Below are 72,089 nucleotides of genomic sequence, written 5' to 3'. Positions count from 1 at the left end.
TCCCTGCTGAGCAGAGAGTCCGATGCAGGCCTCGATCCCAGGACCCTGAGATCATGACCCAAGCTGAAGACAGAGGCTTAACCCACTGAGTCACCCAGGCGTCCTATTTTCAACTCTTTGAGGAACCTCCATGCTGTTTTCCAGAGTGGCTGTACCAGCTTGCATTCCCACCAACAGTGTAGGAGGGTTCCCCTTTCGCTGCATCCTCGCCAACATCTGTCATTTCCTGACTTGTTAATTTTAGCCCTTCTGACTGGTGTGAGGTGATATCTCCTTGTGGTTTTGATTTGTGAAATACTCTTGGTTTTTTTATTTTTGTTTTCGTTTTTTTCTTTTAGGCTTGTGAGTTTATCAGGTCACTCCCTTCTGGCCTGCAGTGTTTTTGCAAAAAAAATCTCCTGATCATCTTACGGTAATTCCCTTATATGTAATTGGTTTTCTTTTGCTGCATTTCTTTTTTTTTTTAAGTTTTTAAAGATTTTATTCATTTATTTAACAGAGAGGGAGAGAGAGCACAAGCAAGGGGAGCAGCAGATAGAGAGAAAGGTAGAAGCAGCCTCCCTACTCAGCAGGGAGCCCAATATGGGGCTCAGTCTCAGGACCCTGGGATCATGACCTGAGGCAGACACTTAGCCAACTGAGCCACCCAGGTGCCCCTCTCTTGCTGCTCTTTACTTCTCTGTTTCTTTTTATTTTCTGACACTATAATTAAAATGTGTCTTGGTGGAGAACTATTAGTGTTTATCTTCTTTGGAATTTTCTGGGATTCCTGCATCTGGATGTCTGTTTCCTTCCCCATGGTAGGAAGGGCTTCTGCCATAAATTTGGGAGTTCTTACTATTTTCTCTTTCTCAGACACTCAGTCACTTACAATGCAAATTTTGGCCAGCTTAATATTGCCATATAAGTCCCTTTAGATATCTTTGCTTTTTTTCACAAAGTAGGGAGATATTCAGCCATTGTCTCCTCAAATAAATTTTCTGCCCCTTTCTCTCTTTTCTTTCTGGGACCACTATAATGCTAATGTTGGTCCACCTCAAGTTGTCACATAAGCCCCTTGAGGTATCTTCACTCTTTTGCATTCTTTTTTTCTTTTTGCTACTCCTATTAGATGTGTTCTAATGCTCTGTCTTCAAATTTGCTGATCCTTTGTGGTTCAACAAAACTCAACTGCATTTTTTTTTCAGTTCAGTTTTTTATTTTTTAGTTTTATGACTTCTATTTAGTACTTCCTTTTACTTTCTATTTCTGTTGAAATTTTTGCTCTTTTTCATTCTTTCTTCTCCTGACCTTGGTGAGCATCTTTATAAATTTTATTTGAACTCTCTATCGGGTAAATCATCTATCTCTCTATTTCATTAAGATCTGTTTCTGGTTTTATCTTATTTTGTTTGAAACACATTTCTCTGTTTCTTTACTTTCTTCGACCCTCTGTGTTAGTTTCTTTTCATTAGATAAAACAGCTCCTCTCCAGTATTGAAAGAGTACTCTCTTGTAGGAGACAAACTTGGGCATTCAACCCTGCCCTAGCTCTAGGTTATCTCTCAAATTTGTCATTGTCCAGGCTGACTACTTTATTTTTAGTGGCTCCCAGTAATTAGTGAATGTGTGTCAACATCTGTCAGTGTCCCAAATGGGACCTGGATGCAGGTTGACTGGGAGTCAGACAGTCAGGGATCAGGTTTTATTTTTTAATTTTTAAAGAATATTTATTCATCTATCATTTGAGAGAGAGACCAAGAGAGTGGGGGGTGGGGGGAGAGGAAGAGGGAGAGGGAGAAGAGAATCTCAAGCAGACTCCTCGTTGAGCATGGAGCCTGATATGGAACTCAAACTGATGACTCTGAGATCACAACCTGAACCAAAATCAAGGTTTGAACACTCAAATGACTGAGCCACCCAGGTGTCTGGGCATCAGCTTTTAAAGTACACAAATATACCTCTTTCAGGGGAAGAATAGCGAGTGGAGTTTCTGTTTGCTCACACTGTACTGAGCCCTAGGGTGATACCCAGTTAGAAACCATTTCTCTCTTTGTTACCGTCCCACTGAACCTGTGAACACAAGCCTTGGTGGGCACCAGAGCTGGGCTATCAAGGGATGTATCCTTTGGGTAGCCACCACAAAAACCAGGGTGACAGATGTGTACATAAACTGGTTATTTTTGGAGATGTTAATAATCTCACATGAGACCGATTGAGAGTGTGAAGATGGCACCTCCAGCCTCCCTAGTTTCTGGACAGGATTGTAGTTAGCCCCTAGATGTTAATTAATTCGAAACTTACCCCTCAGACCACAGCTATGAAAACAAGATAATAGCTGTCTTTCACAGATTCTAGAGACCTGGAGAAAGCAGAGGGAGAACCCAAAGATAGCACCCACCAGCCTTTGTCTCCAGAGAACACCTTAGTAGGCTCCTTGTTGTATACCAAACCAGAAGCCTGCCCCTTAGGCTGCGTTCCAAGGCAAGCAAATAGACCACTTTCACAGAAATAATGGGCATATGTTTCAGTCTGCTGAACTGTGCCCTGGGAGTGGTCACATACCCAGAACTGTCTCTCCATTTGTTAGAGTCTTAGGTGTCCTACAAACGCAAATCCTGCTGGCCACCAGAGGTAGGTGATCAAGGGGCTTTCTCTGGGCAGCAGCCATGAAAGCTGGAGTAGGAGATGTAAAAACTTGGGCACCAAGTCCTTGAATAACTCCCTCTTGGGAGATACCAGATCTCTGGAGCATGACAGAAAGAGGGTAAAAATAGAAACCACCCTCTGAGATCTCTGAAAAAGATTAAAATCAGCCCTTAGATGTGTGTTTAATTAAAGGTCTACCCCTCAGGCCACATCTATGAAGTTTAGCTAATAACTCTTTCAAAGAATGGCTGAGTGTCTTAGTCTGTTGCCCCTCTGCTCTGTCCTGGGGGAGATTGGTTAAAACCCTTTCTCCATTTATTATAGTCCTGTTGGACCCATAGCAGAGCTCAGTTAGTCATTAGAGCCAGATAATCTAGAGATGTCACCTGGCTAGCAGCCACAAAAATTGTGGTGTCAGGCAAGGGTATAGCCGCTTCCCAGGAGCTACCGGTGAGCTGGAATGAGGCAGAGAGAGAAAACTAAGATGGCACTTTCCAGCCTCCATCTTTGGAGAATATTTCCATAGGCCCCTAGTTATGTGTTAAATTAGATGCCTCTGCCCTTCAGGCCAATGCTTTTTTATTCTTTCTTTCTTTCTTTTTTTTTTTTTGTGAAAGAGGAGGAGGGGAGGTACAGAGGGAGAGGAAGAGAGGGAGAATCTTAAGCATGAAATGGGGCTTACCTCAAAATATTGAGATCATGACCTGATCCAAAATCAAGAGTTGATTGCTTAACTGACTGAGCCAACCAGGTGCCCCAGGCCAATGCTTTAAGATAAGCAAATAAGCCTTTTCCACAGAAAGTCTGGGAGATTTTCAGTCATCTTGCTGTCTCTGTGCTGACCCCTGGGGTGAATGAGTTCATACATGCAAGCCCTTTAAGAATTGTTCTACAGTTTTCTATAGACTTGTGGGTCTCACTGGCTTTCAAAGCTAGGTGTTTTGGGTACTCATCTCTCCAGCACGGGTTTTAAAGTTGAAGTGCCAATGCAAAAGAATAAAAATGGACCATTTTCTTATACCATTTACAGAAATAATTTAAAAATGGCTTAAAAATCTAAATGCGAGACACGAAACCACTAAAAATCCTAGAGGAAAACACAGGCAGTAACTTCTTTGATATTGGCCATAGCAACATTTTACTAGGTATGTTGCCTGAGGTAAAGGAAACAAAAACAAACACAAACTATTGGGATGACATCCAAATAAAAATCAAGCAAAGGAAATAATCGACAAAACTAAAAAGCAACCTACCGAATGGGAGAAGATAAATGCAAATGACAAATTCAATAAAGAGTTAGTATCCCAAATATATAAAGAACTTGCCAAACAGCCCAAAAAACAAATAATCCAATTAAAAATGGTTAGAAGACATGAATAGACGTTTTTTCAAAGAAGACCTACAGATGGCCAACAAACAAATGAAAAGATGTTCAACATCACTCATCAGCAGGGAAATGCAAATCAAAACTGTAGTGAGATATCACTTCACACCTTCCAAATGGCTAAAATCAACAACACAAGAAACAATAGGAGTTGGAGAAGATGCAGAGAAAGGGAAACACTTTTGCACTGTGGTGGGAGTGAAAACTGGCGGAGGCACTATGGAAATCAGTATGGAGATCTCTCAAAAAGTTAAAAATAGTACTACCCTATGGTCCAGCAATACTACTAGGTATTTACCGAAAGAATACAAATATACTGATTCAAAAGGATACATGCACCTCAATGTTTATAGCAGCATTTTCTACAATAGCCAAGTTACGGAAAGAGCCCAAATATCCAGTGACTGATGAATGGATAAAGAAGTGGTATGATATATAAAATGGACTATGACTCAACCATAGAAAAGAATGAAATCTTGCTGTTTGCAATGATGTGGATGGAGCTTGAGAGTATTATGCGAAGTGAAATAAACCAGTCAGAGAAAGACATACCATATGATTTTGCTTATGTGTGCAATTTAAAAAACAAAACAAATGATCATAGGGGAAAAAAGAGAGAGAGAGGCAAGCCAAGAAATGCATTCTTAACCATAGAGAACAAACTGAACAAACATTTGCTCAATGTGTAGGAGTTGCTCAACTACTTTTGGGGTTTCTTTTCAGAGGAGATTGTTCCAGATGTACCTGTAGCTTTTGCATGTCCACAGGGGAAGTGAGTTTGAGGTCTTTCTGTGTTGTCATCTTGAGCTCAAACCTCCATTCTTCATTCTGTAAAGGCATTCACTTACATGTCACCTTCTTATTCGGCTTTCTTCAGCTACCTTATCTGAGATAGTGTCTTCCATATACAAACTCCTTATCTTTCCTTTATCTTTCCCTGTAGCACCCACCATCTAACATAGTATAAGTTTTACATATTTATCTTTTCTGTTATTTATCTACCATGTCGAAATATAAACTCTATGAGGGCAAGTTTTTATTGGTTTGTTTTTTTCCTTTGGTTTGTTACTGGTACCCTGAATAGTGCTTGGAATAATATTGGTTCTCTATAAGTATTCATTATTCAATGAATAAATAAAAATTAAAGCATGGTGTTATGCAGAGAGAAAAATTCTGTATTTTTTTTAGGCCCAAGAAAGAGATCTCAAACATTTAAATACCATGTGCTTAACTGGGATGATCTAATTACCACTTGATGAACTTAGTAAAATGGATTCTAAAATTCATCTGGGATAATAAATGAATAATCAGGAAGACTCATTAAATAGAATAACAAAGACATGGACTTGAGCTGTATAATATGTGTTTAATGAATTAAAAATGTTCTGATCTACTATAGAAAACAAACAGAAAGGATAAAACTCAAAGTTTTGTGAGGCATAGATAAATTAGTCAGCTGTGAAACTTGTTAGTTGAAGTAGATAGATCATAGGGTTAGAAGGACCAAACAGAAAATTAAATACTTATGACATTCTGAGAATGCCGTCTTAAAATTTTGCACCCTATATAGTCCACTCTAACGAAACCTTGTACATAAGCCTCAACGTTCAAAAGTTAAATGTATATGAAGCAAATGAAGCCCTCAAAATTCATGAGGTACTAATTCCCTCGTCCATTAGTGATACTTAATCTGGTTTTAAGGATCTTCTACTCAAGAAACATTGATAAGGGGAGGAGTTAAGATGGCGGAGTAGTAAGGGGACCCTAAGTTTGCTTCATCCGTTGAATGCACCTAGATAGTTATCAAATCATTCTGAACACCCAAGAAATCAATTGGAGGTCTGACAAAAGAGACTTACATGCTGTAAGTCTACAAACAGAAAAGACACTGTATTTGGAAGGTAGGAGTTGCAGAGACTTGAATCCAGTGTGATACAGCTGAGGGTATGGCAGCAGGAAGGAAGCCTGCTTAAGGAGGCTATTGCAAAACATTTTAAGCAGCGTAGTGCAAAATTGGAAATTTTAGAAGTCTGCTATAGTGGGGTGATATGCCTGGCTTAAAGATGCTCAGGTGGTGGGGCACCTGGGTGGCTCAGTGAGTTAAAGCCTCTGCCTTCGGCTCAGGTCATCATCTCAGGGTCCTGAGATCGAGCCCCGCATTGGGCTCTCTGCTTGGCAGGGAGCCTGCTTCCTCCTCTCTCTCTGCCTGCCTCTCTGCCTACTTGTGATCTCTGTCAAATAAATAAATAAAATCTTAAAAAAAAAAAAGATGCTCGGGTGGTGAAGCAGGGGAGAATCCAGGTGTAACAAGGTAGTCTGCCGATCCCCAGGATTGCAAGAAAAAAGGCTGGGGCATAAGTGGGGCACTCTTCCCAGGTAAAGGAGCATGAAAGCTGGCTGAGAACAGTGAGTATGTTAAGTGCCAGCTTTCTGCTCTGTGTCGCCATAAACTAGGAACCACTGCATGGTCATGTGACCCTGTTCCTGGGATAGGTTCAGCAAAAAAGCAGAAGCATAGGGAGACCTCCCTCTCCCAGGGGAAAAGCTCAAGTCTGCTCCATGGGAGTCTCTAAAATTTGGAGTTTTGAAACTGAAATTGGGTGTCTGAGATAAAGACAGCGGGACACAGGCCAAGTGAACACAAGAGTTCTGAGAGAAACTGGGGAGACAAGAGAGATTGATTGCTCTTCTGCAAGGGCTCACTCAAGAGTGGGGGGCACGAACTTTCAGCTTCTGTGCTAGAGAGTGGGGCACTGCCATATTCATTGTGCCCATCAGTGCTAAAAGCCTTCAGGGAGCAAAACAGTGCTACCTGAGTCCAGAGCTATTACCCCAAGCTGGGCCTCCCTGCACACTGGAGGTGCGTTTCAACTTTGGTAAGTCTACCTGAGAATCAACACAACAATCCCCTCCCCCAGAAGACCAGCACAAACTGCTGGATGTCACCAAGTTTACTGATCATAGACGGCTGCAAAGCTTCAGCTCTTGGGGAAAACAGTAGATAGCATTTTTGTATTTTTACTCTTTAGTCTTTTAGTATTATTTTTTCAATTATGTTCTTATTTTTTCAATTTTAAATTCTTTTTAAATTTTAATTTATATATGTACTTTATTTTTGTTTCCTTTCATTGTATTTTCTTATATATATTTTCTTTCTTATTTTAGGATCTAGTTTTTTTGTTTGTTTTTGTTTTTAACAAACAGAGCAAAACACACAAAGGATCTAGGTTTGTTTTTTTTTTAATTTCTTCTTTTCTTTTCTGGACAAAATGATGAGATGAAGAAATTCGGCCCAAAAGAAAGAACAGGAGGTAGTACTTACAGCCAGGGATTTAATCAATATGGATATGAGTAAGATGTCTAAACTAGAATTTTAAAAAAAATCATAAAGATACTAGCTGGGTTTGTAAAAAACATAGAAGACACTAGAGAATCTCTTACTGTATAGATAAAAGAAAAGAATTAAAATCTAGTCAGGCCAAAATTAAAAATGCTATAACTGAGGCAGTCCCAAGTAGAAGTCATATAAATGAAGATGAATGAATCAGAAGAGTGAATCAGTGATACAGAAGATAAAATGATGGGAAATAATGAAGCTGAAAAGAAGAGGGAAAGAAAACTATTAGATCATGAAGTTAGACTTAGGGAAATAGTTGATTGCATAAAGCAAAATAATATCCATATTATAGGACTCCCAGAAGAGGAGGAGTGGGAAAAACGGACAGAAGGTTTATTTGAACAAATTAAAGCTGAGAACTTCCCTAATCTGGGGAAGGAAACAGGCATTCAAGTCCAAGAGGTACAATCAAAATCAACAAAAATAAGTCCACACTTGACATATTATAGTGAAACTTGGAAATTACAAGAGAAAGAAAAAAATCCTAAAAGCAGCTGTAGACAAGAGGTCATTAAACTACAAGGGTAGACATATAGGGTTAACAGCAGACCTGTCCACAGAGACCAGGCAGGTAAGAAAGGAATGGCATGATATATTCAATGTGCTAAATGGGAAAAATATGCAGCCAAGAGTATTTTTTTCAACAAGGCCGTCATTCAGAATAGAAGGAGAGATAGAGAGTTTCCAAAACAAACAAAAACAAAAGGAATTCATGACCACTAAACTATCCCTGCGAGAAATATTAAAGGGGAAGCTTTGAGTGGAAAGAGAGCCCAAAAGTAACAAAGACCAGAAAGGAACAGAGATGATCTACAAGAACAGTGACTTTACATGTAATACAATGGCACTAAATTCATATCTTTCAATAATTACTGTGAATGTAAATGGAGTAAATGCTCTGATCAGCAGACATAAGGTATCAGAATGGATAAAAAAAACAAGACCCATTGCTATGTTGCTTTAAGGAGACTCATTTTAGACGCAAAGAAACCTCCAGATTAGTAGTGGGAGATGGAGGAACATTTATCATGCAAATGGATATCGAAAGAAAGCTGGAGTAGCAATCCTTATCAGACAAACTAGATTTTGTTTCATTTTTTAAAGAATTATTTATTTATTTGAGAGAGAGTGTGTGTGCACACATGAAGAGAGAGAATCAGACTCCCCATTGAGCAGAGAGCCCAATGTGGGGTTTGATCCCAGGATTTTGAGATTCTGACCTGAGCTGAAGGCAGATGTTTAACTGACTGAGCCACCCAGGTGCCGCCCGAGAAACTAGATTTTAAGCCAAAAAGACTGTACTAGGAGATGAAGAAGGACACTATATCATAATAAAGGGGTCTATCCAAAAGAAGATCTAGCAATTATAAATATTTATGCCACCAAATTGGGAGCACCCAAATTTATAAATCAATAATAAAAACAAGAAATGCATTGATAATAATACAATAATACTAGGAAACTTTAACACCCCACTCACAGCAACAGACAGGTCATCTAAGTCGAAGATCGACAGGGAAACAAATGCTTTGAATGGCACACTGGACCAGATGAACTTCACAGATATACTCAGAACATTTCACCCTAAAAATAACAGAATACACATTCTTCCTTGAGCACAGATGGAACATTCTCCAGCATACATCACATACCAGGTCACCAGTTAAGCCTCAATAAGTACAAAAAGAGTGAGATCATACCCTGCATATTTTCAGACCACAATTCTATGAAACTTGAAATTAAGCACAAGAAAAAATTGGGGATGACCACAAATACATGGAAGTTAAAGAACAGGCTACCAGAGAATGAATGAGCCAACCAGGAAATTAAGGAATTAAAAAATTACATGGAAACAAATGAAAATGAAAACAAGACGGTTCAGAACTTTTAGGATGTAGCAAAGGCAGACCTAACAGGAAAGTATATAGTAATACAGGTCTTCCCCAAGAAGCAAGAAAAGTCTCAAATACACAACCTAACCTTACACCTAAAGGAGCTGGGGAAATAAATAAATAAAGCCTAAATCCAACAGGAGAGGAGAAATAAAGATTAGAGCAGAAATCATTGAACTAGAAATTAAACAAACAAACAAACAGAACAGATAAAAACAAAACAAAACAACTCAGAGCTGGTTTTCTGATAAACTGCAGAAAAAGAGAGACTCGAATGTCAGCAGGGAACCCCACTTCCCTGTCCTTGTTTCTTGAATTTAGCCCAGAAAGAATTCAGAGTCAAACTCTCAGTAAGCAAGCATTTATTAGCAGCCAAAACAAAAGGACACTCAAAAAGGAAAGGAAGGTAGAGCGGACTATGAGACAGAGAGACACAGAGACAAAGAGAAAGAGAGAGAGAGTGCAGGAGCCCTAAAATGTAAAGTGTCAGCACTTCCATCTTTTTAGTTACAGTTTCTTTCTTGTTCCTTTGGTCCCACCCTTCCCTTTACCAACCCCCTCCCCCCCTTTCTGTATTTAGTCTCCTCAGGGTGAGCCATTTTGGATATTTCCCATCACACCTTGTGAAAATGGGGGTGGGGAGGTGAAGAGTATGGGGTGTGTGTGTGTGTGTGTGTGTGTGTGTGAAACTGCAATGTAAACATATTATAATGAAGCTGTGGGTCCTTTAAGGACAATGAGTACAGGGAGTTGCATCTGCATTTCTCTCAGGGATTTCTCCAGCTATTTATGCTTTGGAGGTTGGTGGGTTCTGGCTTTTTCAATATTTGGAAAAACCCCTTCCCTGCTCATGTCTGGCTAACTGCCTACTCTTTCAAGAAGACTGGAAATTCAAAGATTGATGAAGAACAAGTTTGGAAGATACATTGAAAAAATGACTGTAGCCAGAAAGCAGAATTTTAGAATCTTACTTCTTGGTGATGAAATAAATTTTATTGCAAGTGAAGTTATATAATTTGGTAGGTGAAACAGTGTGGGGAATGATATGAAAATGTTGGGGTTCAGGAGCAAATGGTCCAGAAAGAATTCTTGAGTTGACTTTGGTGCAAAAAAGGTGATTTTATTAAAGCACGGGGACAGATCCTTGGGCAGAAAGAGCTGCACTGGGGTTATGAGGAGTTGGTTATATACTTTCAAGTTGGGAGAGGATTAGGAATAGCGTAAGTCTCTAAGGAATTTGGAAGCAAGCTTCCAGGACCTTGAGGGGCTAGCTATTGTTAGGAAAGGTCATTTACTACTGTCTAATAAAATCTTAGTCATGAGACCCTTCAGGTGTATATTTGCAGGCCCTATGCTTAGGGATGATTACCAATATATATCTTGGGGGACAGGGATAAACCAAGTTTCCAAAGGAATTTTTATATGTTAAAGTAGACTTACACAGGATCCTGTGGGGGGTGGGGGGAGAGGGGGAAATGTGTGGAGGTAGGACTAAGATTGCCTTTTGCCTTTAGCAAAGTACTAACATCCAGGGGCACCCGGGTGGCTCAGTCCTCTCAGTCCATTAAGCATCTGCCTTTGGCTCAGTCCTGGCATCCCCCCTCCCCATTGGGCTCCTTGCTCAGTGGCGAGCCTGCTTCTCCTTCTCCCTCTGCTGCTCTATCTGCTTATGCTCTCTCTGTCAAATAAATAAATAAAAGTTACAAATGTTGTGATCAGAAGGGGGCACCTGCACCCCCAAAATTTAGAGTAGCAATATCCACAAGAGCTGAGACTTATAAATGGAGCTTGATATCCCATCCAGAGGGAGCCAAAAGCTGAAAGAAGGAGCAGCACAACGACACAGGTGCAGTTGCACCAGTGAAATTATTTTAGATGCCTCTCCACCTCTACTTCGGACCACCCACTTTGCCTCAGAAGTCCTTTTACCTGCCGAGACAAGGGTGAGGGGTGGAGAGGGAAGCTCTAGACCTGTAGTCCCCAACTTTAGCGTATATTAGTATTGCCCAGTTTCAGATTCTGTAGGTCCAAAATGGGACAGGGCGTCTGCGTGTTGATAAGGCTCACCCGCACCACACTTTGTGGGCCGCTACTCCCAGCTGAGTTATTAGCAGCAGGGTAGGCAGGGTAAAGGACAATGGTCCTCCTCCTCCAGGAAGTAGATTGGCCTTGTTAGGCATTCCCTACAGGGGGAAAGGGATATTCCTTATCTGTGTCCTCAGCACCTAGACTGTGGTTAGTGAACGCGTGCTGAAGCGACCCAGAGAGAGACTCTCTAGCTGTGGTCGCTGTGGAGAGGAGGACACCCCTGCCCCCAATCTGGACGCTCCGGGAATGAATCTCCTGCCGTGGCCCGGCGAGTGTGCCGGTGGCTCTGCTGAGCCGGCTTCCCTCCCGCAGCGCCGGGCCTGGGAACCGCGCCTAAGTGGGTCCCAGCGAAAGGAAAGGGGAGGAGGGGCAGGCGGCCCCGAGTCAGCCCTCGGGGTTAGCAGCGCAGGACTGGGGGGAACGCATGGAAAGCCGTCTGCACTCCGCGGACAGCGCTTCTCAACTATTAGCTGTCACAACTGATCGAGTCCCCGAAGGCCAGGGCCAGCCTCTGGCTGACCAAGGGCACAGAGGGCTCGCGAAGCTCGCTGCGACGGCCGCACTTCTCTCTGCAGAGTCGGGGCTGCGGCTTATCAACCCCCCGGGCTCGGGGGCTGGGGGCGGATCAGCGGAGGGCTGGGAGAGTGCACCGGGAAGGATGTGCTTGGCTGGGGGTGGAAGCCGTCCTGCTGTGGAGCGGGGGCGGGTGTGCTGGAGGGTCTGCCCCGGGCGGGGTGGGGAGCGGGTCCGCGGAGAGTGAGGCCTGCGGGGGGTGGGGGAGGGCGGGCTAGTCTGAGGTAGGGGGTGGGCGCGGGAGGTTACTGCCGGCGGAGGCTACCCCGGGAGGAGCGCGCAGCCGGCTCTTTTCCCGCTCTGTCCCCCGCCTGGCGGCCGCTACCAACACGAAGCTGGGGAAGGAGCAGTCCGGCCCAGGGTAAGGTAGGCTCTGGCCTGAGCGCCCACCCAAGCACCCACGCCCACGACAGCCCCGGGGCCTCCGCACCTCCCGCGCGGTGGCCTCTCCCAGCGCTGGGCCCACCGGCAGCCCTGCGCCGTGTCAACCCAGACAGCCCCTCGGGTTTCCTCACTTTCTGGAATTTTTCTCTAGGCCCTTCGTTCAGGTTCCCTGGAGGTTCTGCTTTGTCCCGTCTGTCTTCTGCCCGGAAATCTCTGAACATCGTCTGATCTCAGTCCGTCTCCCCGGACTCCTGGGTGCCCAGGGGGTCTGTCTTCTCTAATCCCTGGACCCCATTCTCTTTTCCATCCTATTTCCCTACAGAAAACAGTTGCTTTCTACCCCCTCCCAACTCTGCCCAAGGGACTCCTCAAGAAGCCCATGATAAAGCTGAAGCCTATGGAAGCGACACAGATGTTTTACCGATTGCGGCGACTCCTTTGTTCAGAAAACATTAGTTGAGCACTTGCAGTAATTCAGGCGCTGCTAGGGGTAGCCGGCACCCAACCGGGCCCCATGCAGAGCGCTTCCCCATGCTAGAAGCTGCGCAGCGCCCGGACTGGGCTAGGCCGCCCTGGTTCTGCCTACATCGGACTCATAGAACTTTTGATACCTAAGGAAAGAGCATTTGCCCCCGGGTGAGCAGCATAAAGGAGATCACTAGCCACACGAATGCTGAGTGTGTTCTGGGAGCTAATTAGATGGCATCCTGCAGTAGCAGAGAAGTAGAAAACTGGGATGGGGCTAGAAATTGGGAGCCGGCTACAGAGAGTCCTACCTTCCAGTGAGTGTTCTCTGATAAGCAGCAAATTATTAGGGTTCATCCCTTACTAGTAGAAGGTCTCTCACAAATTTTGGAGAGATTATATCTATTCTGTGAAATTTACTGGACTGAGGCTTGATCTTCTCTAAAATGGAACAAGGGTCAGAAAACCCAATTACTATCAGGAGGCTCTTCCTTACAGCTGTCCCCCCTCCAGTCTGTCGTGGGTCCTGGTCCTGCCTTCCAGTGAGGCCACTTCTGTGCTGCTCACCCACCTCGGCAGGCAAGGCCTCGCTCAGCTCCCACGTCCTTCTCTGCCTTCAGGATGTCTGACTTCAGTTCTGTCCTCTCTGTTTAGCATGCTGACCTTCTTGTTGAGACCTGTGAGCATCCTGTACCTGTCTTCAGGGTTATTGATAACAGCTCAATTTGGAGGAGACTTCTCACCCAGGTATGTTGGAGAAGGGTTGGAAAGTTCTTTTTGCACTGGAGGCATGCCTAGGGCCCCTGAAGGGAAGGCCTTTTGGATTTGTCCAAACTGTGTGCCACATGGTAACATCTTGAGGACTTCACATACCTCTTTTGTCCTTGCAGGATGAATCAAGTTTCCCTGACTCCCTCCCACATGATAAATCGCAATGTGGGTCTGAAAGTTGAAGGCTCAAGCTTCACGCTAGATGGCTTTCCTTTCCTGATCATAGCAGGTACTATTCACTATTTCCGGGTGCCCAGGGAGTACTGGAGGGACCGCTTGCTGAAGCTGAAGGCCTGTGGCTTCAACACTGTGACCACGTGAGTGCGGGCATCTAAGTAATTAGTTCAAGAACTTATAGTTTGAATTTCTAGCTCTGAGATTTTATTAGACCAGTATAAGTGTTGATCCTTTTTGTATTTTGTTCATTATTCTTAGGATGTCTGAGTCTCCACTTGTTATCTCCAGAATATCCATTCTGTGGATAGAGCCTGCTCTGATTGCTCTGAAAGGGCTCCCTTTAAACAGGCTGTGGCCTGCATGTAAAAGTCTTAACTTTCAAAGGCATTGGCCAATACAGATGGATGTAGGTCAGTGGTCCCTAACTACTGAAGGAGTTCAGGCACAGAGAGCCTCTCTCCTCCTTGCATATCCTCACTTGCTATGGGAGTGATGAGTCCTAGGATAGAATTCTGTTCCAGAAACTTTGGTCTTTGAAGATAGCCTTCACTGAGAATCAGGCATGGCAAGTAACAAAATTATCCTCATTCTGAAAGCTGAAATTAACAAAAATTAGAAATTTCTTTCTAGGCTTCAAAGCTTGGAAAGTACTTATCCATTACTGTTTTGATATCAGTTTTAGCTGTATTCTCTTTTTCAGTGTTTTGATTTTTAAGATGTAGGTTTAGAAGAAAAAATATTTGATTGGAATTTGTTTTGGTGAATGATGGAAGTGATATTTATTTTTTTAAAATTTTTTATTGTTTTATAAACATATAATGTATTATTAGACCCAGGGGTACAGGTCTGTGAATCACCAGGTTTATTTTTATTTATTTATTTATTTTTAAAGATTTTATTTTTATTTATTTGACAGAGAGAGATCGTAAGTAGGCAGAGAGGCAGGCAGAGAGAGAGGAGGAAGCAGGCTCCCTGCGGAGCAGAGAGCAACGCAGGGCTCGATCCCAGGACCCTGAGATCATGACCTGAGCTGAAAGCAGCGGCTTAATCCACTGAGCCACCCAGGGGCCCCCCAATTTTTTTTTTTTAAAGATTTTATTTATTTATTTGACAGGCAGAGATCACAGGTAGGTAGAGAGACAGGCAGACAGAGAGGAAGGGAAGCAGGCTCCCCGGTGAGCAGAGAGCCCGATGCGGGGCTCGATCACAGGACCCTGGGATCATAACCTGAGCCGAAGGCAGAGGCTTCACCCACTGAGCCACCCAGGCGCCCAATCGCCAGGTTTACACACTCACCATAGCACATACCCTCCCCAATGTCCATAACCCCACCCCTTCTCTCCCCAGCAACCCTCAGTTTGTTTTGTGAGATTACGAGTCTCTTATGCTTTGTCTCCCTCCCAATCCCATCTTGTTTCATTTATTCTTTTCCTACCCCCTAAGCCCCCCACATTGCCTCTCCACTTCCTCATATCAGGGAGATCATATGATAGTTGTCTTTCTCCGATTTACTTATTTCGCTAAGCAGAATACCCTTTAGTTCCAACCACGTTGTCGCAAATAGCAGGATTTCATTTTTTGATGGTGGCATAGTATTCCATTGTATATATATACCACATGGAATTCATACGTAAAAGCATTTACCCTCTAAACTGTCATAATGCTTTTTACACATCACATCAGATATTTTTTTTTCCTTTTCATATAGACATTCTTTTTAAAGGAGTTTTAGGTTCACAGCAAAATTAAGCATAAAGTATAGGTTGTTACTTAACAGTGGCCACTGAAAGTTTTTATTATGAGTGGTGTTGAATTTTATCAATACTTGGATGCTTTATCAATACTTGGATGCAATACATTGGATACATGTCTTCATTTCCTATAACATTAATATCGTAATTTTCTTCCTGAAACATCCTTTTGCCAGATATGGAATTTGCAGGAATTTGCAGATGTGTGATATTATGTGATATAATGAGAAATATATATTTAGTCTTCATTCCTAACTCTGCTACACAGTTCCTAAAATACTTGGAATTTCCTGAGTGGAAATGATCAGAAGAGCATTTTTTGATATTCATAACAAGACTTTTTCAAGCATGTCTGAGTTTATGTTAGTGAGGTAACTTTTGGAAAGCCCCTCAGGATGAGGAGGAACTGGTTGCCAGGGGATCAAACTGTGTGATTGAGAGTTGGAACTTTCAGCATCTGCCCCTACCAACTCTGACATCTGGAGAGGGGAGAGGGGCCAAAGGTTGAGTTAATTACCAATAACCAATGATTTAATCAACTATTCGTTCATAATGAAGTCTCCATAAAACCCTAACTGACGGAGATTGGCAAGCTTCCGGGTTGGTGAGCAAATTGAAGTGCTGGAAGTGTAGCATGCCCAGAGCAGGTGTGGAAGCTCCATGTACCTTTCCTGTACTTTTTCCTATGCATCTCTTCTATCTGTTCCTGAGTTGTATCCTTTATAATAAACTGATAAAGCTAAGTGTTGCCCAGAGTTTTGTGAGCAGTTCTAACAAATTATCAAACTTGGAGAGAGGGCCATAGGAGCCCCTGATTTGTAGGTTGTTGATCAGAAATACAGGTGATAACTGGGATTGGTATCTCAAAAGGAAGAGTGAGAGAAACATCATGTGGGACTGAGCCCTTAACCTGTGGGGTTGTGCCAACTGAAGGCAATTAGTGTTAGAATTGAGTTAAATTGTAGGACACCTGGTTCGTATCGGCTAGGAATTGGAGAATTGCTTGGAGTGGAAAAACCTACATATCTGGGACAAAAGTGAGACAAATTTTCCTTGAAACTGGCAATTCTTGTAGCACTTAAAAAAATACTGTGCTACTTCCTTCTGGCCTCCATAGAATAGGGTTATATTCCATATCTCATAATTGACCATAATTCCAAGTGGGTTTCCTCTATAAGTAATGTATCATTTCTCTCTGGCTGCTTCCAAATTTTTTCTTTTATTTTTACTGTTGTTTCTTTCTTTCTTTCTTTCTTTTTTTCTTTCTTTCTTTCTTCTTTCTTTTTTTTTTAGTGTTTCCATTAAAAAAAAGACTTTAATTTTTAGAATAAGTAGTTTTAGGTTCAAACAAAATTAAGAAGAAGGCACAGAGATTTTCCATATAACACCAGCACCCACCAGTGCCAGGACTTCCCTCATTGTCAATATCACCCATCAGAGTGGTCAACAGACCTACATTGACGCATGAGCAATCACCCAAAGTCCATAGTTTACAGTGTAGTTCATGTTTGGTGTTATATATTGTATGGGTTTGGACAAAGGTATAATGACACATATCCACCATTAGTAACGCCATAGAAAACAGTTTCACTGTCCTAAAAGTCCTGTGCTCCACCGTCCATCTTCCTTCTCCACTAACTCCTGGCCACCATTGATCTTTTTACTGTCTCCATAGTTTTGCCTTTCCCAAAATGTCATGTAGTTGGAATCATACAGTATGTGGCCTTTTCAGATTGACTTCTTTCATATAGTAATATGCATTTAATTTTCCTCTTGCATATACTTTCATAATTGATCAGTTACTTTTTCAGTGATGAATGATTTTCCATTGTGTGACTGTACCATGTTTACTTATCCATTTACCTATTTAAGGACATCCTGCTTGCTTCTGAGTTTGGGCAATTATGAATAAAGCTGCTATACATAGTCTATGTGCAGGTTTTTGTGTGGCCATGTTTTCAACTCATTTGGGTATATACTTAAGATTATATGATAAAAATATGTTTAGTCTTGTAAGAAACTGCCAAAGTGTCTTCCAAACTGGCTATATCATTTTGCATTTTTTAAAAAGATTTTATTCATTTATTTGACAGACAGAGGTCACAAGTAGGCAGAGAGGCAGGCAGAGAGAGAGGAGGAAACAGGCTCCCCGCTGAGCAGGAAGCCTGATGCGGGGCTTGATCCCAGGACCTTGTGACCATGACCTGAGCCAAAGGCAGAGGCTTTAACCCACTGAGCCACCCAGGCGCCTCTCATTTTCCATTTTTTTTTTTAAAGATTTTAGTTATTTATTTGACAGAGAGAGAGATCACAAGCAGACAGAGAGGCAGAGCAGAGAGAGAGGGGGAGCAGGCCCCTTGCTGAGCAGAGAGCCCGATGCAGGACTCGATCCCAGGATCCCGGGATCATGACCCGAGCCGAAGGCAGAGGCTTAACCCACTGAGCCACCCAGGCGCCCCTCATTTTGCATTCTTATTATAAGTGACAGAATACATCAAAAAGAGAGTTCCTAAAAAAAAAAAAAGAGAGAGAGAGAGAGTTCCTATTGCCTCATAGCCTTGGGAGCATTTGGTGGTGTTATTGTTCCAGATTTTGGACATTCTGATAGGTGTGTAGTGGTATCTCATTCTTATTTTAAATTGCGATGCCCTAATGAGATAACGTGTTAAGCATTTTTTCACATGCCCATTTTTATTTTGTATAGGCTTTTGATGAGTTGTCTGTTCAGATCTTTTGTGCATTTTACTTGCATGTTATTTTCTTATTGTTGAGTTTCAGGAGTTTTGTATATTTTAGATAATAGATCTTTATGAGATAAATCTTTTGCAAGGGTTTTCTCCCAGTCTGTGGCTTGTCTTCTTATTGTCTTGACAATGTCTTTTGCATAGCATATGTTTTTAATTTTTAATGAGGTTCAACTTAATTATGTCATGCAATGTGCTTTTAGTGTTGTACCTAAAAAGTCATTGCCAAACCCAAGGTTATCTAGATTTTCTTCTATGTTATCTTCTAGGAGGTTTATAGTTTCATACTTTACATTTAAGTCTATGACCCATTTTTAGTTCATTTTCATGAAGGTTATAAAATCTGTACATCATTTTTTGGTGTGTGCATTTTTTGGTTGTCCTGTTGTTGCAGCACCATTTTTTAAAAAGACTACTTTTTTCTCTTTACTGTATTACTTTTGCTCCTTTGTCAAAAATAAGTGGACTGTACTTGTTTGGATATATTTCTACACTCACTATTCTGTTTCCTTGATCTACTTGTCTGTTCCTTCATCAGTGCACACTATCTTGATTGCTGTAGCTTTACGGTGAGTTTTGAAGTTGGATAGTGTTATTTGTCCAGTGGTTCATTGCTCTTAGGTAGGAGAATGATTAACTTTTGTATATTAACCTTGTTTTCTGAAATCTTGCTATTGATCGCTTAGTAGTTCCAAGAGGGTTTTTTTTTTTTTGTCTTTTGATTTTTTTTTTCAAATTTTTATTTATTTATTTATTTGTCAGAGAGAGACAGAGTGAGAGAGAGAGCATGTGCCCAAGCAGGGGGAGTGGCAGGCAGAGGGAAAAGGAGCAACAGGAGCAAGGAGCTGGATGCAGGACTTGATCCCAGAACTCTGGGGTCAGGATCTGAGCCAAAGTCAGCTATTCAACCAACTGAGCCACCCAGGCATTCCTCTTTTCAGTTTTTTAATAGACAATGTCATCAGTGAACAAAGAAGCTTTTATGTTTGTCTACCCAATCTGTATACTTTTTATTTAATTTCTTTTTTATTGCATTAACTAGGCTTTCTGGTACAATGTTGAAAAGACCAGAGATAGGAGAAACTTCTGTTTTCTTGTTTGTTTGTTTTGTTTTTTTTAATTTGATTTATTTATTTGACAGAGAGAGATCCCAAGTAGGCAGAGAGAGAGAGGGAAGCAGGCTCCATGCTGAGCAGAGAGCCCGAAGCGGGGCTCGATCCCAGGACTCTGAGATCATGACCTGAGCTGAAGGCAGAGGCTTAACCCACTGAACCACCCAGGCGCCCAAGGCTCTGGTTTCTTATGATTAAGTTTGTTGTTAGTTATAGGTTTGCTATAGCTATTCTTTATGAAGTTGAGGCAGTTCTCTTTTCCTAGTTTACTGAGAATTTTTTGTCATGAATGGGTATTGGATTTTCTCAAATGCTTTTTGTGCGTTTGTAGGTAAAATTATGTGAGTATTTTCTTCTTTGGCCTGTTGATGTGATGTATTGTATTAATAATTTTTCTATTCGGGTCTTCAGTTGACTGAATGAGCCCTATCCCATTAGGGAAGGCAATCCATGTTACTCAGTCTACCAGTTCAAATGTTAATCTCTTCCAGAAACACTTATATACTGTTTGGCCAAGTGCTGGAGCACCTGATTGTCCAATCAAGTCAACATGTAGGATTAACCATTACATCAGCTCTCTCTCATTCTAGTTTTTGGGACAGCAGTTTTCCCTGTGACCTCTCTTCTCTGATGGATTAGAAGAGTTGTTGCTTTTCAACAGCTTCCAGCTTTTCAGCTTTGCTCTTATTGTGAGGATGGAAGTGACAACTTTGAAGCTCTTTACCTCTTGGATCAGAAAGCAGAAGTCTTTTTGATGCCTTCTGTAAGTTAATGAAAAACTTGCTCACTTTTTCTTGTTTTCCTCATTAAAAGGTTTGGCCGAAATTACCTACTACCTTTCTGGTAGTAAATACTCTCAATTCCTTTTTTCCCTGTTCGTCTTCATTTAGTTTTATTTTAAAGTAATATTTGATTAAAGTTTAATATTTGGAATATAAGAGTTTAGCTCAATGAATTTTGGTAAAGTGAACATACTTCTGTAACCAACCCGCAAAGCCTTGTAGTACACCAACATCTTAGAAGCTCTCCCATTCTCCTTATAGTCATGACCTTCCATCAAAAGATAAGTACTACTCATTATTCTTGGCCTATTTTTGAGTTATTGTAGTTTTCTTCTATAATTTCTAATTTAATAAAATTTTATACTTTTATTCAAATAGGCAATTTCTATTTTTTTTTTAAAGATTTATTTATTTATTTGACAGAGAGAGAGAGATCACAAGTCGGCAGAGAGGCAGGCAGAGAGAGGAGGAAGCAGGCTCCCCGCGGAGCAGAGAGCCCGATGAGGGGCTCGATCCCAGGACCCTGAGATCATGACCCGAGCCGAAGGCAGCGGCTTAATCCACTGAGCCACCCAGGCGCCCCGCAAATTCTATTTTTTAATAAAATTTTGCATCAACTAGAGTTAGAAATTTCTTTGTAAACAATTTTGGCATTATGTTTTATAAGCTATTTTAATATATTTTACCATATTAGTTCTATTTCTCTTTAATTTCCAATTTCTCATGCATTATTTTCCTGTTTTTTTAAATCATTTTTTAGCTTTATTGAGGTATAACTGGCAAATTAAATTGTAATTGATAATTAGCTAATTAATTAATTTGCATAGCATAGTGTATTTAATGTTCCCCCTTTTGGAGACAATCTGTAGGTTATCTGGTACTTTGGTACAGAAAGGCTTTGGTCCCATATCTTACTGGCTTAGGACACTGAAAGGCAAATAAAGTTGGCAGCTCAGACATCTGTGGGCTGGCGTGGAGTAGGAGGTGGATATGGAGATAATTTAAGATAAATGAGCAGAACTTGTTCACAGAGTTAGTTTGTCCTGGGTAGATGCTGGGGCAGCTAAAGGCATCTTTTAGTCCTCAGGCTGGGTAAATGTTGCTGGGTGGCTTTCATCTGCTCAGTCCACCAGCTCATTGCTCCAGAACCACAGCTGGATCTTTCTTTGGGTCCTTTCCACAGAGTTTCTGGTGTGGACAACTCTCTTGCTGATGTGGACGATAAAGTCTCCATAGTAGTGCTGGGGGTGGCCTTAACTGAGTTGGTGCGGACCATGTTGGGGCCTTCCTAGATGATGGCATTGTAGACCATGATCATTATAGGGCCAAGCTCCTGTAGCTGTGGAGGGCTCTGTGGAAGGGCTTCCTCTGCAGGCTATAGGTCATAATTAGTGCTCAGCAAGGATGCTCTCTGGAACCTGCAGCATCTTTATCCCCTGCTTGAAGCCTCTCCTCTCAAAGTCCTGGTCCTTTCCCTGATGAGTTACTTTCACACCCCATGTGGCTTCACTCTGACCAAAGTCCACTCTCAGGTCCAGGAGGACCCTCCTGAACTGAGGTGAACGAGTAGGCTCAGCCTGGCCAAGTGGGCCACACATATGCTCCATAGTGGGATGCACCTGAAGAGACCACCTTGCCACTGGCTGAACACTGTGAGTAATATTCTTCTTGATGTCGGAATCCCCCTTCCCCCAAAGGGAGCAACTGTAATATATTTAAAGTATACCATGTGATGATTTAATATATGTACACATTGTGAAAGAATTCCAACTTATAATGCACTTAGTTAATACATCCATGACCTCACATATTTATCTTTGTTTGTTTATTTGTTCTGGTGAGAACACTTAATTCCTACTCCCTTAACAAATTCAGTTACATAATATAGTATTATTAATTATAGTTACCATGTTATACATTAGATCCACAGACTTTATTTATCTTACACTTAAAAGTTTGTATCCTTATACCAGTCTCTCCCCATTTCCCCTTCCCCTCGGGCCCTGGAAGTCACCATCATATTTTGTTTCTATGAATTAATTTTTTAAAAAAAGATTTTATTTATTTATTTATTTATTTATTTATTTAATATTTTCTTTTCTTTCTTTTTTTTTTTTTGCGGTCTGTGTATTTTTAAAATTTAATTTAATTTTTTCCCAGTGTTCCAAAATTCATTGTTTATGCACCACACCCAGTGTTCCATGCAATAGTGCCTTCCATAATACCCACCACTGGTCTCACCCATTTTATTTATTTGAGAGAGAGAGAGAGATTGAGAGAATGAGTGGAAGGAGGGGCAGAGGGAGAGGCAGACTCTCTGCTGAGTATAGAGCCCCCCCACCCCCCCGCAATGTGGGACTCTGTCCCAGGACCCTGGGATCATGATCTGAGCCAAAGGCAGATGCTTAACCGACTGAGCCACCCAGGTGCCCCTTTTGTTTGTTTGTTTGTTTTGGGTTTGGTTTTTTTTTTTTTTTTTGCTTTTTTAAAGTTTTTTTAAAGTTTTTTTTTAGGATTCCACATATAAGTGATACCATCTAGTATTTGTCTTTTGCTGTCTTTTATTTCACTTAGCATAATGCCCTCCAGATTGATTTAAATTGTCACAAGTGACAGGGCTTTCCTTCCTTTTTTTTAAAGCTAAAATTTATTCCTGTGTATGTGCATGTGTTTGTGTTTCACATTTTCTCAATCCATTTATCTGTCATCAGACATTTAGGTTGTTTCCATACCTTGGTTAGTGTGAGTAATGCCGCTATGAACATGGAGTACAGATATTTCTTTGAGGTAATGATTTTATTTCCTTTGGCTGTATACCCATTTGAAATAGGATTGAATCATATGATAGTTCTATTTTTAATTTTTGGAGGAACCTCCATACTGTTTTCCATGGTGGATGAACCAACTTATATTTCCACCAACAGTGCTATAAGTATTCCTTTTTTTCCACATCCTTACCAATCTTTGTTATATCATGTCTTTTTGATGATAGACATCCAAACAGCTGTGAGGTAGTATCTTATTGTGGTTTTGATTTGCATTTTTCTGATGATTGGGGATGTTGAATATTCTTTCATGTACATGTTGTACATTTATACATCTTCTTTGGAAAAAATGCTTATACAGGTTCTTTGCCCATTTTTAATTGGATTATTTGTTTTTTGCTCTTGAGTTATGTGGGTTCCTTGTATAATTTGGATGTTAATCCAAATTAATTTAGGATTAAGTAGATTAACCCAAATTAATCTAATCAGCTTTTTGCAAATTTCATTAGATTTGCAGGTTTGTAAATATATTCTTCCATTCCTTAGGTTGCCTTTTCATCTTGTTGCTGGTTTCTATAACTGTGTAGACCTTTTAGTTTGAAGTAGTCCATCTTGTTTATTTTTGTAAATAGGCTTTTGGAGTCAAGTTCAAAAAATCATTGCCAAGATTGATGTCAAGGAGCTTACCCTTGTTTTTTCCCAGCACTTCTAAACATTTAAGTCTGTAATCTATTTTGAGTTAGTTTTTGTGTGGTGTGAGATAGAGGGCTAGTTCATTCATTTGCATATGGCTGTCTAGCTTTCCCAACACCATTTATTACAGAGACTCTTCTTACCTCATTATATATTATTGACTGTTTTGTCATAAATTAATTGACTATATGGTTATGGGTTTATTTCTGGGCTCTCTCTACTGTTCCACTGACCTATATGTCTGGTTTTATGCCAATTCTATACTGTTGTGATTACTACAGCTTTATAATATAATTTGACATCAGGAATTATGATGCTTCCAGCTTTGTTCTTTCTCAAGATTATGTTGGCTATTCAGTGTCTTTTGTAGTTTCATACAAATTTTAGTTTTTTTTTTTTAAATTTCTGTGAAAAAAGCTGTTGTAGCTTTGATAGAGATTGCACCGAATCTGCAGATTCTTTTGGTTGGTATGGGCATTTTAACAATATTAATTCTTCCAATCCTAGAGTATGGAATATCTTTCCATTTATTTTTTAAAAGATTTTATTTATTTATTTGACAAAGAAAGAGATCACAAGTAAGCAGAGAGGCAGGCAGAGAGAGAGATAGGGAAGTAGGCTCCCCGCTGAGTAGAAAGCCCAATGAGGGGCTCGATCCCAGGACCCTGAGATCATGACCCGAGCCGAAGGCAGCAGGTTAACCCACTGAGCCACCCAGGCGCCCCTTCCTTTGACATTTCTTGTAGTGGAAGTCTGTTAGTAATGAATGCTTTTAGCTTTTGTTTTTTTGAAAGTTGATTTTTTCATCTTTTTTGAGGGATAATTTCAATGAATATAGGTAGAATTCTAGGTTGACATGGTTTAATTTTGTTTTCATTTTTTTAATTTCAGTATCTTAGAATGTTTCTTCATTGTCTCCTGACCTGCACATTATCTGATGACAAATCTGCGTCTTATCACACCCTCCCTTTGTTGCTTTTAAGATTTTCTCTCTTTCTTTGGTTTTTAACAATTTGATTCTGATGTGCTCAGGTGTAGATTATTTTTTTCTAAATTCTGCTTGTGGTTCACTGAAATTCTTGAATCATGTAGGGTTATAGATTTCATTAAATGGTAAAATTGGGGCTCTATTTCAACGACTATTTTTGCCTCCCCCTTTTTTCCCCAGGAGTCCAATTCCGTGTATGGTAAACTTCTTGGTGAGAAATCATAGATCACTGATCCTGTATTCATTTTTATTTTTAGTCTTCTTTTTTCTACTTTCCATTTTAGATAGTTTCTTTTGTTCTGACCATTTATTCTGTTGTATGTACTCTGTTATTAGTCTCAGCCAATATATTTTTAATTTCTGCTATTAATAGTATCAAGTATTTTTTATTGCAGATGTTATTTTTTAAAATTTAGAAGTTCCATGTGAGTCTTTTTAGTATCTTCTATTTTTCTCCATATCATGGTTATGCATTCCATTACTTATTAAAGATATGGTACATATTTGTTATACCTTTTTAGTATTTTATTTTTCTGCTAGTTTCATCCTATATGTCATTTCTGGGATTGTTTCTATTGCTTGATATTTTTTTTTCTGCTTTGTGTCACATTTTTCTGCTTTGTGTCACATTTTTCTGATTTTTCATGCCTAGTAATTTTCTTTTCTTTTTTTTTTTTTAAAGATTTTATTTATTTATTTGACAGAGAGAGAGATAACAAGTAGGCAGAGAGGCAGGCAGAGAGAGAGGAGGAAGCAGGCTCCCTGCGGAGCAGAGAGCCCAATGCGGGGGCTCGATCCCAGGACCCTGAGATCATGACCCGAGCCGAAGGCAGCGGCTTAATCCACTGAGCCACCCAGGCGCCCCAGCATGCCTAGTAATTTTCTTAATGTATCCCAAGTATTGTGAATCTTGTATTGTTGATTGCTGGATTTCATTTTATTCATTCAAAAGTTCTATAAACTTTTCAGCTCTTGCTGGTTTCTGTTTATGGTTAATGGTTTTTCTTTTTTGCCATTATAGATATGGATTTAAATTTTCATATATTTTCATTAGTATTAATGGAAATTATGATTTAATGGAAATGGAAATTAGTATTAAAGGAAATTTGAGGTTCAACCCCAGAGGGTGTTACATCTATATTTATCTACCTGAAGTTCAGCATCAAGGAACAATATTGGATGCTTGGATCTGCACTGGGGATTTGAAGGATGAAATTTTTTTTTAAGATTTTGTTTATTTATTTGACAGAGAGATACACAGCGAGAGAGGGAACACAAGCAGGGGGAGTGGAAGAGGAGAAGCAGGCTTCCCGCCGAGCAGGGGGCTCCATGCAGGGCTCAATGTGGGGCTCATCCCAGGACCCTGGGATCATGACCTGAGCAGAAGGCAGATGTTTAATGACTGAGCCACACAGGCACCCCTGAAGGAGTAAATTTTAAAGCTAATACAAAGTTCACTCACACACAGGGTCTTGGCTATTGAAATGTTCAATTTCCCTCACAGTAGAGATAGCCCAGGTGCTATATTAAAACTGGAAGAATCAATATGGAATAAGGTCAAATAAGGTAAAATATTTTTATATTTCTCTTTTTTTCACTGCAGGCATATTCCCTGGAACCTTCACGAGCCAAGAAAAGGCTGGTTTTATCTTACTGCAAACCTGGATTTCATGTATGTCTTAGTGCTGTGGTTGCTTCTTTCTATAGATTGAAGACAGGGGTTAGACTCTGGGATCAGATGAACAAATGCACCTTACTTTCTGTTTGGGAAATCATCAGGAAGCTCTGATAATTCTGTTCCCTGGTTTGAAGCCCTCGAGCAGTGAATCTGTTATTTGCAATAGAGCGTAGACCTTAGTGTTTTTGGTGTATTTTACTTACAGTGTGGTTTAGAAACTCTGCATCTTAAGTGCAGTTTTAATCTATAATGAAGAACTTGCTGTCTCAGTTATAAGAGGATATTTCTGGACTATAGTTTACAAGATTTCTAGGATATAGCACAGAGTATGGTCCCCAACTTACAACGTTTTGACTTAAAATGTTTTTACTTTATGATGGTATGAAAGTGATAGCATTTAGTAGAAACTGTACTTCAAATTTTGAAGTTTGGTCTTTTTTCAGGCCAACAGTACATTGTACTATACACTTTTATGATACTGAACAGCAGTGGCTAGCTATAGTTCCCAGTCAGCCTTGCTATCATGAGGGTAGACAATGATATACTTACAACCATTTTGTACCTATACAACCATTCTGTTTTTTCATTTTGAGTATAGTAGTCAATAAATTACATGAGATATTCAACACTTAAAAAGGCTTTGTGTTAGATGATTTTTCCCAGCTGTAGGCTAATGTAAATGTTCTGAGTACATTGTAGAGTAAGTTAAACTAAGCTATGATATTCAGCAGGTTAGGTGTATTAAATGCATTTTTTTACTTACAGTATTTCCAACTGATGATGGGTTTGTTAGGATGCAACCCAATAGTAGTAAAGTACACATAGCAAATCTTCAGGAAGATCTATAATTGTTTATTCAAAAATATGTATTAGCTATCTGCTAGAGTTTAGACATTGTCTTTGGTGCAGGGATAGACAGATAATACACTGGATTGTCAAGACTAAGGATTCTCTATAGAGAAGGAGAAAAATATTATACTAAAACCACACAACCCAATTTATGGGAACAGATCAGGAAAGATAACAGTGAAGTTATAACTGAAGTAATTAAAATGTAGGAGATTGCTAGAGGGGGCTGGGTGGGATTTTAGGAAGAGGGTCCAGCAAGGGTAAAGTCAGAGATGTGAGAGAACATTTTTAAGTTAATTAAGGTGATGTTAGCTGCTATAACAAGTAAGCCTCAATGTCTTTAACAATAAAGATTTATTTTCATTTAAGTAGAATCTAAAATAGGTATTCCTTGTAAGCATTATGTCTCTATTCCAAGAAATAATTGAAGGATTCAGGATCTTTCAATATGTGACTTCACCATCTTCTTCGTATAGCTTCCAGGCTATTACACTTATCTGCATCAAGTCAGTGTGGAAGAGAGAGAAGGGAGAATCTTTTTAGGAAATCAGAACACATTGCTTGTGTTCACATTCTGTTGGCTTGAAGTCAGTCACATAGCAACACCACCTCAATGCATGGGAGGCTGGAATATGTAGTTGAGCTGTGTGCCCAGGAAGAAAAGGGAATGGTTTTGGCGATTGATTAACTTTCTGCCATACATTCTATTTTCTGGGAACTGCAAATAATGCTGTCTGGTTCTCCTATTAGTTTAACTAGAGAGAATGCCAAAAAATGAAACTGAATAGATGTAGTAGACAGCAGAACACGGCTTGCCTTTATATTTACTATGCTTCACCATTTGGAATCTTTTCTGAAGTCACTGGGAGTCATTTGAAGAATTCTAATTTGGAAAGTTTGTATGTACATTTAGAAAGATTGTGCCAGCAGTATTTTAAAGAGGCAGAACAATATAGTAGTTGATATTTCATTTCTGGAAGCTCTCTGCCTGATTGTACCTTTAGTACAGTTTACTGAGAATATGACCTTTAGGAAGCTCCGACTTATTTAAGCTTTTATTTCAAGCTTTATTTAAGCTTTTTATTTCATTGTAAAATGGAGATGATATTGATACTTATCTCACTGAACTGTGAAATAAAATAATAGTCTTAAAGAAGGCTATAGTGCCAGATGCTGATACAAGGTAAAAATTAACTCCTATTTTTGTTGATGATGATTATTGTTGGGGCTGGAGAAGCACTGGAGGAAGGTAAGAAGAAGAAAGGAAAGCAGTCGGAAAACCACTGTAATAACTCAGGTGTGAAATAATGAGTTCTTTAATAAATGTGGTGGTACTAGAAATTAAGAGGAGTTTCATATTTGAAAACATCAAGTAGGAGGAATAAACATGATTTGGTAATTGACTGAAAGTAGGAGACACAGAAGAAGGAGGAACAAGGTTTGTAAGAGTCTGCCTTAGCATGGCTTTCTTGCACGGTGGGGACAGATGCATGGGGAAGAGTAGGTTTCTGGACTTGTTTTCTAGCAACATGAATGAGCCCCTTTGTTACTGAGTGTAGGTGTCTCCCTGGTTCATGCCACTTACAAGGACTTTTGTAGACCAGGCTGGGAGTTCCACCCATTCTAACCTCAGAAGAGAACTCAGTGATTCCAGTCTCAGCCTGAATAATAAATGATCTTTATTGCTTCGCTTCCTAGGACTTTTATAGCCATGGCTTCGGAGGCGGAGCTGTGGGTAATTCTGTGTCCAGGCCCTTATATTGGTAGCGACTTAGACCTTGGAGGCTTACCCAGGTAAGTTAACTCTCTGAGGCCCCTGACCATGACTCCATATGGGCCCCTAGTACATACAAATGGAAGTTGGAGCAAAGGGTTTTGCTGGTTTTCTGTGTTTTTTTTTAACATTTTTAAACATTTTTTAACATTTTTAACATTTTTTAACATTTTTAACCTTTACTATTTTCCCATTTAATGACATAGAAAACGAACTTCGATTTATTGGGATTTATATAGTATGTGGTTTTTTTTATATATAAACTTCCATCACAATTCTGCAGTGTAAGTAAGAGCACTTTTTTTTTTTTATTATTTTAGTAAAAACTAGTGGCTGCCACATAAGCAATACCTTTGTAAGTTCTAGTTTTTGTGAATTTCTTACAAGTAGTAAGAAATTGGGTCAATTATCTCTTTTTAAAGAAGGGTATTCCCTCTTGGTAACTTCCAATCATTTTTGATTGTAGTAAAATACACATAACATAAAAATTTACCATTTAGAAGTGTACAGTTTTGTGACAATTAACTACATTAAAAATGTTGAGCAACTATCACCACTCTCTAGTGCCAGACTTCTTTGTCACCTGAAAAGGAAGCCCTGTGTCTAGTCAACTCCCATTATTCCTTCCCCCAGCCCTTGGCAACCACCGGTTTGCTTTCAGACCCTGTTGGTTTGCCTGTTCTGTATATTTCATATAAATTGAATTAGAGAATATGTGACCTTTTGTAACTGGCTTCTTTGCTTAGCATAATGTTCTCAAGGTTCACCTGTGTTGTAGCTGGTACAGTTCTTCATTCCCCTTTTATGGCTAAATAATAGTTCATCAAAGAGCATTTTTTAAAAACTTTGAAACAACTTTACAAAAGTCTCACTCCAGACTAGGGGTTGGTAAACCTTCTCTGTAAACGGCCAGATAATACTTTCTGTTTTGAGAGCCACATACACAGTCTGTTATGACTACTCAATCCTGCTCTTGTAGCATGAACATGGCTGTGACAACATGTAAACAAATGGGTCTGGCTGTGTTCCAATAAAACTTTATTTATATAAACAGACATTGGCTCTGATTTGGCCTATGGGCTGCAGTTTGGTGACGGGGCTCTGGATCATTTCATCAGTACACAACTCTGATGTGGTTAAGGTGCTGAACTATTTGCAACTAGAACGCAGATTGCCTTTTTCAAGATGGATTAAGATCTGGCAATATACTGTTCTAGTGTGGCTGTCCTTGTTTTCCAGCCTCATGCTTGAGCATTTCTTATTCCTGTTTCCCACCCAAGAGTAATTCCTACCTTTTCAATCCTAGCTGGTTACTCCGGGATCCAAAAATGAAGCTACGAACAACTTACAGGGGCTTCACTAAAGCAGTGAATCACTATTTTGATAAGATAATTCCCATGGTAGTACAACTCCAGGTAAATCCAAATTCACCATTCTTATGACCAAGGGAAGTAACTGCCTCAGCTGATTTCCTGGATAAAGCTAGCCCATTTTCTATCACGCAGAAGCAGGAAGTGTATATAGCAAGCAGTTCGTACCAATTCCTTATTTAAGAAATGATAGGTTTTTATTACCTTGCTTTTCTGCCTGTTTCCTATCTGCTGCCCAACTGGAAGCCTTTTCTCTGGCAGCAGACTTGAAACTGGACTCTGTATTTTTTTGTTTTCTCTTTTCCATTATATCTTTGCCCTCAGTCACCATAAATAGGAAATTAATGGTAGTCCTCAAAATGTCTAAATTTGGCTTCTAAAGGTAACAACTTGTCAGTCCTTTACACATAATAGATTAGATGGGTGACCTTAGGTCAGCGATTTTGTAGAAGTTGCAATTTATTTGTTTTTTTTTTTTTAAAGATTTTATTTATTTATTTGACAGACAGAGATCACAAGTAGGCAGAGAGGCAGGCAGAGGGAGAGGGAGAAGCAGGCTCCTCGCTGAGCAGAGAACCAGATGTGGGGTTCGATCCCAGGACCCTGAGATCATGACCTGAGCTGAAGGCAGAGGTTTTAACCCACTTAGCCACCCAGGTGCCCCAATTTATTTGTTTTTTAACATCCCTCCACCACAATAAAGCCATGGTGCCAAACATAATCATTGTTTAGTGGTACTATATTTCTAAAATGGCTGGGGAAAAAAAGGACTATAAACCAGATGGAAAATGAACAAAGGGAGGGAAAAAAAATTTAACATCTATTAGGCATCGAGCTTTCTGTGAGGCAATCAACAATTACCTAGCATATTTCACTGCCACAGTAATCATTTGAAGGAGATGTTATCATAGATTAAATGGAGGAAATGGCAAACTTGTATGTGGGTAGGAGAGGGCTTCACAGAATATGAATCTGAATTTACTATGGAGAGTTGTTTCTTAACACTGTGAGTATCTCAGAGTTAATCAGACTCAGGAAAGCCATTAAAACTACTGAATGACTGAAGAGTGTGAGTCTGTGTGCCATTTGGGGGATGTGGAGATAATCCTTCAAAAAGATTAGAGCTATGCTATCCAGTATAGTAGCCATGTATATGCTTTAATTCAATTTAATTAAAATCAAATAAAATTTAAAAATAATTTCTTCTTTTATTCTAGACACATTTTTAGTGCTCAGTAGGCATGTGTGGATACCTACAATACTGGGCAATGCAAACACAGAATATTTTCATTATGGAAAGTTCTACAGGACAACATTGAACTAGAGTACTCAGCCCACCCCAAATCAGACTTCTCAGTCTTGCAGCTCCTGGAAAACTAAATTAATAATCAGAACCTTGCTTAGTTAACACAAAATCAGGGTCTGAGGCAGTTTGGAGGCCTTGAAAGCATTTTATCATGGTGTTATAAATCAACACTTGCAATGAGTAGCTGCCTTTTAGAACTTCTAGTTGTACTAATCTGGTTCTGGATCTCTTGCTAATTCAGGTACTGTCAATTTCTGGATCTTTCCTCTTTCTTTATCTATTCTCTAACCTGCTAGATTCATAATTGGATGGATGGGAAAGGGGAAGAGAGAAGCAGGTTTTGAAAAAGTTTTTCAGTGTTTGTCAACAGAAAGATGACATTTACATTTTTCAATGTTTGTCAGCAGAGGATGACATTTAAAGGTTTGAGAAACACTCTTGTGGGCCTTTTGTCTTCTTTTTTCCTGTATCAGGATATAATGTAGTCATTCCTTGCTTGCTAAAGATTCTTTCATTTCAACTCTTTCCACCCAGTTGCTCCTGAACCATGATGAGCACAGGTTTTGATGTGCAAACACTTCCATGACACTTATACATGGTGCTGGGTGTTGTCTAGATTCTTACTTGCATGGTTGGTGTGGAGCTTAATCCTTAGGAATCAACACTATTTCTATTTTTGTATGCTGGGAGGAGTATCTCACACTTCCCCATGTATCTCCGAGAGTAGGTTGAGGAGATGCTGAAGTGGGCATGATAAACCTCGACTAAGGTGTGACAGGTGCAAGATATGAAGAGGAAATATATTGGCTAGACTGGTGAGAACTATAAAGATAGGGGATGACTGAGTATGTTACCATCAACAGACAGGAGTGAGTAGGGATGGGAAATGTGAAGATATTTGCAAGAGGGCATAATTATGAGAACAGAAGGGATGTGACCCAGCACAAAGTTGGGATTAATAAAGAACCATGAGAAACATCAATATTTAAGAGGAGGGTAGGGCAAGAGGAGCTCACAAAAGAAACTGAAGTGTAGTCACCGGGCCAGAGGCAGGTCAGAAACTAGGAGAGAGCAATAAGAGACCACAGATGAGAGGTTTCAAGAAGGAGAAGGTAGCCAAGGATGCCAAATGTTGCTCAGAGAGATAGTAAATTTGAATTAAAATTTATTTTGAACTTAGCAAAGAGAAGGTTATGTTAATAACATAGGTGGAATGGAAAGAATGGGAATGAGTAAAGAGTAAATGAGAGAATAAGAAGTCAAGTGTTAGTTTAGGAATATTTCAGAGTTTGTCCGTGAAGGTGAAGAGGGCAAGATAGTGGACACTGGAGGGGGAAGTGGTCCAAGCACTTAACAGAGAACTTTGAGTCAATTTAAATGATAATGGGGAAGGTTTAGTAAAGAGGGAGATGATGATATAGAAGACAGAAGGTTAGTCCAAAAAGAGTGAAGTTCCTGAGAAGTAAGGAGGATGAGAGACATTTGACTCATTTAACTGGTGCTAAGGTAGAAAGGATGGAAGTGGAGGTGTGAAGCATCATGCTTAATGCATTGAATTAAGAGGGAAAAGGGTGGGAGTTCATTAATAGGAACGACTAGAAAGGTAGGATTCTAGGAGCAGTTGACTGCTGACTGTGGAGTGAGAGAAATTGCCTGAACTATAGTGTAACTTGGAGTGAGTTTAGGAATGTGTTATTTTTATGGCACTCTAAATATGTGTGTGCAACAGCAAAATTGAGAAAATCTAGCCTTTCCCACAGTAACTTTACTCTCAAACTCTCGTCTCCTTGACCCTCAGTATGGAAAGGGAGGCCCCATCATTGCTGTGCAGGTTGAGAATGAATATGGTTCATATCATCGGGATAATCGTTACATGTCGTATATTAAAAAGGTAAGTGCTCCTTTCAATTTCCTCCATATTTACATATTTCTTTCCTCACTCTGTTAGTTTGTGGAGCAAACATATCCTGAGTAGCTATAGCTTGCATGATACCATGGAATATAAAGATGAATAAGGTCCAGTTTAATATTTTCACGCATTTGCGTCCTAAGCGGAGAAAAGAAACTACCTATATAACTCTCAAGTAAGGCAGACTAATGTTAAAATATTTTTCTTTCCTGTGAACATCACAGCTCTCTTTTGGTTGGTGTTTGTTAATACATACTTTTCTATCCTCTTACTTTCAATTATTCTGTGGATTCATATGCTCAAGGAACATACATTATAAGCAGTATATGATTAGAATTTTTGTTAATTATGAAAATTCTTATCTTTTAAAATGAGTTATTTGGCTAATTTACATTAATAGAATTGCTGACAGTTGCATTTAAATCTACCATCCTGTTAACTTTCTATTTGCCCTACCTGTCCTATGGTCTTTTCTCTCTTTTTTTTTTTTTTTTGGATTGACTGAGTATTTTTTTTTATTCCATTTTTTTCCTGTATTAGCTTGTTAAACACTTTTCACTTTTCTTTTAGTATTGGCCATAGAGACTACTTTTTATCCTAGACTACTATTTATCCTAGAAATATTAATGTCTAATATAAATTAGTGTGTTTGCTGGTTCCTAGACCAATAAAGTTTAATTGCATTTTCCTCCTTTCTTTCCTCGGTACTATTATCCTTTCTTTTAATGCAAAATATATTTTAAGTCCACAAGATATTATTTTTATTATTACATGGAATAATTTAGATTTATGAACCTAATTTACTTTTTTGTTGCTCTTATCTCCTCTCTGCATCTCTGAGCTTTATCGCTCTTATCATTTTCTCTGCCTAAAGAATACCTATTTGTATTTTCTTTGTTGCAGGTATGCTATTAACAAATTCTCTCACCTTTTGTTTGCCTGAAAATGTGCCTAGCTCATCATCCATTTTGAAGGATATTTGTATTGTATGTAGAATTCTAGATTGGCAATTATTTTCTTTGATGATTCTCTGGCATATAATTTTTTTATTAAGAAGTTAGGTATTGATAAAATTATGGTTCCATTGAAGGTAAAATGTATTTTTCTTCTGGCTTCTTTTAAGATTTATTTTTTTGTTTTCCTCAACTTTACTAAGATTTGACTAGGTGTGGTTTTTATTTTTATTCTGCTTACATTTCTTTGCACCCTTCATTATGTGGCTTGAAGTCTTTAATTGGTTTTGGAAAATCTCCACCAACTGTCAGCTTCATTTTTTTCTCTCCTTTCCTCTAGGACTTCTGTTATACAAAACTAGATATTTTCATCATATATGTCTTGCTCTTTTCTGGATTACTTTTTTCTAAGATATCTTGTAATTTATTAATTTTCTCTGCAGCTTTGTCTAAATTGATGTTAAACCTAGTTCTTAATTTCACATATAGTGATTTTTAGCTCTAGAATTTTCATTTGATTCTTTTCTGTGTTTTCCTTTTTTGGCCAAAATTTTCCATTTTTAAAAGATTCCTTGAACATATTAATTATAATTATTTCAAAGCTGTGTTTAAAAAACCTAATGTCTAATTTCCTATATATCTGTTCTGTTGTCTGTTTTTCTCATGTTTTCAGTAAATAATATCTTTTGGTATGCCTAATAATTTTTCAATCCAATTTATTTATGAAAACATGACTGAGATCATTTGAAGCTCTTCGATGGATTTATTTTTGCTTCTAGAAGGTAACTGAAATGATTTGGAGCTGGGCTTTAATTCTTATGAGAGTAAGTCTAATTCTTGTTCACCTTCTCTCCTAGGGGATAGATAACCCTTTCTGTCCCAGCTAAAAGCCTAGAATTGTTATGGCCCCTCTTCTATTGTGGAAGTCTGTAAACTGCAATTTCTTTCCCAACATCCCATAAAATGCTGGGGAATCTAATCTGCTTTTTAGCCTCTCAACTGATGCTTGGGGGATCAATGTCTGAAGGAAAAAGTTTAAAACATTCTAGTTTCACCTCTCTCGGCTGCCTGCCTCTCTGAAAACTTGACTCCTCAAGTCCTTCCTTGGCATATGTCTAGTATTTTCAAATAAATTAAAAAAAATTTTTTTGTCCAGTTCATCTAGTTATTATTAGCAGGATGGTTAGTCTGAAACAAAATAGCCCACTGTGCCTAGAAGTGGAACATATTGCTATCCCTATGAGAGTGGTCCATGAATCCCAGTTAGCACCCTTTTCCTTACCAAGTGCTCTAGTTTAGATGAAAAGTTATATGGTCCTCTACCAATTTGCCATATTGCTTGCTAGGGCTAAAAGTGGGAAACATTGCATCTAATAGGACCTATGGTAGTAGAAGTTTGGCTGTAATTAATATATGACATGCTATCTCCTCTCATTCATTCTGTTCACCTCTCAGCCTTCCCTGTTTTTCAGAAGAATTAAGGAGAAGCAAACCATCTTCTCATTCCCAACAAGGATAATTGCAGGAATAGTTTCACCTTCAGGATATTGTGATCTACAGGCCCAGGAAGACATACCTTTGGCTTTTCTCAGTATTCATGGCCATAGTCTTAGTATTTGATTTTTCAGATAGAAAATTTCTTAGCCTCTTCTCTCTCTCTTTGATTTAGACTCTCTTGGATTTATTTCTAGTTGAAGTAGAGACATTGAAGTCTCATGCAGCAACAAGTGCAACCATAGATTGACTAAACAAAAATTTACCTGTGCATGCCATTGACCAAAGGAAAACCAGCAGTTGTGTGTGTGTTTCCTAATCCACCCTGTGAGCTAGGTCCCAGGCATGTAGCTAATTTGCATATGAGTATGGAGGAGAAGTTTGTCTTAAGCTCTCCGATGCACTAGACAAAATCTGGGATTCAGGTTCTTAGGGAAAGCACTGTATTAAGGTGAATGAAAACAGTCTGACTGCTTCTTACTTTAGGTCTGATATTTTAATTGTCATTTTGGCCTTTCTGAGTGTGGCTGAGGCAGGGATGATGCTTTTTTGGCTCTAATTTTCTAATTTATAAGAAGTTGGTTGAAGGAATTAGGCTTGTTCTCCATTCCTCAGCTTCATTCCAGTATTTTTATCACCATTATTTTTTTGTAGAGAGAAGCCATTCCATGGGATAAAGGACAGTTCATTTACCTTATTAAATTTCTCCACAGGCTCTGATCACAAGAGGAATCAAGGTGCTGCTTATGACTGCTGATAATGGAGATGAACTGACAAGAGGCCACTTAAAATGGGGTACAATTTCTCTTTATTCTTTTTCCTGTACTAGTGAAGTCTGAAACAGAACAGCAGTCCTTCTGATGCTTTATTTCTCCCATTTCCCATGGATGCTTTATTTCTCCCCATGGTTTTCTTTTTAAAGATTTTATTTATTTGAGAGAGAGGGCATGAGAATATGCAAGCCCACAAGTGGGGGAAGGGCAAAAGAAAAGGGGGAAGGAGAAGCAGATTCCCCACTGAGCATGGAGACTGACTATGGGGCCTGATCCCTGGGACCCTGAGATCACAACCTGAGCTGAAGTCAGATGCTTAACTAACTAAGCCTGAGGCCCCATAGTTTTTAGGAGAAAGTGGTGGGGTGAGTTAAGGAACAATGCAGAACCCTTGCTCGATCTTTTTCAGTCCTTAGTGGCCAGAGTGGGGCCTGGCTGGGACCCGAGTAAAGACTATCTTTGTCATTGCCAAATGTCTATGACTGAACAACAGGAAGTGGAGGCAGTGTCAGAGAAATAGTACTGTCATGGACCAAGACCCCAAGCTCGGGGGATAAATAAGTTTGGGGAATAAATGTATTAGGGAAACAAGGAATAGAATTATAAGGAGGGAATATGGATTGACACTTAAGAAAATGGAAAAAGATGATGTGCAGACAAATAGAACCAGAGAACACCGCTATCTGCAGTTCTTTCACACAAACAGCCTGTCAGGCCTGTTCTCTTCTGCTGGCCTTTCTCCCATCTTTTGGCATCCTTCATCTTGTAGGAGAGGCAAGAGAGCATTCTGAATTAGAAGTCAGGAGATCTATAGTCAAGTTTTAGGGCTTAGGCTATTCATCTCTCTGGGCTGAGTTTTTTCGTTTGACTTTCGTTTATTCATCAGCATAATGTAATTTATTTTAACCAGTCTTGTCTGCGTCATTCATTGTAAATGCTAAATAAAGGGATATAAGTGAAAACATTTTGTATGGAGCAGGTGTGGACCCACATGCAGGAACATATCTTTTATTAACCACCATCAATAAAGTGTTAATGAGAACTACCTCTGAGGTGTATGTGCAGAAGTTGTGGAGGCCCACATCTTTATCCTCTGTCTGGGAGTTCCGTCTCTCTCTGCTCAACAGTGCTTGTAGGAGGACCTCATACACAGTGTCTCCTTTTCCTCCACAGTACTTTCCACTGTCCACATGAAAAATATAAAGAAAGAAACTTATGATACGCTCTTATCAATTCAGGTAAGGACTTTTCAGAGATGGGAAATGTTTTGATTCTGGCTCACACTAGGACCTCTGTTTCATTTGGTGGGGAAATTCTCAGCAGTGATTAGTTCAGTTAAAACTTGGATGTGTTATGCCCTTGAAATGCCTGCTGTAGGTGGTTTGGGGTATAACTAAATCAAGTTCAAATGCTTACAACGTCTGGGCCATAGCCCTTTAGAAGAATACGGAATGAGAAACATAGCCTACTAGCAAGCAGCATCAGTAGGAATCCTCACAGCAGTCCAGGAGCAGTCCCTACCCCCAGTGACAGCTCAGGTTTTAGGGAATGGGAACCATCCTTGCAGAGAAGCCTCAGTCTCAGTGGAGGAACCAACCAGTATCCTTTGTCACAGCTCTATAGGTATAGATTCCAGGTCTGCTAAAGGGAACTCTTGGTTTCAAGATACACTGCATGCAGGAATCTAGGTCTACACTAGGAATTTGTATATTACTCATAGTTCTCCAATCCAGATACAATTTGCTAATCAGAGGTCATTTTAATCATAGCAATCTACCTGATAACATGCATAACATTTGGCCTTTATCTGGTTTTCAGGTAGAACTGAAGTTAGTTTGCATGGGCAAAGAGAGAGGTTTTTGTTAATCCCTTACTCATGGCCCCATTCACCTATAAGTACTTATGATCCAGTGAGAGAGACAAGGAATGTAAATAAACACAAGATAGGCTAATTGCAGTAAAACTATTGATGGGTAACCGGAGATCAGAGGGTGGTATAGATTCCTACCACCAGCTGAGATCCATGGTTACGTGTTTCATTTTGCAGAGGACTGAGATTTGTGGTATTGGGAGCAAAATAAAAATATGTTAATTACCATCAATATAAAATAATGTCTGGAACTCTAAAAACCGTTAAACCCCTGACTCTCCTCCCCTATAGTCTGAGACAGCGCTAAGATTTAGAGACGAGATACAAAGGGAGATGTCCTGCTTTGTAACGGCTAGGCCAACATCAGGAAGTGGTACAGGAAGCTCAGAGATGTGCAGGGATTAGCAGACTTTTGGAGCTTATATTTTAGTGGTAAGAGGCAGACAATAAACCGGCAAATACAGAGTATAAGGTATTAACAAGAGCTAGAAAAACTTGTGATAATATTTGTATACACAGCTTTTACTTTATGTAATCTTCCCATTTTTTTCATGTTTCTTTCTTTTTTTAAAAATTTATTTATTTTTTTCAGCGTAACAGTATTCATTGTTTTTGCACAACACCCAGTGCTCCATGCAATACGTGCCCTCCCTATTACCCACCACCTGGTTCCCCCAACCTCCCACCCCCCGCCCCTTCAAAACCCTCAGGTTGTTTTTTAGAGTCCATAGTCTCTTATGGTTCGCCTCCCCTTCCATTTTTTTTTTTTAATAAACATATAATGTATTTTTATCCCCAGGGGTACAGGTCTGTGAATCGCCAGGTTTACACACTTCACTGCACTCACGATAGCACATACCCTCCCCAATGTCCATAACCCCCTCCCCCTCTCCCAACCCCACCTCCCCCCAGCAACCCCCAGTTTGTTTTGTGAGATTGAGTCATTTATGGTTTGTCTCCCTCCCAATCCTATCTTATTTCATTTATTCTTCTCCTATCCCTCTAACCCCCCATGTTGCATCTCCATGTCCTCGTATCAGGGAGATCATACGATAGTTGTCTTTGTGAAATAAGTCAATCGGAGAAAGACAACTATCATGTTTATTTCTTATATTACCATGTTAAAAGCTATTAATCGTATTTTCATTTTGCAGACGAGGAAACCATGACTTAGGTTAAATTACTGATTTGAGATAACAGGTTGATAATCAGACCATGTAATTGAATAACCCAGTCTTAAACTTAACCCAGTCTTAAACCTTCTGCTTCCAAATCCCATGCTCTTCTCACTTTCTTATATCATTAACTGTTTATACTTCTTCTGTGGTGAGAAAATTATTTGATACAATATAGGAGCAATCACAGGAATTAAATAACAAAAGTAAGTACCCAAATCTTTAGAAAGTTCATTATAATTTGTTTCTAGTGCATTTCTTATGTGAGAAATTGAACATGAGAGAAACACAATTCTTAGGTCAGATGTTGTAACTAAATATGGGAAGAAAGCAGAGCTTTTGAACCCCGATTTTGTGTTCTCTATCAAAGAGATTCCTCTCCAGACTGGACAAGGTAGAGCATACATAGTTAAGGGGGAGCTAAAGCTTGAAGAGGATGAGAAGTTAGATGTTTCAAATTTAGATCAGAATGAGCACATTATTTTGAGTGGGTACCTTGTGTCAGATCCTGTGCTAGGCTCTGGATATATAGTGGTGATGAAAAAGATATCTTCTTTGTCCTTGTGGAGGCTATTTCCAGGATTGTTCAATGAGTATGGGGGCTCTGTTGTTGGTCTGTTCTGACTGATCCTCTTCTGAGGGAAGATACAGAAGCTATGCTTGTCAAAGGTCTAGATGAGACAGTGCTGGAAAGGAGTGCTCATCCACCAAATGATGGGATCTGCTGTATTAGAGTAGGCGGAAATCAACACAGATAATTATAAAGTCCCTGTATTAAAATTAACAAAAAAACAGCAGCAACAAAGCTGAAATACCAAAATGCAGAAAGGAAGAGATCCATCCTGCTGGCAGTTTATATGAAAGACATTTAGGGTGCTATCTGATGGTAGCTTTCACTTAAATCAAATCTGTGACATCTACTACCAACTTTTGAAAGCTTGGGTTTTATTACTATGAGTGACATTACCATATTTCTTCATACTGGTTGGAGCACAATTGAAGTATTTGTTTTTGTGTTTTTGTTCAGGCCATTTTGTTTTAGGAGATATTTTAACAAAGTGGAATGCTTCCAGGAAATGTAATTTAGGATTTCTCTAAAAATAAAAGAAAGGTACTGGGAGTTCAGTTTGAAGCTGACCAAGACTCCTGAGCTCCCTTCCTCCCACACATACCCCAAATATACAGCCACCCACAAGCAATTCCCTCTGAATTAGGTATAGAAACTAGCTGAGTGACTTTACATATTGTGAGAATGAAAAATATTCACACCAAAATAGGTGGGAAAACCATAAACCTCACCCCCTGATGTAGTGTCACAATTGAGAGGGAACCCTCAGCCCCTAGCTACTCCTTGAGTAGTGGAGGATTTGGACCCCACATCTAGTGTCCCAACTTTTAAGACTCCCACTGGAGATATGGGCTTCCAAACACCTAGCTCTGAAAGCTGTGCCCATGAGACCCATAAGACTCTATATAAAAAAAGGAAGCAGTTGTAATGGCCACATGAGCACTAATCATGACTGGCCCCCCCAAGGCTCAGCACAGAGGGAAAGGCAAAATTATCGATGTCCCAATCTGTCCCCAAAGAGGTATATCTGGAACTTTAAAGGTTACTGTCTGAGGGCCAGCCAGGCTTCTAATTTAGCAGGCAGCCAGAGGCTGGCTGCAATCTTTCCAGTCCTGGGAAGCCAGCAGACACATTTCGCACCTTCTTCCAGTTCACTCCAATAATAAAACTAAGTCCCCAAGATCTCCCTGGATGGAGCTTGTGCACATATCTGGTGCTTAGCTTGCAGCAGTGACCTGAGGCTGCTGGATCACCTTGTTGTAATAGTCACTGGCACCTGTATTCACGAGTACTACAGTACCATAGCAAACAAAGAGTCCTTAACAAGCACAGAAGCTTCTCCTTCCCAACTGGCTATATATACCTAGGTCCAGCTTAAAAAGCAAGCTAAAGGGGCGCCTGGGTGGCTCAGCGGGTTAAGCCGCTGCCTTCGGCTCAGGTCATGATCTCGGGGTCCTGGGATCGAGTCCCGCATCGGGCTGTCTGCTCAGCAGGGAGCCTGCTTCCCTCTCTCTCTCTCTGCCTGCCTCTATATCTACTTGTGATCTTTCTCTGTCAAATAAATAAATAAAATCTAAAAAAAAAAAAAAAAAAAAAAAAAAGCAAGCTAAAATGCCCATCTCCCAGTTTCTCCCTGGAAGGAGCTTAACAATATACTCCTTGCTGGTGCCTGAGCTTACAGGCTCTAATCAGTCTGCATCTGGTTGCTGATTGCGATCCTCTCCTTTGGGACAGTGTCAGCTCTTGGCACATGCTCAACTACTATGAGCCACTAAAAACAAAGAAGACAGCTCACACAATCACAAAAGTTTGAGAGACAACTAGGAACCTGGGCTGGGCTGATCAACAAGGCTCATCTACATGAGATCATTCTGTCAAGATGGGGAGAGATGGCTCTTTGTATCTAATACACAGGAGTTAACAGAGAGTCAAAGAAAATGAAAAACAAACAAACAAAAATGGGACATTTGTATGTCCCAAACAAAAGAAAAAGAAACTCCAGAAACAGATCTTAATAAAATGTAAATAAGTGCTTTGCTTTATAGAGAGTTCAAAATATCATAGAGATACTTACTGAGGTCAGGAGCACAACACATATGCAAAGTGATAATTTCAACAAAGAGATAGAAAATATAAAAAAGTACCAAGTAGAAATCATAGGGCTGAAGAATACAATAGTTGAACTAAAAATCTAATAGAGGGGCTCAACAGTGGAGTTGATGAAGTGGAAAAAACAGATCTGCAAACTCAAAGACAGGGCGGTAGAATTCATCCAATCACGAGAGAAAAAGAAAAAGAATGAAAAAAAGTGTGCTGAGAGCTTAAGGGATTTATGGGGCACCTTATGGGACAAATCAGAGAATATACACATTATAGAGATCCTGAAAGGAGAAGAGAAAAGGGAATAAAAAAATAATGACTGAAAACTTGCCTAGGTTAGGGAATGAAACAGATATCCAGATCCAGGAAGCCTATAAAGTGCCAAATAAAATGAATCCAAGGAGATTTATATTGGGACATATCAATATAAATTTGTCAAAAGGTAAAGACAAGGAGAAAATCTTAAAAACAGTAAGAAAGAAGCAACCTGTTACATATAAGGGAACCTGCATAAGTCTACCACAGATTTTTTTTTTAAAGTTTTTATTTAAATTCAATTTAATTAACATATATTGTATTATTAGTTTCAGGGGTAGAATTCAGTGATTCATCAGTTGCATATAATACCCAGTTCTTGTTACTTCAAATGCTCTCCTTAATGCCCATCACCTGGGCATCACCTGGGTCACCTGATCCCCCCATCCACCTCCCCTATAGCAACCCTAGGTTTGTTCCCTATACTTAGAGTCTTTTATGGTTTGCCTCCCTCTCTTATTTTATTTATCCTTCTCTTCCCCTATTTCATTTGTTTTGTTTTTCATATGAGTGAAATCATATAGTATTTGTCTTTCTCTGACTGACTTACTTTGCTTAGCATAATACCCTCTAGTTCCATCCATGTCGCTGCAAATGGCAAGATTTCATTCTTTTTGATGCTGAGTAATATTCCATTATAGAAATATAGCACATTTTTATCTGTTCTGTGTTGTCTGTTGATGGACATCTGGGCTCTTTTCATATTTTGGCTATTGTGGACATTGCTGCTATAAACATTGGGGTGCATTTGCCCCTTCGAATCACTATGTTTGTATCATTTGGATAAATACCTTGTAAGGCAATTGCTGGGTCATAGAGTAGCTCTATTTTTAATTTTTTGTGGACCCTCCATACTGTTTTCCAGAGTGGCTGTACCAGTTTATATTTCCACCAACAGTGTAAGAGGGCTCCCTTTTCTCCACATCCTCACCAATATCTGTTGTTCCTGACATATTAATTTTAGCCATTCTGACCAGTGTGAGGTGGCATCTCGTTGTGGTTTTGATTTGCATTTTCTTTCTTTCTTTCTTTTTTTTTTAGATTTTATTTATTTATTTGAGAGGCAGAGATCACAAGTAGGCAGAGAAGCAGGCAGGGAGGGAGGAGGAAGCAGGCTCCCTGCTGAGCAGAGAGCCTGATGCGGGGCTCGATCCCAGGACTCTGGGATCATGACCTGAGCTGAAGGCAGAGGCTTTAACCCACTGAGCCACCCAGGTGCCCCTGATTTGCATTTTCTTAATGACAAGTGTGGAGCATTTTTGCATGTTTCTGTTGGCCATTTGTATGTCTTCTTTGAAGAAATGTCTGTTCATGTCTTCTATTTCTTGACCAGATTTTTTGGTTTTTTTTGGTGTTGAGTTTGATAAGTTCTTTATAGATTTTGTATACTAGCGTTTTATCTGATAAGATAGTTGCAAATATCTTCTCCCATTCTGTAGGTTGTCTTTTGGTTTTGGCAACTGTTTCCTTTGCTGTGCAAAAGCTTTTTACCTTGATGAAGTTCCAAGAATTCATTTTTGCTTTTGTTTCCCTTGACTTTGGGGACATGTCTAGCAAGGAGTCGCTGTGGCCAAGGTCAACGAGATTGCTGCTTATGTTCTTCTCTAAGATTTTGATGGATTCCTATCTCATACTGTGGTTTTTCATCCATTTTCATTTTATTTTTATGTATGGTGTAAGAAAGTGGTCCAGTTTCATTCTCCTGCATGTTGCTGTCAGTTTTCCCAACACCATCTATTGAAGAGACTTTTTTCCATTCAATGTTCTTTCCTGCTTTGTCGAAGATTAGTTGAGGGTCCATATCTGGGTTCTCTATTCTGCTCCACAGAGGTGTGTGTCTGTTTTTGTGCCAGTGCTATACTGTCTTGATGATTACAGCTTCAAGTCCAGAATTTTGATGATTCCAGCTTTTGTTTTCTTTTTTAACATTCCTTTGGCTATTTGGGGTCTTTTCTGGTTCTGTAGAAATTTTAGGATTGTTTGTTTCAGCTCTATGAAAAAAGCTGATGGTATTTTGATATGGATTGTATTGAATATATAATTACTTTGGGTGGCATAGACATTTTAACAATATTTGTTCTTCCAATCCATGAGCATAGAATGTTTTTTTATTTCTATGTGTCTTCCTCAACTTCTCTCATAAGTGTTCTATAGTTTTTAGAGCATAGATTCGTACCTCTTTGGTTAAGTTTATTCCTAGGTATTTTATGGGTTTTGGTGCTCTTGTAAATGGTATCAATTCCTTAATTTCTCTTTCTTCTGCCTCATTGTTAGTGTATAGAAATAAAACTGACTTCTGTGCATTGATTTTTTTACATCCTTCCACTCTTCTGAATTCCTGTATCAGTTCCAGCAATTTTTTGGTAGAGCCTTTTGAGTTTTCTACAGAGTATCATGTTGTCTGAGAAGAGTGAGAATTTGACTTGCTCTTTGCTGACTTGGATGCAGTTTATTCCTTTGTGTTGTCTGACTGCTGAGGCTAGGATAGTGGACATCTCTGTTGTGTTCCTGACCTTAGGGGAAAGGTTTTCAGTTTTTTCCTATTGAGAATGATATTTACTGGGTTTTTTTTTGTTTTGCTTGTTTAGCTTTTATGATATTGATATTGATATGATATTGAGGTATGTTCCTTCTATCCCTACACTGTGGAGTTTTTAATCAACAAAGGATGCTGTATTTTGTCAAATGCTTTTTCTGCATCTGTTGAGAGGATCATGATTCTCACCCTATCTTTTATTAATGTATTGTATCACATGGATTGATTTGCAGATCTTCAACCACTCTTGCAGCTCTGGAATAAATCCCACTTGGTCATGGTCAATAATCCTTTTATTATTGGATTATAATAAATAAATAATAATTATTATTATTTATTACTGTTGGATCATATTAGCCAGTAGCTTGCTGAGAATTTTTTTTTTTTTTAATCAATGTTCATCAGGAATAGGTCTGTAATTCTCCTTTTCAGTGGGTGTCTTTGGCTTTGGGCTCAAGGTAGTTCTGGCTTCATAAAATGAGTTTAGAAGTTGTCCTTCCCTTTCTATTTTTTGGAACAGATTTAGAAGAATAGGTACTAATTCTTCTTTAAATGTTTGGTAGAATTCTGCTGGGAGGACATCTGGTCTAGGACTCCTGTTTCTTGGGAGATTTTTGATTACTGATTCAATTTATTTACTGTTTGTGAGTCTTTTCAGATTTTCTATAGCTTGCTATTTCAATTTTGGTCGCTTACCTGTTTCTGGGAATTTATCCATTTCTTCCAGATTGCCTAATTTGTCAGCACATAATTGCTCATAATAGTCTCTTGTAATTGTTAGTATTTCTGTGGTATTGGTTGGGATCTCTCCTCTTTCATTCATGATTTTATTTATTTGGGTCCTTTCTCTTTTCTTTTTGATAAATCTGGCTAGGCATTTATTGATCTTATTAATTCTTTAAAAGAACAAGTTCTTAGTTTCATTGTTCTGTCTTACTGTGTTTTTTTTTTTTTTTAGTTTCTATATTTTGATCTCTGCTCTAATCTTTATTATTTCTCTTCTCCTGCTGGATTTTGGCTTTATTTGTTTTTCTTTTCCAGCTCCTTTAGGTGTAAGGTTAGGTTGTATATTTGAGATTTTTCTTATTTCTTGAGAAAGGCTTGTCTTGCAGTATACGTCTCTCCTACAACTGCCTTTGCTGCATCCCAAAGGTTCTGAACTATCATGCTTTCTTTTTCATTTGTTCCCATTTATTTATTTATTTTTTTAAGTTATTCTTTAATTTCCTAGTTGACCCATTCATTCTTTCTTAGGATGCTCTTTAACCTCCGTATATTTGTGGTCCTTCCAAATTTTTTCTTATAGGTGACTTCAAGTTTTAAAGCATTGCGTTTTGAAAATATGCATGGAATAATCCCAATCTTTTTGTACCAGTTGAGACCTGATATGTGACCCAATAAGTGGTATATTCTGAAGAATGTTCCATGTGCACTCAAGAAGAATGTATATTCTGGTGTTTTAGGATGAAATGCTCTGAACATATCTGTGAAGTCCATCTGATCTAGTGTGTAATTCAAACCCCTTGCTTCCTTGTTGATCTTCAGCTTAGATGTTCTTTCCATTGCTATGAGTGGGGCATTAAAGTCCCCTACTATTATTGTATTATTATCAATGTGTTTCTTTAATTTTGTTATTAATTGGCTTATATATTTGGGTGCTCCCAAGCTGGGGGCATAAATATTTACAATTGTTAGACCTGGTTGGACAGATCCTTTTATTATTATATAGTGTCCTTCTTCATCTCTTATTACAGTCTTTACTTTAAAATCTAGTTTGTCTGATATAAGGATGGTTACTCCAGTTTTCTTTTGATGTCCTTTGGCATGTTAAATTTTTCTTCGCTCCCTTACTTTCCACCTAGAAGTGTTTTTGGGTCTAAAATAAGTCTTTTGTAAACAGCATATTGATGGGTCCTGTTTTTTTTTTTTTTTTTTTTTTAATTCATTCTGATACCCTGTGTCTTTTGATTGGAGCATTTAGTCCATTTATATTCAGAGTAATTATTGAAAGATATGAATTTAGTGTCCTTGTATTATCTGTAAAGTCGCTGTTCCTGTAGATTGTCTCTCTTCCTTTCTGGTCTTTGTTACTTTGGGGTTCTCTCTTCGCTCAAAGTATTCCCTTTAATATTTCTTATAGGGGTGGTTTAGTGTTCACAAATTGCTTTAATTTTTGTTTCTCCTGGAAACTCTATCTCTCCTTCTATTCTGAATGACAGTTTTGTTGGATAGAGTATTCTTGGCTGCCTGTTTTTCCCGTTTAGCATGTTGAATGTATCATGCCAGTCCTATTTGGGGTACCAGGTCTCTGTGGACAGGTCTGCTACCAGCCTTATGTTTCTACCTTTGCAGCTTAAGGACCTCTTGTCCTGAGCTGCTTTCAGGATTTTCATGTTATCTTTGAAATTTGCAGGTTTCACTATAATATGTCAAGGTGTTGACCTGTTTTTGTTGATTTCAAGGGCAGGGGGTTCTCTGTGCCTTCTGGACTCAAATGCCTGTTTCCTTCACCAGAATAGGAAAGTTCTCAGTTATAATTTGTTCAAATGTCCCTCTCTCCTGCTCTTCATCTGCTGAAACACCCATTATCAGGATATTATTTTGCTTTATGGAATCACTGAGTTCTCTAAGTCTCCCTTCATGATCCAGTAGTTGTCTTTTTCTTTTCTTTTCAGCTTCTTGATTTTCCATCATTTTGTTTTCTATAGCTCTCTCTTCTGCCTTATTTATCCACATTATTAAAGCCTCCATCTGTTACTGCATCTCAGTAATAGCATTTTTTAATTTCAGCCTGATTAGATTTTAGTTCTTTTATTTCTATAGTAAGGGATTCTCTAGTGTCTTCTATACTTTTTTCAAGCCCAGCTAGTATCTTTAAAATTGCTGTTTTTAAGTTTTAGTTCAAACATTTTACTTATCTCCATATTGATTAAATCCCTGGCAGTGACTATTACCTTCTGTTTTCTTTTGGGGTGAATTTTTGCCCTGGTAAAAATGACCCTGCCAGATGCAGGGTGTCAGGGTTTGGTGTAGGGTACTCCAGCTTCCACTGGAGGTGTGTTTCTTTCTGAAGTCCGACTGTGCTGGTGGGTGGGAGAGAGGGGTGTGGAGGAATAAGAATATGGTGTCATCCCCCATCTTGTCTCTGGGGAGCAGAACTCACAGCTACCCCTGTTCAGGAGGCCCTGTTAGAAGAGCAAAGAGTCTTCTGTGTGCTGGGATTTCATCAGTTCCTTGTCTTTAACCTGTCTGTACCTGAGCCATCAGCATGTCTGGAGCCACAGAACTCCTGGATTTTCACTCTGGTTGGTGGCTTGGATTCAAAACTCCAGGTTTTAAAGGACCTGGTAAGGTGTGGGCCTACTCCTGTCCCTCAGAGGAGAGGCTCATTGTGTGTCCAGCACTGTCCTACCCCTGAAAAGCCATTACATGGTATGCAGTCAGAGGCTAGAATTTATGTAATGCTCAGCAAAAAGCTGGAGCCAGGTTATTGGCCATCTGCCCTTGACTCAGTACCCTACTCCCTTCTGTCCCAGAGAGGTCATCACAGAGGCTTGCATCTGTTGTGGCAGACAGCAAAAAAAAACCTGTGGCCAGGTTATCTGCAGTCTGCTCCTATCTTTACTTTCTGCTTAGTTCTGTTGAAGAAAAGCAGTCACTTGATATGTGCACAGAGATTTAAACCTATTGTGACTCATAGCAAAAAGTTAAGAGGCTTTCTGTCCTCTGCATGCACCTCTGACTCTGCTGTGGAGCACCACTCAATGTCTCCTGGCTGGCCTTTCATCTTTGGAGAAGCAAAATATGCTCTTCCAAATGCCCTTCAGGAAGGGGAGTGATCTCTCACTGTGCTACCCAGAGGATCTCCTTACCAAGGTTTATTGTGCACTCCCTACCCACTGGGTTCTTTCCCACGTTCTCTCTCTTCTTGATTTTGCTCCACGAAAAGGGTTCCCTCCCCTCAATGACCATGAGGCTTTCCTCGCTCCCAATTTGTGATTCCAAACATTGCATCTGCTATGTTCTCTCCCTCCATCTGTGCAGATTTTCTTAATCCTCAGATCATATTCCTAGTTGTTCAAAATAGTTGAATGTTGATCTAGCTGTATTTGAAGGGAAAGGCAAATTCAGGGTCCCCCTAATAGTCCACCATCTTAATTTTGCCCCCTCCTTATGGCTGCCATAGATTTTTCAGCAGAAATCTTGTAGGCCAGAAAAAATGGGGTGATATATTCAAAGTGCCAAAAGAAAAAAACAAAACAAAACATAAAACCACCAACCCAGAATACCAACCCAGTAAGGTGTCCTTCAGAATTGAAGGAGCAGTGGATTTACCAGACAGATAAAGCTAAAGGAGTTCATCACAACAGACTAGCCTCACAAAATATGTTAAAAGGAGTTCTTCAAGCTGAAAGAAATTGTAAGTTAATTAGTAACAGAAAAAGCTAATTTGTAACAGGAAGACACATGAAAGTGTAATACTCACTGGTAAAGGTAAATGTATAGTTAAATTTAGAGAATAATGTCATGGGTAAATAAATTTAACTCTAGTATGAGGTTAAAAGATAAAAATATTAAAAATAATTATAACCACAATAATTTTTAAATGATACATTAGGTAAAAAGAGGTAAATTGTGACATTAAAAATATAAAAGGTAAGGAGAAGGTTAAATATTTAAAGTATATGTTTGAAGTTAACCTGTTATTAGTAGTATAGACTGCTATGAATATGAGATGTTTTATGTAATCCTCCTGGTAACCACAAAGTAAAACCCTGTAGTAGATTAACAAAAGATAAAGAAAAAGGAATCAAAGTCTACCAGTACAGAAAAATCATCAAACTACAGAGGAAGAGATCAAGAGAGGAACAAAAGAATTATTTAAAAAAAAAAAACAGAAAAGCATTAACATAATACCTATCAATAATTACTTTAAATTTAAAATGGGACTAAATCCTCTGATCAAAAGACACAACATAAATGAATAGATTAAAAAAAAAAAAAAGACCCAACCATCTGTTGGCTACAACAGACTCACCACAGCTTTGAGAATACACACAGACTGAAATTGAAGGGTTGGAAAAAGATATTCCAAGCAAATAGAAGCCAAAACAAATAAAACAAATCAGGGAGTAGCTATACTTATAGCAGACAAAATAGACTTAGTTATTTGCCTCTGGAAATTGTGCTATTGTTAAGATAGCTTCTTTGTTGTAAATCTCTAGGACATTGGTAAACCAAGGGAGACTCCTGTCTTGCAGGATTGTGATCTCTGCGAGTTAACTATTTGTTTTTCTTTTAGGGCTGTCAGGGGTGCCTGAGGAATGTCACACATATTACCGAGGGGAGCGGGTGGAGAGGGGGTGCAAGGTGCCAGCTTTTGCTTTGTCCTCAGCCAGCCTCCTGCTCCCTCATCACTACTAGTATGAAAAATTATATGCCAAAAAATTAGACCACCTAGCAGAAATAGATAAATTCCTGGAAACATACAGCCTACTAATACTGAATAATGAAGAAAGAGAAAATCTGAACAGACCAACTAAGTATTAGTAAGAAGATTGAATCAGTAATCAAAACCTCCCCCAAAAAGGAAAATCCAAGACCAGATAGTTTCACTGCTTATTTCTACCAAACATTTAAAGCAAAACTAGCACCAATCCTTCTCAAACTCTTCCACAAATAGAAAGGAGAAAATGCTTCCAAACTCATTTTATGAGACCAGCATTACTCTGATACCAAAGCCAGACAAAGACAGTATAAGAAAAGAAAATTACAGGTCAAGATCTGTCATAAGCATGGATGCATGAATCTTCAATAAAATATTAGCAACCAAATTCAATGATACATTAAAAGGATCATACACCATGATCAAGTGAGATTTTCTCTGGGGAGATGAGGTGTTGGGAAAATTGGATATCCACATGCAAAAGAATGAAACTAACTTCTATCTTATGTCATACACAAAAATCAACCCAAAATGGATTAGAGATTTAAACATAAGATCTGAAACTACAAAACTCCCAGAAGAAAAGATAGGCATAAGCTTCTTGATATTGATCTTGGTAATAGTGTTTTGCATTTGACACCAAAAGCAGAAATAAACAACTGGGACTATATCAGAGTAAGATGTTTCTGCACAGCAAAGGAAATCATCAATAAAATGAAAAGGAAACTTATGGAAATGCGGGAAAATATTTGCAAATCACATATCTGACAACAGGTTAATATCCAAAATATATAATATCTTGTACAACTCAATAACAAAATAAGAAAGCCCAAGTAACCCAAACAAAACTGAGCAAAGGGCCTGCATTATGCATTTTTCTAAGGAAAACCAGTAGATGTCCAATAGGTACATGAAAAGCTGCTCAGTATCCCTAATCATCAGGAAAAGGCAAATCAAACCACAATAAGACATCCCCTCACTCCTGTTAGGATGTTAGGATATAACAAATGCTGGCAAGGATGTGGAGAAAAGAAAACTCTCATATACTGTTGGTAGACATATAAACTGGTACAACCACTATGGAAAATAGTATAGCGGTTAATAAAGAAATTAAAAATAAAACTGCCATATGATCTAGAAGTCTTTTCTGTGTATATATGCTAAAGGAAATGAAATAATTATCCCAAAGAGATATCTGTATTCCTATGTTCATAGCAGTATTATTCATAATAGCCAAGGTATGGAAACAGCCTAAGCGTGTGATAATCAATGAATAGATAAAGAAAATGTGATTGTTTCATATGTATATAAATAATGTATATGTATTTCAATAATGTATATGTAAAAATGTGATTATTTTATAAGTACATGTGATATTCCATGGTGTGTCTATACTCATATATATAGTTCATATATATATATATTCATATATATGTTCATCTATATTCATATATATATTAAATCTTGCCATTTGCAACAACATGGATAGATCTAGAGGGTATAATGTTAAGTGAAATAAGTCAGAGAAAGATATATGACATGAACCATGTGGAATTTAAGAAATAAATGAACAAACAAAGGAAAAAAGAGACAACAAACTTAAATACTGGTTTTTTCAATCCATAGTTGCCGGGGGTGGTGACTGGGGGTGATGGGTGAAATAGATGAAGGGAACTAAGTATACAGGATAAGAAGTGGGAAATGTACAGAATTGTTGATTATTATATTGTACACCTGAAACTATTAGAACGCTGTGTGTTATTTATACTTGAATAAAAACAAAACACAATTCTGGGACTCAGGGATTCATATTTAATGGGATTCAATATTTTTAGCATTCATTTATTGAATATTTTTAGTGCTTCCCCTGAGCCAGATGCTTCTATACTAGACCTCTAATCTGGTCACTGAAGGGAATGAAGAGATTCTATTGTTCCAGAAAGGAAAATGTGGCGATGGCAGTTGCTTTTACCAAAGCCTGAGGGATAGTCCATTCAAACTCCAAAAGGAATAATAAGACCAGGGAAATGACCTGAAAATGAAGAGTAGAACTCAAGGTTTGTGAGCAGTGAGGGGATGCTCTGAATTGTAAAGGGGGTTTGTGAGAACTGGACCGCACAATGCTCTCCTAAGCAATTCAGGGCTTCTAAACTGTACTGTCTTTACTAAATTGACATTTCATTTTTCTCAGGGTCGTAGCCCTATATTGATGACGGTGTATACAGCAAGCTCTTTGGATGGATGGGGCACTGCCCCCCATTCTGTGGATTCACATTGTGAGTACTTCTTAGATCCTTTCTCAGGAGAATAGATAACAGAGATGGCACTGGCCTGTTTCTTTTTTTCCTGCTGGTTAGAGTACTTTGAGTATTAGATTTAGGGGGCTAGGCTGAATAGGAACCCCAGAGGTGATTGTAATTGAAACTAAAATTTTAGCAGTGTTTCCACTCTGCTTATATTTTGTTGAGGTTATTAAAGCATTAGAGTGAGTTGTTCTAACAGATAGGGCAATTCAATGAAAGTGTATTGGGTGGAAGTAGTGTGTTCTCTGGTCCGAGACTATCTGCCACAACCTTCCAGGAGAGTTGATGAAGATCAAATCTGGTTTGAAGTAAATGTTTCTGGTGTCACGATTTTAGGTTACTAAAGAAGTTACCTAGAATTTACTGAAAAGTTGCTAAGTGCTCCAGAAACACTGAGCTAGATATCTATTTACCTAAGACTAAGACACATAAACAAATATTTCATGCATATAGTTTGAACATCCCACAAAGGGCTATTAATTCTCCCAAACTTTGTTTTCTCCCCCATTTCTCCTTTTCTTCTTATCTACATGCAGTGTTAATGAGAGACGTGCATGAAATGTTCAATGCTAGTTTCTCCCTCAACTTCTATATGTTCCATGGTGGCACCAACTTTGGCTTTATGGGTGGATCTGCATCTTTGGACCAGTACCTCCCTATGGTCACAAGCTATGGCAAGTACTTGACCCCCACAGCTGTCTCCAATCTAGGCCACCCCTCCATTTGAGCCTGGTGCTTCCTAGGGTGGGTCTCTGGGAACAATCTCTGGGCTTGTTCATCTGTTTTGCCTTTAACAAATGCTGGGGATTGAAGGTTTGATGTTTATTCCTCTTGATGGTACTAGAATTTATCCACCACTAGAATCTAGGCTGTCTGGGACTTTGCAGGCAGAGGACTTGGTAGCTTAATCTTATCTATCCACTGTGCAGGCCCTTATTCTTGGACGTTCACTGTGAAACCAGTTACTCTGGATCTCTTGATAACACCAGGGCTTTTGTTAATGGGTCTTCCCCAGTCTATAACTCCACTGAGAGACCAGGTGACAAGTCAAGGGTGAAAGAAAGAAAGAAAGAAAGAAAGAAAGAAAGAAAGAGAAAATTAGAGATTGAATAGAAAGTAGAAATGACCGGATTGGAGTAGCCTTGGGCTCTCAGCCAGGATTTACTAGACATCAGTTGAAAGCCCTGCAAAGTACGGCAGCTGGCTCCTGGTTTGGATTAACTGGGATGTGGTATTTTCTTATTTAATGCCAAAATTTTTTCCTTCCTAAGCTTCTGTATTAAGGATCCTTTTGCTCACTACTAAACTCTCATGTCTTCCTTTGCTGAAGCTGAAGATTTCTTGGGGGAAAGTGACAAATGTCCTTATATTTTTCAGACTATGGAGCACTGCTGACAGAGAACGGAGAACTTACAACCGAATACCTTGCCTATCAAGAGTTCTTTAGCTCTTCTTTGGGTACCTAGCAACAATCTAAATCTGAACAGTAACTCAGCGTCTCAATTGGTCTCTGTCCTGTGAAGAGGGGATTGAGGGAATGGATAAAGGTGTACTTTTTGGGAGATATCCAGTTTGTTCCAGTTTATTTTATCATTAGGCACCGGGGATTCAAATATGACCAAATACAGGGCCCACCCTCTAGGTTCTCAGCACCTAAGGCCATGTTGCTTTGTCTGGGCTGTGCATCAGAATCCTCTGTGGAACTTGTAAAAGCCAGAGATGCCAGGTCTATCCCAGAGCTATTAGAAAGCATTTCTTGGTTGAAATGGGGAGGAAGGGGCAGAATCTGAGCATATGTATTTTCTCATTGGACTTTAGGAGATTCTAATGAGTTGTTGAGAACTACTGGTCCAGCAGTGGCATTGATGTGCCACCTTCTTTTCCTGGACAGCAGGGCCTCCTGCCTCAGAGCCTATAGATATGAAAGGAATCCCACTCACTTACTTCCTACCATATGATTCTTCCTGGAATTGGGAAGGCATGTCCTGTGACTGACAAGGCCCTTCATTCTTGCTGGTTTGGGGTGGTACCCTTGAAGGGGGTTGGAGTAGGATCTCAGAATGGCCCAATCTCCTGTTTTTCATTGCAGGGATTCACAAGCCTCCCAACCTAGATTCTATACCTATGGCTGTATATAAGTCAGTGATAACAGAATACTACATGTCACTGTGGGATGTCATGCCCTACTTGGAGGAGGTAAGCATCTCCTGGGAATAAAAGCATGGGATAGGCTTTGGACAGAAGACAGAAGGGAAAGGTTTAGCTCAAAAAATGGGACGTAAATTACTGGGGAGCCAAAAGCAATTCTTTGTTGTGATTACTTTTGGGTTTTGTTTTGTTTTGGTTTGGTTTTGGGGTTTTTGTTATTGTTGTTGTTGTTAGTTTCAGAGGCAGAATTTAGTGATTCATCAGTTGCATATAACATCCAATATTCACCACATCAAATGCCCTCCTTAATGCTCATTACCCAATTATCCCTTCCCTATGCTTCTTCCCTCCAGCAACCCTCAGTTTGTTTCCTAGAGTTCAACATCTCTTATGATGTGCCTCTCTCTCACTTTTCACCTTATTTTTCCTTCTCTTCCCCTATGTTCATTTGTTTTGTTTCTTAAATTCCATATGAGAGAAATCGTATGGTATTTGTCTTTCTCTGACTTATTTCACTTAGCACAATACCCTCTAGTTCCAACCATGTTGTTGCAAATGGCAAGATTTCATTCTTTTTGATGGCTGAGTAATATTCCATTGAAAATATATATACATAGTATATATAGTATATATATACTATACTATAGTATATATAGTATATATATATAGTATATATAGTATATATATAGTGTGTATATATACACACTATATATACTATACTATACTATACTATATAGTATACTATACTATACACTATATACACACTATATATATAGTGTGTATATATATAGTATACTACATATAGTATACTATATATAGTATATATATAGTATATATACTATAGTATATACATAGTATATAGTATATATATACTATATACATATGTGTGTGTGTGTGTGTGTGTGTACATACACACACACATACCCTCTCTTCTTTATCCACTCATCTGTCAATGAACATCTGGGCTTTTTCCAGAGTTTGGCTGTTGTGGTTATTGTTGCTATAGATATTAGGGTGCATGTACCCCAAACTGGCTGCACCAGTTTGCATTCCCACCAACAGTATAAGAGTGTTCCCCTTTCTCCACATTCTCACCAATATCCATTTCCTGACTTACTAATTTTAGCCTTTCTGGTTGGTGTGAGGTAGTAGCTTATTGTAGTTTCGATTTGTATTTCCCTGGTGCCAAGAGATATTGAGCATGTTTCCATGTGTCTGTTAACCATTTGTATGTCTTCTTTGGAGAAATGTCTGTTCATGTTGTCTGTCCATTTCTTGACTGGATTATTTGGGTCTTTTGGGGTGTTGAGTTTGATAAGTTCTTTTTAGATTTTTCGGTACTAGCCCTTTACCTGACAAGATATTTGCAAATATCTTCTCCCATTCCAGAGGTTTTGCAATTCAGAATAATAAATCTGGAATAAGAATTCAGGAATATTCAGAAGATTTAAATGTAAAGAAACAGTGTAAACATTCCAGGATACTGGGAAAATTTCCTTTCAATAACATAGCCAAGAAGATATCCCTTGCCTTCTGAAGACGGTTAGAATGAAGGCACGCCGACTAGATCTAGGGCAATGATTTTGAAACTTTCGATTTAGTAGAAGGACTCTTCCTTCAAACTTACTTCAAGTGTTCAGTACATAAAGCATGCGGTAGTTAATCAGGGGGGCTGGTTCTTAGGCTCTGTACTTGCATCGTAAGGGTCAGTCATCCTTTCTCTAGGGTGGCACCTATTAGAATGGCCCATGTGCCACTTCTGACTTACTTGTAAGATTTAAAGGAACATAGTTTGAAAACCCATGTGCCACTTCTGACTTACTTGTAAGATTTAAAGGAACATAGTTTGAAAACCACTGGTGTAGAGGATAACCTGCATAGTTATTCACAAAATACTCAGTAAACATTAATATTTGGGGAATAGTATTATCAAGGTGTTGTTTTGGGGGAACTTCCAGTCTAATGGGGAGGAGAGGAGAATAGAGATTAGGGGATTGTAGGTCCCATGGTAGAGGAACGAAGGCAGCACAGCATTGTCAAGGGAACATAGTGTTATGCTAAAGAGTGTAAGTTCTGGAGTCAAGAGTGGGTTTGAATCTTTACTCCAATATTTACCTTGGGGTGGTCATTTAGCCTCATTATAAGTTTCCATATCTGGAAAATGAGGCTAATAATTGCACTAACCTCATAGGATTGTAGTGTGGATTAAACCCCTACTATTTGAACCTGACACATGGAAGTGCTAGCTGCTCTGTCCTTATTTAGAGATATGCTCAGCAGCAGGACTGTCATAGGATCTAATATTATATCCCACGTGAGGTGATTTTGAGATCCAATGGATGAATAAGAGCTTCATGAGATAAACTGTGGGGTAGAATGAGGGAGGGAAAGGAATGTGAGGCATAGTGGAAACCATTTGTAAGGACATGGAAGGAAGTGCATGTTTAGGGAACTAAGTAGGACTGCAATGAAAAGTGTTTGTGGGGGAGTGCCAAGTGAGGGACCAGGCACCACCTGTCAGAGGACCTTTGTGGTTTTGTTTTAAGTGTTTTCTTATGGAATTTGGAAGACATGAACAAATGGCACAGAGGAAAATAGTGAACCCCTATGTGCTCAACATGCAGTCTCAATTTATTAATATATGGCTAATACTCTTTCATTTATACCCATACCTTCTCTTCCTCTACTCTTTCTAAGATTATTTCAAAGCAGATCCCAGACATCATGTCATTTTAGCTATAAATAGCTTAATATGTATCTGAAAAGATAAGAACTCTTAAAAACACAACTACAAAATCATTATTGTCCTTGATGATGATGATGATGATGATGATGATAGTAATAATAATAATCCTTTAAGTCAGTGATTTCCTGGGAAATATTTAGTAACAGGCTCTCTAGAAGGAAGAACTCTGATTAGTAGTGCTTGCCAATTCCTGTGGCATAAGTACTCCCACAATGGCTAATTCCAAGCCTCTGGCATGACAATACTGAATGCAGAGACAAAATACAGCGTTGGGTAGAGATGTGCACAGCTGGCACTAGTGAACTGGCACAGACTGGCTGTGTGTGTGTTTCACCACTGCTAAAAATTTTCTCAACTATCTCATGACTTTTTTTTAGCACTGATTTCTTAATATCAGAATCCAAATGAGATGAATCACACATTGCATTTTGTTGATCTGTCTCTTAAATCTCTTTTAATCTAAAGATTTCTTTCTCTTTTATTATATTTATTTGTTAAAGAAGCAGGATTATTTGTACTACAGAATCTCCTACATTCTGAGTTTTGCTAATTAGGTCCCCATATATTTGGGAACATGTCTTTATACTTGTCTTTATACTCCCCACATTTTCAGTAAACTGATCTAGATGCTTGATGAGATTTAAGTTGGGTGGTTTTTTTTTAATTGTTTGTAAATATATTTCATAGGTGGTGCTGTTATATTTTTTATGCATTATATCTCAGGTAATAGTGGCTGGTCATTTCTGTTTTCATAATTGATCAGTGGGTTCAGGAGCCTTTAGCTCAGTCTATCCATTATCAATTTTCCCATCAGCCTTTTACCTAATGGTTTTGGCAGTCATTGACAATTATTACGTATATCCAATATTTCATTAAGGCTTTCAAAATAGTATCATTCTTATTCTGTAATTCCTTCTTCATCTATACACTTGAATTCTTCTATGTAGAAGAGCTTTCCTTTACTATTGTCTTGTCACCTGAATGTACATTTTATAAAGAAAAGTTAGGACAAAATTTCAAGTATTTTCTTTGATCAGATAATGAGTTGATTCCTGGATATCCTCCAAAGGTGGCCAGTGAGTTCTTTTGCTGCTGTTGTCTTTATTTGGTTATAAACTCGTGATTTAAAAAATTTTGTTTTCAATTATAGTTGACATACAATATTATATAAGTTTCAGGTGTCCAAGATACTGATTTGAAAATTATATACATTACAAAATGCTCAGCACAGTAAGCTGTCTGTCACCATACAAAGTTGTTACAGTATTGCTGACTGCAGTCTCCAGGCTGTACTTTTTATCCCCATGACTTATTTATTTTATACTTGGAATTTTGTACCTCTTCATGACTTTCATCTATTTTCCTCACCACCTCTGGCTCCGTGCCATCTGACAATTGCCAATTTGTTCTCTGTATTTATGAGTCTGTCTCTGTTTGTTTGTTTACTTTGTTTTTAGATTTCGTATATGAGTGAAATCACATGATATTTGTTTCTCTGTCTGACTTATTTCCCTTAGCATAATACTCTCTGGGTCCATCCATGTAGTTGTGGATGACAAGATTTTATTCTTTTTATGGCTGAGTAACATTCCAATATACACCCCCCCACACATTTTATTTATATATATATATATATATCCCATCTTCTTTTTTTTATTTTTAATTTTTTAAAATTTCTTTTTCAGTGTACCAGAATTATTTTTTTAATTTCTTTTCAGTGTAAGAGTATTCATTGTTTATTCACCACACCCAGTGCTCCATGCAATACATGCCCTCCAAAATGCCCTCCACCAGCAGGCTCACCCAACCTCCCACCCACCCCCCCTCAAAACCCTCAGATTGATTTTCAGAGTCCATAGTCTCTCGTGGTTTGTCTCCCCCTCCAATTTCCCTCAACTCCCTTCTCCTCTCCATCTTCCCATGTCCTCCATGTTATTTCTTATGCTCCACAAATAAATGAAACCATATTATATATCCCATCTTCTTTAGTCATTCATCTATCAGTGAACACTTATGTAGCTTCCATATCTTATCTATTATAAATAATGTTACAGTAAACTTAGGGGCACATATATCTTTTCAAAGTAGTGTTTTTATTTCCTTCAGATAAATACCCAGTGGTGGAATTACTGGGTCATATGGTATTTCTATTTTTAAATTTTTGAGGAACCTCCATACTGTTTTCCACACTGGCTGCACCAAATCACATTCCTACTAACAGTGCACGAGGGTTCCTTTTTCACCACATGCTCACCAACACTTAATATTTCTTATCTTTTTGGTATTAGCCATTCTGACTGCTGTGAGGTGACACCTCAGGGTGGTTTTCATTTACACTTCCCTGGTGATTAAAGACATTTAACATCTTTTCATGTGTGTATTGACCATCTGTATTTCTGCTTTGTGAAAAATGTCCGTTTAGATCTTCTACCCATTTTTAGATTGAATTATTTGGTTTTGATAATGATTGCACAAGTTCTTTATATTTTTGGATATTAACCTCTTATCAGATATATCTGTTTGTTTGTTTACTTTGTTTTTAGATTTCGTATATGAGTGAAATCACATGATATTTGTTTCTCTGTCTGACTTATCTTCTGGCAAATATCTTCTGCCAATCAGTAGGTTGTTTTCTCATTTTGTTAAGGGTTTCCTTTTCTATATAGAAGCTTTTTAGTTTGATATAGTTCCCATTGTTTATTTTTCCTTTTGCTTCTTTTGCCTGGGGAGATAGATCCAGAGAAATATTACTAAGGCTGATGTCCAAGAGTTTACACCCATGTTTTCTTTTAGGGGTGTTATAGTTTCATGTTTTACATTTAGGTATTTAATCAATACAATTTGAGTTTATTTTCATGTATGATATAAGAGTGGTCCCATTTCATTCTTTTCCATGTAGCTGTCTGGTTTCCTCAACACTATTTACTGAAGAGGCTCCTCCCCATTGTATATTCTTGACTCTTTTGTCATAGATTAGTTGCAAGACTGGCTCTCTCCTCCCCAGGCAAGGAGTTGCTTTGGAGGGTCGCTGGTATAGGCCAGGGCTGCCCAGCAGGTGTGAAGGAGCAACTGTGACTCTGAGGAGACTCGGGTCTCTGGACTCTGGCTGTAGTGTGAAGGGTACCTGCTAGATCTGGTCTGTAGGAGAATGCCAGAGTGGGTCAAGCCATGCCAGCAAGGTTGATGCATAATGTTAGAAATGGCTCCACAAGAGTAGGACTATCTAGGCTATAGGAGGGCAAGAAAAATGGCTTCTACATGCACTTCCATTCTAGGAGAAACTTCTACAGATCCTTACCCCTCAGGCATATGTTCTAAAATCAGACAATAAATCTTTATGTATAACCCAGATGCTTTTCAAACTGCTACCTCTATCTGGGTCTTGGACCAACTGATACCAACATTCTGGCTCTACATGGGTATACACTTGGTTTCCTATAGACCTTTGATTTTCCTGAAATTAGGTCCTGCTGATTTTCAAAGCCAGACTTCTTCTTGATACAGGTCTCTAAGATCAAGGGTGTCTGATACACGGCTTGATCCCCTTACTCCTCAGGGATGACCACCATGCCTGGAATCCTCTTCCTGCTTGTGAGTTGCTATGCGAGGGATTTGATACCATTGCCTCTTGCCCCTTCCAACTCTCTCAGTGTGGCTTTCTTTTTATGTCTCTAGCTGTGGAACGTCAGTTTTGCCAGTCTTCATATCATTTTCAGAGTGAGGTGCACAATGTGCAGCTATAGCCTTGATATGTCTGTGAGAGGAGGTGAGGTCAAAATCTTTCTGACACCATCTCCTCAAGATCCTTCTGAAAACTCACACTTAAAAAAAAAAAAAAACACACACACATTTAACATGTTTTGATCCTGTTGCAGTCATTCCTTTTGATATTCAAATTGTCCCATCGCCTTTAAGTTGGCCCTGTGCCCTCTTGTCCTCTTGACATGAGTCCAGTAGCTTTTGATATCTTCTTTGTCCTCCAGAATGTTTCAGGCCATGTGGTTCTACAGACTAGGATCATGTATGTCTCCAAGGCAGTCTGAAAAGCCGTGTGTGTGTGTGTGTGTGTGTGTGTGTGTGTCTTTGGGTGTGTGTGTTTAGAGATTTTACTTATTTATTTGAGAGAGAGAGAGAGAGAAGGGAGGAGGGCAAGCATGAGTGGGGGGAGGGAAGGAGGGAGAAGCAGGCTTTCTGCTGAGCTGGGAGCCCAATGGAAGGCTCCATCCCAGGACCTTGGGACCATGACCTGAACCAAAGGCAGATACTTAACTGACTGAGCCATCCAGGCACCCCAGGTCATGTTTTTATGCTAAGAAATTTCAACATTTCCCTGAAAGTTATGGAAGCTATTTTAAGATATGGGAATCAGATGACCAATTTTGCATCAGAAGGATTCCTTTGGTAGTTGAATGGGGGATGGAGTAGAGTGAGACTGTGCTAGAACACTGAAAATGAATAAAAAGCTACTGAAGTTGAGCTTAGATAATGAAGGTGTAGAAGGATTAGTGAAACAGAGATTTAGAGTCAGACTCTAAAGGAGGTGATGACTGGTTGATTGGGGATATTGAGGAAGAGGAAGAGACATTGTACATACTTTTTACCTTTTTGACCAGATGATTGGTGTTGCTCTGGAAAGGAAAAAGAGTAGGATGGAGAAATGTGGTAAATATAGTTTGGCAGATACTACATTGGAATCATTTAGGGATCTTCAGAAGGAGAAGTCTAACAGACGTGAGGTTAACAGACATCGAGTGCTTTAGGTCAGTGTTAGACAGGCAGATTCATGAATAGTCACAGTTAGACCGTGGGTTAGGATGATTTCTTTTACTATATGAAGGAACAAAAAGAGATGACCAATGATAGACAGAGTCTGGCACACCTGGCATGGAGTTCCTAAAACGAGGAGTCTAGTCCAGGCTTTATCATAAATTGATGAGCAAGGTAACAGATCATTCCCTTTCCTTGATTTCAGCTTTTCCATCTGAAAAATAAGAATACATTACTGGCTAGCACATGTAGAGAAATATAAAGTTGGTTTGGAAAACTTTTAGTTTTTAAAAAGGACATTAATATGTGACACTTAAGCATAATTATCCTTATATATTCCTTTTTTATACATTTGTCCTCACGACTCTTTGGGAGCAGTTCCATTGGAGAAGTGGGCTTTGGGTGTTGGTTTCTGAAATTGTCTCTCTAAGCCTGAACTTTCAGCCTGGTTTTTGTTCCTGTTTCTGTCACAGCCCATCAGTTCTGTCAAGCCGATCTGCATGGAGGAGCTATCTGTGAACCAGGGGAATGGTCAGTCTTATGGATACATACTTTATGAGACTGTGATCACCACCAGTGGCCTCCTTACCACAAAGAGTCATGTTCAAGACCGAGGTCAGGTAAGGGACAGTGGGTGGGTCCCAGTGGCACTTCTCTGCTAGTAAAACCCAGTTGTGTTGCTGAGGTGAATATCTAAATGATAGTCAAATCTTTTTCACCTTCAAAAATTCATCACTGTTTCTTAACCTTTGTCTCTTCAGTGAAATGTTTGATATGCGAGCTACTGTTGTCGTAGGTCTGAGGTTTGTATTAGTTCCCAGGGAGGGGGCATATTCATTGAATCCTTATGGGATTTGATGGGGTTCCTTTTTTTTTTTAATATTTTATTTACTTATTAAACACAGAGAAAGATCACAGGTAGGCAGAGAGAGAAGGGGGGAAGCAGGCTTCTTTCTGCGCAGAAAGTCCAATGCGGGGCTCGATCCCAGGAGCCTGAGATCATGACCTGAGCCGAAGGCAGAGGCTTTAACCCACTGAGCCACCCAGGCGCCCCTCGATGGGGTTCTTTAAGGAGATTCCAAAGAGCTTCAGAAGTCCCTGTACTTAACCGCACAGCAATCCCTACATTTACACAGCACATTACGATGTGCTGCTCTCATTTAATTCTCAAAACACCCATCCAAGATATTTGTGACAAATGAGAAAACCTCAGAGAAGTTAAATGACTTTCAGAGGATATTTGACTAGAAAACAGCAGAGCTGAGGGTAAAGACTTTGTCATCTCACTCCAAGTTAAGAGCTAGCAGAGTTTCCTCAGGTCTTGGTGAAATTCTCCTGCAAAGAGCAGTCTCTGTGCTGCCTGTGTCATCGTCTCCCAAAGTTTCAGGCACTCCTGGTGGTGACTCCAGCACTCCCCTCCTTATCCTGAGCTGCAGACCCAGATTCCTTGTTTGCTGAACATTTTTCTTTGCTTAGATATATGTTCTGCTGGCTCCTCACACTCATCATGTTCAAAACCAAATTCATTACCCTCCTAAATAACCCTCATCCTGTACTCCTCACATCAGTCATGGACTTGCAGCCTCCCCACCTGAATATGCTGCTCCGCTCATCCTCTCTCCACACCTTATTCTCAGCTGGCACATGCTTGCTGCAGTGTGACTCAGTAGGTCTTCTCTCAAACTCCATGCCACCATGGCTTTAGAAGTTTCTTTGTATCTTGCCTCTACTACTATTAGAGTCTCATAACCAATCTTCCTTTTCCAGATAGCTCACCTTTCCCCTCCTCCTTGCCAAATCCCTCCCTCACAGTGGCACCAATTTCCTTCCCAAGGTAAAATTCTCAGCATGCCTCTTCCCCTGTCTGCAGTCTTCCATTGATTTTCCCAGTCCCCTGTCATCATGTTCACCAAATAGCCTGGACTTGGCTGTGGATCAGGACTTGTCGCTTTCTTCCCTGTGCTTCCGTGGCATTCTTCCTACAGTTCCATGTTAGCTATTGTGGAGTATCCTAAAAATTTATTTGTGTCACTCTCTGAGTTCCTAATGGCTAGAGTTGTGTGTTAAGCTTGGTGATGCCTTGCTCTAGCCATTCAGTAGGTGTTCAACAAATGGTTATAGTGTATATAAACCTTGTGATTAGGCTCTAAATAGCTTAAAATATAAATTCTGTGTTTTGTATAGTATTAATATTTGTGTTTTTAATATCTGTGGATTTTAATTTTTATAGTTTCCTAGTCAAACTTCATTTGAAAATTATGACCTGACTTAAATAATCTAAGGGGCAAATTTTATCCTTCTGTGGTCCTGCATGGCTAGGACAGATTCTTCTGGGTGACTTCATCTGAGCCTGAAGCAGTATAATAGATAACAGAAAAGAAAAGGATTTATGTCCAGGTCATTCTTAAAATGAGAAACAGTGGCGGCAGCAGCCTCTTCAGATAAGGGTCAGGGGAAACCTGGAAGACTGGATCCATTAAGAGAGTGAACCCAGGCAGGCAAAGCAGGCAGATGCCTCCTGCACCTGGAGTCCCATCTTCCCTGTGACCATCACTTCTTTTGCAAGATCCATTCAATCACAAGACTCATTCTCTACCTTCCTTTTCCCCTCATTCCCTACAGGTCTTTTAAAAATTTTATTCTTTCCCTCCTTGCCCTATAGTACAGCAAGGCCCAGATTTGGTATTAGAACATCCTTCTCCAGACTTGGCCTCACACATCTCATGACTGTACTGCTTTGAATATGTTGTATTTTTGTCAACTCATAGTCATTGTAATATTCTATGAGACAGAGTTAATCCTCCCCCCTAGAACTTGCCTTTTCTTTGCTTTCCTAAGGACCATTTTATCCCTTTCCTTATGAGGACCTAATTGGTGCTCTCCTCTTTCTTTGGCAGGTGTTTTTGGATGAGAACTTTTTAGGCATCTTCGATCGTTCCACTGACCAGCTAACTATTCCCAAGAAAATGGTATATAATCTAGTGTTGATGAACTAATACTTCAGTGCCCTGGCTTAATTGTAAGCATGGCCTGACCTTGTGATAGCTTATTTTCTCCTCCATGGTTCTTTGAAATGTTCCCAGCAGGGATGAGGAGAGCTGTATGTGTTTCTAAAGTACAAGTGTATCTGCTTTGGGTGAGCAGAACTTCAACATGTTGGATATATGCTGCTCAAAAGCTCTAGGTTTGTCACCTGCCTCAATAGTCTCTAGTGAAATGTTCGAGTGACTGTTTTCTGAAAGGCCTAGTATGGGGGTGAGGGCGAGGGTGGAGTAAGTAGGAAGGGCAAGAGCCCAAGGGTTTACTTGACCCAGAGCTGGAGGTCTGCAGGCTTTGGAGGCCTGCTGTCTGTCAGTCACCCTGCTTACAATCTCACCTCAGTTTCAGAGAAGACTTAAGAGGTCTACAGAAAAGTTCTCTGAGTGGTACCCACTGTGGCTTATCTATCTTGGACAGGTCTACAATGATAATCCAACACTGAGGATCCTGGTGGAGAATCAAGGCCGCCTTGCCTATGGGCAGGACATCAATAAGGAGAGAAAAGGTAGGCCTCTTTCCTTCCAAGGGTGGAGAAGTTTGCTTGAGGCATCAAATTCCTGTTGCTCTTATTGTAAGCTGGACAGTCATGGCCAGGTGTATGATTTAGTGGACAGCAGTATCTCTGCTGTATGTTGGACATAGAGGCACGCTCTAAGAAGTGTACATGTATAACAGAAGGAAGAACTTATGTAAGATTTTGCAGAAACCTTCCATCTGAAAAAGGCAGGAAAACATCTTCCTTCAAGAGGAATACCTGGCCACAACCTGTTCACATCTCTGTATTCACATCCCTGCTTGCCTTCTTCATGTTCCTTTTATTCCCTCTTTTGTAGGTTTAATTGGGGATATCTACCTGAACAAATCTCCTTTAAGAAATTTTAAAATCCGTAGCCTGGATATGAAAACTAAATTCATACAAAGGTGGGTGCCAGACCATCAACTCAAGGTGATTGATCAAAGATGGTTCTGATTTAGAGATGGAAAGAAGCTCAGAGACCATGCAGATTAACCTCCTCGTTTTCAGATAGGAGAGATGAGACCCACAGTGTTGAAGGAAATGACCCCAAGTTTCATAGTTGTCTGGGGCAGAGTGATATACTATCTCCCAGGAACCTAACATCCCCTCCTTCATGCAACTCCTGGTCTGCTGATCTTTTTGTTTGTTTGTTTTTTCTGCATCATATCCCCTTAGAGGCATGTGCTTGTGCTATAAGAGGAATGCCAGGCTTGGGCACAAAGGAGACTTACTTCAAAATCACAGCTGACACACAAAGAAGGGTATGACCTTTCCATTGGTGTTTGATTTCCTCTTAGGGACCTTCCTAACATCTGGAAACCAGCTGTATTCAAACATCGGGGCCCTGCCTTCTTCCTTGGTATCCTGAGAATAGGTAATGACCCCAGAGACACCTTCATAAAAATGGAGGTTAGTGATATTTCTCCCCTGCCTATTCCCCTTGCCCGCATCTGAAAAGGATCTTTGAGAAAAAGCTCCTTACATGGGCCTTATCCTGTGAAAGGAAATGTAGGCTTCCTGGGACATCAGCCACTCCACAGCATTCTGGAGGCTGTCCCTTCCCTGGTGTTGACAAGGATGAGGAGTAGATGCTTAACAAATGCAACAGAGACATAAGTAGTGTGTTCTAGTGCAGATAGCTGTAGAATCTACTACATGAAGAATTTAGTGAGTGTGGTTCACTTGTCCCCAGATATAATCCAAGACATTGAGACCCTCAACTCCTTAGAACACACATCCAATCTGTGGTGGGGATGTTGAGATTTTAATGCATATGTACAGCCATCCCAAAATTCTACAATTCAAACTTTGTTTGGGGCTCAGCATGTTTTGGTAAATGCCTGATGGTCAATGGAAGGACCCTTCCCTGACTTGGGACAGATGAGTTAGAAAACAGTACCTTCCTTCTTGAGGCCTAGGTCAGGGGCAATAACATAGAATAACATAGAACTCTCCAGGTAACCTTCCATTTAAGGCCATGTGTGGTAATCCACTCCATCTATGCTTATCTCTGACTGTGATCAAATGTGTTTATGGGGTGTGTGTATCTTCACCCTAGTGTCATTACATCTAGAACTCAGGTCTTGAATCCTTCATTCCAATCTTTTTCAGGGCTGGACAAAAGGTGTAATATTCATCAATGGAAAGAATCTGGGACGCTACTGGAATATAGGTCCCCAGGAGACCTTTTACCTTCCAGGACCCTGGCTTCGTCCTGGATCAAATGAGGTAAGGTCCCCCTTACACCTCCCTCATTCCAATCTACTTCATTTGGCTTTTGCCTTTGCAACGAGTCAGAATTTGAATCTCATGGCCACCCTACCTCCTTTTTCTTCACAGATCATTGTGTTTGAGGAGTTTAAACCTGGCCTGGAGATCCACTTCACAAATGTATCTCGTCTAGGTATGATATTCAGGAGGGTAAATTTGCAGCATCTGAGTCAATCCTTCTGGGTCTTTCTAGCTGGGCTAGAGATAAAGAAGTCAGAATGTACTATCTCCCAGGAACCTGAGCACTTTCTCACTGCCTTTGCATGATAGCCAGGTTTTCTCTTTTACCTGGTATAGCTCTACTCATCACCTCCCATTTCCAAGTGACCTGACTAGCTCACTCCTCTAAAAGCCTTAACCCAACTCCCTGGGCCTCCCTTCCTTCCAGATGTTTCCAGTGTGCTGTCTGGATCCCTCCCTCATTGTAAACCAAGGTCCCAACATTTTTTACTTCTTGCCTTTTCTGAAATATGCTTCCTACTGCTCTCTCTTGTGCTGCCATGTTTGGTCATTCTTAGGCACTTTTCCTGGTACCATTTCTCAGGTTGCCAAAGGGAGGGACTGCATGGCCCAGTCACCACAGGTGAGAAGGTTGCAGAGTCTCTGTGCCTGCCCATGGGTGTCTGTATGCCCAGCTTTCCTGATCCTTATGTTGGTAGCAGGATCCAGAGGTCCTTTTGGAGAATCACCCTTGTTCCCTTCATTAGAGATTTTGTGGGACTGATAATCACACTGCCCTTTTCTTCCAACCTGCAACTGTCCTTCCCTGACAGGGGTGAGCATGTGATGTACAGGAGACTAATCAGACTTTCTTTTCCAGGATATTGAATCTTGAGTGTTGTGACATAATGTACGAAATTGATTGAGATGAGTCACTTCAACAGTGGGACTGTGAGTAACCTACCCATCCTGATAACTCGGTTGCTGAAACTACCCTGGCTTCTCCACTCACCCAATCCCTGCTTTGGGCCTACCATCCTCTTCCTAATTTGCCAGTACATTCCTCTTTTGGCATAGGTTAGCTAACCTTGTTTTGATGCTCATTACAAAATAGACCTACTTAATGCATACCCTTTATCATACTGCTACAATAAAGGCTGTTTGACCACCAGTGGTCATGGTGAAAAAATGAGATGCTCAGAATACTTGAGCCCGCAAATGTAAATATGAAGCAAAAGTGATCTTTTGAAGAAATTGAATAAAATGTAAACCTTAATGCAGTTCATATACACTCTGCGTTTTCAATGTATTTTTTTTAAAAGGGTATTTTCCTTTTACCCTCCAGTTCTTATTCCATACCATACCACTGGCTTTTCTATAATCCGAGGAAAGCCCTGCTTCTTTGAGACTCATGACACCAACTGCCTGGTCTGGTGCCTCCTTGTCACCTTATTATTCTTTACCTACCCCCTGACTACCACCTTTGGTACCTGATATGCTACTCTTCTTGAGTCCATGTTGTACTCCCAGTCCTCTGGGTGCTGCAGATCTTCTGACCCATAGTGAGAGCACAGGGAGCCATTTAAGTGTTGGAGATGCATCAATGGTCTGGGGAGGCAAAGGGGAGATCTGTGGATCTTCACTTTCTAAAGCTGCTGCAAATTTCAGCATGGTATAAACTGACCCTGGGGTTAGCTGACAGGCTTCTGGGAAGCTTGGGAGAGTGGGTCACCATGAAGGTGAGTTGGCATTGCATCAAGGGCTGTCGAGACTTCCAAGCCAAGACCATAAGGAATCACAGCCAGATTTCAGGCCAGTTGTACAAGAGGCTACATTCCTCCTAGAATCAAGATCCTGAGTCCACTCTTTGCATCTGCAAAAGCCAGGGACCAGCAGCACCCATGTGGACCAGGACTTCCATAGCCCAAGGAGGTTGGAGAGCATGATCTCCCTGCTTGATGCTTTCTTCACTTTCCATCCCAACGCCACATCTCTCAGTCCAAACCTGCCAAAGAGGAAAGAGCAAGCTGGCAACAGGGCTTCTTTTGTCTATCTCTTGTTTCTCCTCTCACCATAACCCAGAACTGGAAAGTATCAGCAGTCCTGTATCATAGCCTCTGACTTCCATAGAGCACAAGTCTTAGTATGGGCATCACCCAGAGGGCTTGTTTAAACACAGATTGCTGGTCTCCTTTCCCAGAATTTCTAGTTCAGTAGATCTGAGGTGGGGGGCTTGAGGATTTTCATTTTTACCAAGTTCCTAGGTGATGGTAATATTGCTGGTCTGAGGATCACACTTTGAGAACCTTTGTCATAGAGCAGGATCTCAGCCTGTCTCAACACTGTTACTCTTTTTTGACCAGATAAGTCTATGTGGCAGGGGTTGCCTGAATATTGCAGGATGTTGAACAGCATCCCTGGTATCTATGCACTACATGCTGGTAATACAACCCTCTTAGTTATGACAACGAAAATGTGTGCAGATACTACCCACATTTCCTCTAGAGGCAAAATCCCTCCAGGAGAGAAACACTGCTATAGAGCATACCAGGTTCTCCTAGTCAGAAGTGGTGCTTTCCTCACAGGAAAGAGCTAGAAGTTGGGAGCCTTGGGGATTAAACTTTTATTAATAAAAGGCAATGATGACAGAATCTGGGAAATCTTCCTTCAAGATAACAGTCTATGACTCTGTTTTTCTTCTGCATAATCCTAGTTCTGGATGATAGAAACAGCTTATTCTTTCTTTTTTGTACTACTTTTGAAAGAAATTCTAATATCCTCATAGATTAAAGGATTCCTAGTATAAACTGGGGTTAAAGTCCTATAGGGGAGAGACTGAAAAGAAAAATCACATGACATTTTAACAAATATTATCCTTTTACCTCTATAAATAAGCACAATATGGTGTGTTGCTATAAGAGGCACAGTGCGTTACTGGTGTCTGGTCTTCATGATTCCCTAAGATCCCAGGTAATATAGACAACACTTAGGCCTGTCAAATATTCTTACCTAGTCTATGCTATCTTACTGGAAGAAGCTTTAATGGTGATTTAATGTTATTTTCCCCCCAGATAACCAGAAGTTAGTGCCTTGGGTGAAATACCGGGTTAATTAATAGCCTAAATGCAATTTCTCTATCCAAGTGAGTTGCTGTGTGAATATTTGTCCTTCTTTAATTGTTGTATCTTTAGGGTCCATCAGTGTTAAACACAGAGATACTCAAGCAAAATTTAGTGACACTGAACACTTTCACCTAGATTCTGTCAAAAAGCTCAAACAGGAAGACTAAGTGCCTGTTCTGTTCTTCTAGGGGCAGGTTGAAGAGGTTGAGGACTGACAGAGAAGTCTGTCCTCTCCTATATAATACAGATGTCTTTGTATAGTAGGCAACATAAGCTTTCTACACTTCTAGCCTTAGGAACACAAATCTGTCTGGGAAGGGAGTGGAGCACCTGAAACCATTCTGTAATCTGCTAAACACTTAGCTGCTTTCTAGATGTCCTTTCTCTCAGCAACCTAAATTTATGCAGGAATACAAGCTCTGCTCAGTTTTTGACAAATCCGTGGAAGGAGAGAAAGTTAATCAACATGGGACCCGGAAAGTCTTTATGCTTGTTACCCTCTGTAAACTTGCTGTCCCTCAGGCGATAGCTCTCCATCGCTATGCCAGTGTAACATCATCAAGGTCACAGCCATCTGCAGCCAGGCCCAGCCCCTTCCTGATATCTGAAGCCTAGCTGACAACGGACTCCCATCCCTGTCTTACTAACATTTGGATGAGCAAAGGTCTCATGGGTTTGACAAACCAGGAGAAATCCTAAGTGGCAGTCATCCAAATTCTGAAGATACAACAAAACCAACCCAATGGAGAACTTTGTGTTCTGGAGACAGGTGTGGTAGATTCATTTGTCACCTAACCATCAGAGCACCATCCTCTGAGTACACTTTAGTAGCTCTTGCCCCTAGACTTGGCAACAGACCCTCCTTGATTGTGCAGCACAGACTGGAAGGGAGGCTCCTCAGGGAGACAGGACAGGCAGCAGTCCCCGCAGGAGCTGGGATGCATTTCTGCTTGATTACACCACTTGCAGTAAGAGTCCTTTCAGTAAAAGCAGGGCATTTCCTCTTGATATTTTGCTTACCAAAACC

The 72,089-nt window shown here is 39.6% G+C and overlaps 1 protein-coding gene across 1 annotated transcript; it reads left to right on the top strand.

Annotated features, from left to right (window-relative positions):
- Positions 1-13,702: 13,702 nt before the first annotated feature.
- Positions 13,703-69,134, top strand: LOC123949130 (beta-galactosidase-1-like protein 2). The gene is made up of 19 exons (XM_046016473.1): positions 13,703-13,899; positions 26,198-26,266; positions 28,820-28,915; positions 30,202-30,310; positions 33,370-33,462; positions 36,641-36,722; positions 37,874-37,938; positions 52,902-52,986; positions 53,550-53,687; positions 54,391-54,471; positions 55,103-55,209; positions 63,148-63,294; positions 65,572-65,643; positions 66,131-66,218; positions 66,547-66,634; positions 67,028-67,139; positions 67,842-67,958; positions 68,070-68,133; positions 68,821-69,134. The coding sequence occupies exons 1-19, from the start codon at positions 13,703-13,705 to the stop codon at positions 68,826-68,828; spliced, it is 1,818 nt and encodes a 605-aa protein (XP_045872429.1). The 3' UTR covers positions 68,829-69,134.
- Positions 69,135-72,089: the final 2,955 nt, after the last annotated feature.

The sequence above is a fragment of the Meles meles genome, chromosome 8 (genome assembly GCF_922984935.1).
Source record: "Meles meles chromosome 8, mMelMel3.1 paternal haplotype, whole genome shotgun sequence".
In the NCBI taxonomy this organism is placed as follows: Eukaryota; Metazoa; Chordata; class Mammalia; order Carnivora; family Mustelidae; genus Meles; species Meles meles.
The sequence above is the reverse complement of the archived record's forward strand: the minus strand, read 5'-3'. Positions and strand labels throughout refer to the sequence as shown.

What these genes read in the sequence shown, in the direction of transcription:
- LOC123949130 (XM_046016473.1), top strand. Translation starts at nt 13,703, where the DNA reads ATGAATCAAGTTTCCCTGACTCCCTCCCACATGATAAATCGCAATGTG. An exon ending in ATACGCTCTTATCAATTCAG is followed by an intron (nt 37,939 to 52,901) that starts GTAAGGACTTTT and finishes CATTTTTCTCAG; the next exon opens with GGTCGTAGCCCTATATTGAT. An exon ending in ACACCTTCATAAAAATGGAG is followed by an intron (nt 67,140 to 67,841) that starts GTTAGTGATATT and finishes AATCTTTTTCAG; the next exon opens with GGCTGGACAAAAGGTGTAAT.